General features: G+C 46.6%; 2 protein-coding genes across 3 annotated transcripts in view; one reads left to right on the top strand and one right to left on the bottom strand.

Moving 5' to 3' along the window:
* Positions 1-32315, top strand: part of LOC139227701 (cartilage intermediate layer protein 1-like) — a 59059-nt gene extending 26744 nt beyond the window's left edge. For both annotated transcript variants that reach the window (XM_070858665.1, XM_070858664.1), the window contains exons 4-9: positions 946-1134; positions 8204-8272; positions 14858-15172; positions 16976-17084; positions 27631-27788; positions 29023-32315. In XM_070858665.1, the coding sequence (XP_070714766.1) occupies positions 946-1134; positions 8204-8272; positions 14858-15172; positions 16976-17084; positions 27631-27788; positions 29023-31376 (3194 nt within the window). In that variant the 3' untranslated portion in view covers positions 31377-32315. The remainder of the gene's footprint in view (positions 1-945; positions 1135-8203; positions 8273-14857; positions 15173-16975; positions 17085-27630; positions 27789-29022) is intronic.
* Positions 32316-36681: 4366 nt separating this feature from the next.
* On the bottom strand, positions 36682-71376 carry mtfmt (mitochondrial methionyl-tRNA formyltransferase). Its single transcript, XM_070858663.1, has 9 exons — positions 71113-71376; positions 66292-66507; positions 62506-62628; positions 61389-61491; positions 54767-54842; positions 54175-54266; positions 52969-53050; positions 39450-39526; positions 36682-37271 (listed from the first exon to the last, which is right to left on the bottom strand). The coding sequence occupies exons 1-9, from the start codon at positions 71331-71333 to the stop codon at positions 37083-37085; spliced, it is 1179 nt and encodes a 392-aa protein (XP_070714764.1). The 5' UTR covers positions 71334-71376; the 3' UTR covers positions 36682-37082.
* Between the last annotated feature and the right edge of the window lie 713 nt (positions 71377-72089).

The following is a 72089-nucleotide window of genomic DNA, read 5'->3' as shown; positions in this document are numbered from 1 at the left end:
GATGGTGTTTGTGTCACCACAGAAGTTAAACAAACGAGTTGCTGAAGTGCAGTTTTTAAAATACTTTAAATTTTCCTCAAAAGCACATTAATGGGGAATGTCCAGCTGTTATTTTCTTCCCTCTTTTGGAGCAGCCACCTTTTTGAGAAAAGGAAATGATTTTGGTGTGATTGCATTAACTGGATTTATTGAGCATTCTGTCACTACCCTGGTGAAATTGCCCAGGTGAGGAAAAGCTAAGGGAGTAAATGGAAGTGAAGGTAAGATGGAAGAGGCAGAAGCTGTACAATCCCATCTTTGAGAAAGCTGGGAGTAGTGCGTTGTGGAAAGAGGGGTGGTTTGAAATGGAGTGAGATTTGCATGGTGTTGGAAAGGTAGAGTAGCAGCGTGAATGGGGAGAGTGGGAAAAATGTACTAAAATAACTGTAGGCTGGAGAAAGAGTCCCAGGTTAAATTAGTGAGGAAGAAGAGTGTGGTTATGGTTCGAGAGATGGGGGGATTGTTGGAGACAGTGGCCATTTGTCTAGGGCCCTGCCATCATTGCAAGCACCCCAATTTCCTGGCTCATGGACTAGGTAGGTGTCAAAGAACCATGTACTGCAGCGAGCTTAGTGTTGGACATCAATCAGGCGTAATCCTGGTCACACTATGCAATTTTAGGATCGTAAGGAGTCATTTGAAACTTTGGCACTTGGGCAATAGCAGGTGGTCTGGCTGTTCGGGAATTGGCCCAACGTTCATCCCTATATTGTGGCTCCAAGTGCTGATTCAATAGAACCGTTAGTGGAATTTCCAAAAGCAGGTTAACTTCCCAACCTATTGGCTAGGGAATGGTTCAAGATGTGGACAAACATAAGGAGAAAGTGAAGGAAAATAAAGTAAAAATGGGAAGAAATACCATTTTAATATTCCAGAAACTAAACACGTTCTTGCTTATTTCCTCAGGATCCATATCTGCTGTAGCTCCGAGTTCCTGGTCCCAGTGGGCAGACTGGGGCGCGTGCTCAGCGGCCTGTGAGCAGACAGGAGTGCAGACACGCAGACGGACTTGTTCCACGCACACCCAGAATTGGGAGCAGCAGTGTCCTGGTCCTGTGGAGGAGGGGAGGATGTGCACGGGCCCAGCTTGTGCAAGTACGTGAAATCACATGTTTAACATTCCCAATGTGACTCTCTGTGGGAGACTGCAATGATATCTGATTAGCTTCAACAGAAATATTTATATAGAAACATAGAAAATAGGTGCAGGAGTAGGCCATTCAGCCCTTCTAGCCTGCACCGCCATTCAATGAGTTCATGGCTGAACATGCAACTTCAGTACCCCATTCCTGCTTTCTCACCATACCCCTTGATTCCCCTAGTAGTAAGGACTTCATCTAACTCCTTTTTGAATATATTTAGTGAATTGGCCTCAACAACTTTCTGTGGTAGAGAATTCCACAGGTTCACGACTCTCTGGGTGAAGAAATTCCTCCTCATCTCGGTCCTAAATGGCTTCCCCCTTATCCTTAGACTGTGTCCCCTGGTTCTGGACTTCCCCAACATTGGGAACATTCTTCCTGCATCTAACCTGTCTAACCCCGTCAGAATTTTAAACGTTTCTGTGAGGTCGCCTCTCATTCTTCTGAACTCCAGTGAATACAAGCCCAGTTGATCCAGTCTTTCTTGATAGGTCAGTCCCACCATCCCGGGAATCAGTCTGGTGAACCTTCGCTGCACTCCCTCAATAGCAAGAATGTCCTTCCTCAGGTTAGGAGACCAAAACTGTACACAATACTCCAGGTGTGGCCTCACCAAGGCCCTGTACAATTGTAGCAACACCTCCCTGCCCTTGTACTCAAATCCCCTCGCTATGAAGGCCAACATGCCATTTGCTTTCTTAACCGCCTGCTGTACCTGCATGCCAACCTTCAATGACTGATGTACCATGACACCCAGGTCTCTTTGCACCTGCCCTTTTCCTAATCTGTCACCATTCAGATAATAGTCTGTCTCTCTGTTTTTACCACCAAAGTGGATAACCTCACATTTATCCACATTATACTTCATCTGCCATGCATTTGCCCACTCACCTAACCTATCCAAGTCGCTCTGCAGCCTTATAGAATCCTCCTTGCAGCTCACACTGCCACCCAACTTAGTGTCATCCGCAAATTTGGAGATACTACATTTAATCCCCTCGTCTAAATCATTAATGTACAGTGTAAACAGCTGGGGCCCCAGCACAGAACCCTGCGGCACCCCACTAGTCACTGCCCGCTATTCTGAAAAGTCCCCATTTACTCCTACTCTTTGCTTCCTGTCTGACAACCAGTTCTCAATCCATGTCAGCACACTACCCCCAATCCCATGTGCTTTAACTTTGCACATTAATCTCTTGTGTGGGACTTTGTCGAAAGCCTTCTGAAAGTCCAAATATACCACATCAACTGGTTCTCCCTTGTCCACTCTACTGGAAACATCCTCAAAAAATTCCAGAAGATTTGTCAAGCATGATTTCCCTTTCACAAATCCATGCTGACTTGGACCTATCATATTACCTCTTTCCAAATGCATTGCGATGACATCCTTAATAATTGATTCCATCATTTTACCCACTACCGATGTCAGGCTGACCGGTCTGTAATTCCCTGTTTTCTCTCTCCCTCCTTTTTTAAAAAGTGGGGTTACATTGGCTACCCTCCACTCCATAGGAACTGATCCAGAGTCAATGGAATGTTGGAAAATGACTGTCAATGCATCCACTATTTCCAAGGCCACCTCCTTAAGTACTCTGGGATGCAGTCCATCAGGCCCTGGGGATTTATCGGTCTTCAATCCCATCAATTTCCCCAACACAATTTCCCGACTAATAAGGATTTCCCTCAGTTCCTCCTCCTTACTAGACCCTCCGACCCCTTTTATATCCGGAAGGTTGTTTGTGTCCTCCTCAGTGAATACCGAACCAAAGTACTTGTTCAATTGGTCCGCCATTTCTTTGTTCCCCGTTATGACTTCCCCTGATTCTGACTGCAGGGGACCCACGTTTGTCTTTACTAACCTTTTTCTCTTTACATATCTATAGAAACTTTTGCAATCCATCTTAATGTTCCCTGCAAGCTTCTTCTCGTACTCCATTTTCCCTGCCCTAATCAAACCCTTTGTCCTCCTCTGCTGAGTTCTAAATTTCTCCCAGTCCCCGGGTTCTCTGCTATTTCTGGCCAATTTGTATGCCACTTCCTTGGCTTTAATGCTATCCCTGATTTCCCTTGATAGCCATGGTTGAGCCACCTTCCCTTTTTTATTTTTACGACAGACAGGAATGTACAATTGTTGTAGTTCATCCATGCGGTCTCTAAATGTCTGCCATTGCCCATCCACAGTCAACCCCTTCAGTATCATTCGCCAATCTATCCTAGCCAATTGACGCCTCATACCTTCAAAGTTACCCTTCTTTAAGTTCTGGACCATGGTCTCTGAATTAACTGTTTCATTCTCCATCCTAATGCAGAATTCCACCATATTATGGTCACTCTTCCCCAAGGGGCCTCGCACAACGAGATTGCTAATTAATCCTCTCTCATTACACAACACCCAGTCTAAGATGGCCTCCCCCCTAGTTGGTTCCTCGACATATTGGTCTAAAAAACCATCCCTTATGCACTCCAGGAAATCCTCCTCTACCGTATTGCTTCCAGTTTGGTTAACCCAATCTATGTGCATATTAAAGTCACCCATTATAACTGCTGCACCTTTATTGCACGCACCCCTAATTTCATGTTTGATGCCCTCCCCAACATCACTACTACTGTTTGGAGGTCTGTACACAACTCCCACTAACGTTTTTTGTCCTTGGGTATTCTGCAGCTCTACCCATATAGATTCCACATCATCCAAGCTAATGTCCTTCCGAACTATTGCCTTAATTTGCTCCTTAACCAGCAATGCTACCCCACCTCCTTTTCCTTTTATTCTATCTTTCCTGAATGTTGAATATCCCTGGATGTTAAGTTCCCAGCCCTGATCATCCTGGAGCCACGTCTCCGTAATCCCAATCACATCGTATTTGTTAACATCTATTTGCACAGTTAATTCATCCACTTTATTGCGGATACTCCTTGCATTAAGACACAAAGCCTTCAGGCTTGTTCTTTTAACACCCTTTGTCCTTTTAGAATTTTGCTGTACAGTGGCCCTTTTTGTTCTTTGCCTTGGGTTTCTCTGCCCTCCACTTTTCCTCATCTCCTTTCTGTCTTTTGCTTTTGCCTCCTTTTTGTTTCCCTCTGTCTCCCTGCATTGGTTCCCATCCCCCTGCCATATCAGTTTAAATCCTCCCCAACAACGCTAGCAAACACTCCCCCTAGGACATTGGTTCCGGTCCTGCCCAGGTGCAGACCGTCCGGTTTGTACTGGTCCCACCTCCCCCAGAACCGGTTCCAATGCCCCAGGAATTTGAATCCCTCCCTGTTGCACCACTGCTCAAGCCACGTATTCATCTGCGCTATCCTGCGATTCCTACTCTGACTATCACGTGGCACTGGTAGCAATCCCGAGATTACTACTTTTGAGGTCCTACTTTTTAATTTAGCTCCTAGCTCCTTAAATTCGTTTCGTAGGACCTCATCCCTCTTTTTACCTATGTCGTTGGTACCAATGTGCACCACGACAACTGGCTGTTCTCCCTCCCTTTTTAGAATGTCCTGCACCCGCTCTGAGACATCCTTAACCCTTGCACCAGGGAGGCAACATACCATCCTGGAGTCTCGGTTGCGGCCGCAGAAACGCCTATCTATTCCCCTCACCATTGAATCCCCAATCACTATTGCTCTCCCACTCTTTTTCCTGCCCTCCTGTGCAGCAGAGCCAGCCACGGTGCCATGAACTTGGCTGCTGCTGCCCTCCCCTGATGAGTCATCCCCCTCAACAGTACCCAAAGCAGTGTATCTGTTTTGCAGGGGGATGACCACAGGGGACTCCTGCACTACCTTCCTTGCACTGCTCTTCCTGTTGGTCTTCCATTCCCTATCTGGCTGTGGACCCTTTCCCTGTGGTACGACCAACTCGCTACACGTGATACTCACGTCATTCTCAGCATCTGCTTCAGGAATGAAATAGAAGGTTTCTGAAACTATCCTAAATCACTGGAGACAAATTAAGCCAATCGGATTCTAATTATTCTGCTTGTCACCTCGTCTCTACAATGCTGGAGACACTAATCAGATTTACCAATCTCCCTTTCCTCACCAATGTGACTATTGCTATGAATTGTATGCAACAACAATGTCATGCTCCAGCAAAGAAGTAATCACATTTTAATTCTACTGTAATGAAGGTGGGCAGACCTCCCACAGTGAATATGACTAATGCTAAAGATGTGGTGTACCGTATTTTATCACAGATGAGTTTTGCTTGAACTTTGTATCCTATTACACACACAAACCTAGTCTCTGGAGCATCTGCTTCTCAACACACTTCAAAAGGACAAAGACTTGCATTTATATAGCACCTTTTTATGACCTCCGGACGTCCCAATGCGTTTTATAGCCAATAAAATACTTTTTGAAGAGTAGTCACTTGCAATGTAGGAAACGTGACAGCCAATTATAGAATCATAGAAATTTACAGCACGGAAGGAGGCCATTCGGCCCATCATGTCCGCACCGGCCGACAAAGTGCCACCCAGCCTAATCCCTCTATCCAGCTCTCTGTCCGTAGCCCTGTAGGTTACGGCATTTCAAGTGCACATCCAAGTACTTTTTAATTGTGGTGAGGGTTTCTGCCTCTACCACCCTTTCAGGTAGTGAGTTCCAGACCCCCACCACCCTCTGGGTAAAGACCCATATCTCCTCTATACCTTCCCCCACTTACTTTAAATCTATGCCCTCTGGTTGTTGACCCCTCTGCCAAGGGAAACAGGTCCTTCCTATCAACTCTATCCAAGCCCCTCATAATTTTATACACCTCAATCAGGTCTCCCCTCCGTCTCCTCTGTTCCAAAGAAAACAGACCCAGCATTTCCAATCTTTCATCATAACCAAGATTCTCCAGTCCAGGCAACATCCTCGTAAATCTCCTCTGCACCCTTTCTAGTGCAATCACATCTTTCCTGTAGTGTGGTGACCAGAACTGCACGCAGTACTCCAGCTGTGGCCTAACCAGTGTTTTATACAGTTCAAGCATAACCCCCCCTGCTCTTGTATTCCATGCTTCGACTAATAAAGGCAAGTATTCCATATGCCTTCTTAACCACCTTATCTACCTGGCCTGCTACCTTCAGGGATCTGTGGACATGCACTCCGAGGTCCCTTTGTTTCTCTACACTTCTCAGTGTCCTACCATTTAATGTATATTCCCTTGCCTTGTTAGCCCTCCCCAAATGCATTATCTCACACTTATCCGGACTGAATTCCATTTGCCACTGTTCTGCCCACCTGACCAGTTCATTGATATCTTCCTGCAGTCCGCAGCTTTCTTCTTCTTTATCAACCACACAGCCTATTTTAGTGTCATATGCAAACTTCTTAACCATATCCCCAACATTCAGCTCTATGTTATTGATTGATACTGCAAAAAGCAAGGGACCCAGCACTGAGCCCTGTGGAATTCCACTGGAAATAGCCTTCCAGTCACAAAAACACCCATCAACCATTACCCTTTGCTTCCTGCCTCTGAACCAATTTTGGATCCAACTTACCACTTTGCCCTGGATCCCATGGGCTATTACTTTCGTGACCAGTCTGTCATATGGGATCTTATCAAAAGCTTTTCTAAAATCCATATATACATCGTACACACTGCCCTCATCGTCCCTTCTGGTTACTGCCTCGCAAAATTCAATCAAGTTAGTCAGACACGACCTTCCCTTAACCAATCCATGCTGACTGTCCTTGATTAATTCATGTCTTTCCAAATGAAGATTTATCCTGTCACTCAGGATTTTTTTCCACTAATTTTACCACCACTGAGATTAAGCTGACTGGCCTGTAATTACTCGGTCTATCCCTTTCTCCCTTTTTAAACAACAGTTCAACATTAGCGTCCTCCAGTCCACGAACACCATACCTGTAACTAGAAAGGATTGGAAAATGATGATCAGAGCCTCTGCTATTTCCTCTTTTGCTTCTCTTAATAGCCTGGGATACATTTCATCTGGGCCTGGGGATTTATCCACTTTCAAAGCTGCTAAGCCCCTTAATACTTCCTCTCTCTCTATGTTTATCTCGTCTAATATTTCACACTCCTCCTCCCTCATTGCAAAGTCTGTATCACCCCGCTCTTTTGTGAAATCGGATGCAAAGTATTCATTATCATACCCACGTCTTCTGCCTCCACGCACAGATTTGCACACAGCAAGCTCCCACAAACAGCTGTGTGATAATGAGTACCCTAACCAGTCTCTGGAGCGGGACTTGAACCCACAACCTTCTGACTCGAAGGCGAGAGAGTTTCCGATTGGAGTCATGTTGAAGGGAAAGACAAGCGCAGATTCATTCATAAAAACTGTTAATACCATTGTGTTCAGCTCTGTAACCCTGGGTTCTACTCCATGGAGATGAAAGCTTTATCTTTCTGACATTAATTGGAGTAACAGAGTGCGTTCTAGGTTTCCAGTAACAAGAATTCACACCACAGAACCTTCCTAACTTTGGGACATTTTATTGGGTCTATCTTCAGGAACTGAGGATAGAGAATACAGAGAATGAAAATCTTATGTTTGTGCACATTTCTGGCTGGAATGGAATTTATTGCTGCATGGTGTAAAATAGTCCACGGCTGTGTTTGAATATTTATCCTCGAGCACCGTGATATGGCATTGTCCAGTGCTGTGACTGTCTGGGCACACAAGGCAGGAATTCTTCACACTGGCATTGAATAATTTGGGTGAAAAGTATAAGTGTTTTTAGAAATGAGCAAACAAATTAATTCAACACAGTGATTGGTGGCAGAAGTTTCCCCGGGTCCATGTATCGGGCAGTTACTGCGCACTTTCACAGGAACATCACAGTATGAAGCAACAAGGCAGCCAGCAAATGTGGCTTAGAAAAGTCAAAACACTTGTGCCCCATTGTCTCACCACTGCTTCCCCCAGCCAATGTCCATCGTCGGTCAGTCCAACCGCCGCCCATCACTAACACTACACGAGTTTGCTTTTCTGGCCACTGACTCCTGCTCATGTTTAATATTTTTATTGACTGATATTTTCCTATTTGTATTCTGCTCACAGCGACTCCTTCAACCGCTTCCAGATCACTCGATGTTCCAGTGAAAAGTAGCAGGGCTGAGCAGCCAGCTGGTAATATCTGATTCACTCATTCTTTAATGCAGACACGAAAAATAAATCTTATTCCCAAATTGTAGGTTGTAATATCATTTTGAGATGAAATGCCAGTCAGACTATTTTGTTTGCAAAGTCAATCTGTAGTTTATCCTAAATTCTTTTCATGGTGCTCCTGAACTTTGTTTAAAATCAGTTTGAATTTTCACGATCCCTCCCATCTTTTAATTCTCAAGAACTCAGGGAAACAGACAAAACATTATTTTGTTTCAAAATGTAGCGGGCTGGAAATGTGTCTTGTCTTGGACGGTGTACAAAATGTGCAGCATTGTGTCGGTCGCCCGTGACATGCCCCGCCTGATGGTCAATTCCATCAAGCGGGAAGTGTAACTGACGGCCCAGGAAATAATGCCCATTTTGGGCATCAGTTCAGGCTGACTTTCTGCCCCATCAAATCTGTCTTTGCCCATATTTATTAGTTTTAAAATATGTTGGGGTGAATTTTCTTGCCTTATTGGTATGTTTACCTGCAAATTATTTTAGTAAGGAAATTTGGGTGGAAGCCATTTTTGCTGCTTGTGCACCTTTTTAAATACTTCCAAGTATACTCCTGCTTTTTGAGCCTTCTGGCAATCTGCGCACCGATTCCTTGCTGAGTTCCAATTAAATACAGGGAGGACCGAAGCCATTGTTTTCGGTCCCCGCCACAAACTCCGTTCCACAGCAACTTCTGTCTGAAGCTGAACCACACTGTTTGCAACCTTGGCCACATATCCCCAGCTTAACTAAACCTGCCTATTTCCACCTCTAACATCGCCCGTCCCCTTCCTTGCCTCAGCTCATCCGCTGCTGAAGCCCTCATCCATGCCTTTGTTATCTCTAGAGTTGACTATTTCAACACACTCCTGGCTGGCCTCCCACATCCTACCCTACGTAAACTAGAGGTGATCCAAAACTCGGCTGCCCCGTGTCCTAACTCGCACCAAGTCCCACTCACCCATCACCCCTGTACTCGCTGACCTACATTGGCTCCTGGTTAAGGAACGCCTCGATTTCAAAATTCTCATCCTCGTTTTCAAATCCCTCTATGGCCTCGCCCTCCCTATCTCTGTAATCTCCTCCAGCCCTACAACCCCCCCGAGATGTCTGCGCTCCTCTAATTCTGCCCTTGAGCATCCCTGATTATAATCGCTCAACGATTGGTGGCCATGCCTTCTGTTACCTAGGTCCTAAGCTCTGGAACTCCCTCCCTAAACCGTTCCCCCTCTCTACCTCTCTTTCCTCCTTCAAGATGTTCCTTAAAACTTACCTCTTTGACCAAGCTTTTGGTCACCTGCCCTAATTTTTACTTGTGTGGCTCAGTATCAAACATTTTGTTGCATAATACTCCTGTGAAGTATTGTGGGACATTTCACTGTTAAAAGTGCTATATAAATATAAGTTGTTGTTGTGTAATTTTCAGGCTGAGGGCCCATTGCACATGGCTGTTTCCTTGTTTTGCACAGTAACCCTCGGGGGGGGGGGGGGGCCGTGAGCAGCTTCTGTGATCACTGACCCCCCTCCCCCTCCTCCCCGTGCGATGACCCCGCCTCCACCCCCCTCCCCAGCGCGATTACCCCTCCCCATGCGATGACCCCCTGAGAGCCAGGTCACAATTAAGTGCAGGTTGTGGCAGAAACAAAATGCTAAGTGAGACTCCTGAAGCATTTCAAGCTGCAGAAATCACTAAAAGGAACGTAGCAGACTTTTTGAGCTGCTGAACGAATCACTTCCTCCTCGATCCGCTCTTCCTTCAGATAGTGCTCCTCCGTCTAACGTACCCGTCGCACGGGGTAGGGTCATCTCACAGGGGTGGGGTCATCAGGGAGGTCATCGCACGGGGGGGTGGGGTCATCAGGAAGGTCCTCTCTCGGGGGGTGGGGTCATCGGGATAGGGTCATCGCATGGAGGGGGGTCATTGCACTGGGGTGGGGGGGGGGGGGGGTGGTGTGGTCTGGAGGACATTGATCACAGAAGGTGCACCTGGGGTCCTGAAAGTTCCTGAGCCTGAAGTGGTTCTGGTCTCGGGGCTGCTCACTGCATCTCTGGAGCCTGTTCCTCGTCATCTCCCATGTTCTACTGGCATGGTGCTTTGAGCTGGGTGGTCTTGGCCCGAGAGATGGTGGTGGGGGTCATAAGAACATAAGAACATAAGAATTAGGAACAGGAGTAGGCCATCTAGCCCCTCGAGCCTGCTCCGCATTCAACAAGATCATGGCTGATCTGGCCGTGGACTCAGCTCCACTTACCCGCCCGCTCCCCATAACCCTTCATTCCCTTATTGGTTAAAAATCTATCGATCTGTGACTTGAATACATTCAATGAGCTAGCCTCAACTGCTTCCTTGGGCAGAGAATTCCACAGATTCACAACCCTCTGGGAGAAGATATTCCTTCTCAACTCGGTTCCAAATTGGCTCCCCCGTATTTTGAGGCTGTGCCCCCTAGTTCTAGTCTCCCCGACCAGTGGAAACAATCTCTCTGCCTCTATCTTGTCTATCCCTTTTCATTATTTTAAATGTTTCTATAAGATCACCCCTCATCCTTCTGAACTCCAACGAGTAAAGACCCAGTCTACTCAATCTATCATCATAAGGTAACCCCCTCATCTCCGGAACCAACCTAGTGAATCGTCTCTGTACCCCCTCCAAAGCCAGTATATCCTTAAGTAAGGCGACCAAAACTGCATGCAGTACTCCAGGTGCAGCCTCACCAATACCCTATACAGTTGCAGAAGGACCTCCCTGCTTTTGTACTCCATCCCTCTCGCAATGAAGGCCAACATTCCATTCGCCTTCCTGATTACCTGCAAACTAACTTTTTGGGGTTCATGCACAAGGACCCTCTGCACCGCAGCATGTTGTAATTTCTCCGCATTCAAATAGTATTCCCTTTTTTTGTTTTTTTTCCCAAGGTGGATGACTTCACACTTTCCGACATTGTATTCCATCTGCCAAACCTTAGCCCATTCACTTAACCTATCTAAATCTCTTTGCAGCCTCTCTGTGTCCTCTACACAACCCGCTTTCCCACTAATCTTTGTGTCATCTGCAAATTTTGTTACACTACACTCTGTCCCCTCTTCCAGGTCATCTATGTATATTGTAAACAGTTGTGGTCCCAGCACTGATCCCTGTGGCACACCACTAACCATCGATTTCCAACCCGAAAAGGACCCATTTATCCCGACTCTCTGCTTTCTGTTAGCCAGCCAATTCTCTATCCATGCTAATACATTTCCACTGACCCCGCGTACCTTTATCTTCTGCAGTAACCTTTTGTGTGGCACCTTATTGAATGCCTTTTGGAAATCTAAATACACCACATCCATCGGTACACCTCTATCCACCATGCTCGTTATATCCTCAAAGAATTCCAGAAAATTAGTTAAACATGATTTCCCCTTCATGAATCCATGCTGCGTTTGCTTGATTGCACTATTCCTATCTAGATGTCCCGCTATTTCTTCCTTCATGATAGCTTCAAGCATTTTCCCCACTACAGATGTTAAACTAACCGGCCTATAGTTACCTACCTTTTGTCTGCCCCCTTTTTTAAACAGAGGCGTTACATTAGCTGCTTTCCAGTCCGCTGGTACCTCCCCAGAGTCCAGAGAATTTTGGTAGATTATAACGAATGCATCTGGTATAACTTCCGCCATCTCTTTTAATACCCTGGGATGCATTTCATCAGGACCAGGGGACTTGTTTACCTTGAGTCCCATTAGCCTGTCCAGTACTACCCCACTAGTGATAGTGATTGTCTCAAGGTCCTCCCTTCCCACATTCCTGTGACCAGCAATTTCTGGCATGATTTCTGTGTCTTCCACTGTGAATACCGAAGCAAAATAATTGTTCACGGTCTCAGCCATTTCCACATTTCCCATTATTAAATCCCCCTTCTCATCTTCTAAGGGACCAACATTTACTTTAGTCACTCTTTTCCGTTTTATATATCTGTAAAAGCTTTTACTATCCGTTTTTATGTTTTGTGCAAGTTTACCTTCGTAATCTATCTTTCCTTTCTTTATTGCTTTCTTAGTCATTCTTTGCTGTCGTTTAAAATTTTCCCAATCTTCTATTTTCCCACTAACCTTGGCCACCTTATACGCATTGGTTTTTAATTTGATACTCTCCTTAATTTCCCTGGTTATCCACGGCTGGTTATCCCTTCTCTTACCGCCCTTCTTTTTCATTGGAATATATTTTTGTTGCGCACTATGAAAGAGCTCCTTTAAAAGTCCTCCACTGTTCCTCAATTGTGCCACCGTTTAGTCTGTGTTTCCAGTCTACTTTAGCCAACTCTGCCCTCATCCCTCTAGTCCCCTTTGTTTAAGCATAGTACACTCGTTTGAGACACTACTTCCTCACCCTCAATCTGTATTACAAATTCAACCATACTGTGATCACTCATTCCGAGAGGATCTTTTACTAGGAGATCGTTTATTATTCCTGTCTCATTACACAGGACTAGATCTAAGATAGCTTGCTCCCTTGTAGGTTCTGTAACATACTGTTCTAAGAAACAATCCCGTATGCATTCTATGAATTCCTCCTCCAGGCTACCCCGTGCAATTTGATTTGACCAATCGATATGTAGGTTAAAATCCTCCATGATTACTGCCATTCCTTTTTCACATGCCTCCATTATTTCCTTGATTATTGCCCGCCCCACCGTGAAGTTATTATGAGGGGGGCCTATAAACTACGCCCACCAGTGACTTTTTCCCGTTACTATCTCTAATCTCCTCCCACAATGATTCAACATTTTGTTCATTAGAGCCAATATCGTCTCTCACAACTGCCCTGATATCATCCTTTATTAACAGAGCTACCCCACCTCCTTTCCCCTCTTGTCTATCTTTCCGAATCGTCAGATACCCCTGTATGTTTAATTCCCAGTCTTGGCCACCCTGCAGTTAGATGAAGTCCTTACTACTAGGGGGATCAAGGGGTATGGCGAGAAAGCAGGAATGGGGTACTGAAGTTGCATGTTCAGCCATGAACTCATTGAATGGTGGTGCAGGCTAGAAGGGCCGAATGGCCTACTCCTGCACCTATTTTCTATGTTTCTCTGTCTATGTTTCTATGCAACCACGTTTCTGTAATGGCCACCAAATCATACCCATTTGTAATGATCCCATCCATTCCAATGGGCCCTGGCTGCTGCAGATCCCAGTGAAGCTGTCACTCTCTGCACTAGTTCCCACAAGCCAGAGAAACTCAGATGTTGCTGTGAAGGAGAGCTGGAGACTCCAAAGTCACATCTGTCAATTTCCACACATCCTTGGAGATTGTCCCCAGAACCTGCACAAAGCTCTGCTCTCGAACCTCCTGCTCATCAGATGAGAGTACCAGTGTGTTGTGGATCTCGTGACTCTGAATCCAGAGCCGTCTCCTCATGCACTCCCCACTCCTCCAGTTCCCTCACACCCTGGGATCTCACTGTGCTGCCTCTGCACTATATCAAATCACCTGCAGGTGGTGCCAACGAGTGAGGAAGCAAGAGACGTATGTGGTGAGTTGGCCAGAGGACGGCGGGCAGGATGGTGAAGGTGCCCAATTCTATATACTCCTCGTCCTCATCACCATTATCTTCCTCCTGCTGTGCTGCTCCTTGTGGTGGTGGATCTACAGGAAAGGAGGGTAGAAGGCAAACTGGATGAGAATTACTTCCTCCTTTCTCCCACCCCCCCCCCCCAAGCTCTCTTTCTATCTTTCGCTCCTCCCCTCCCCCCCCAGCGCAATTCACACTAACCTATTTCTGCACATGCGTCCAACACTACGTTGCCCCACTGAGCAGCCGAATGCATCTTCCAGGGAGAGTGAGAAGTGGTGAGGAGAGAAAAGAGAGAAAAGGTGGGGGTCAGTGATATTTGTCCTAACACTCACTTCTGCGCATGCATCGGGAGGGAGACAGTGCAAATAGTTACTGTGTTCATTTAAAAGTGCATCATATATTGAGGAAATTCTAGGCCATTAAATGTGAGAACTCATCAGTGAAAAATTAGAAGTAACACAAAGTGATATCACAATTTCACATTTCTCTTCTGCACTGGTCAATGTCCTGACAGTATAGTGACCGTCCCGTTACTGATCGCCCAGCCTGGCTCCTGTCCCGTTACTGATCGCCCAGCCTGGCTCTTGTCCCGTTACTGATCGCCCAGCCTGGCTCCTATCCCGTTACTGATCGCCCAGCCTGGCTCTTGTCCCGTTGCTGATCGCCCAGCCTGGCTCCTGTCCCGTTACTGATCGCCCAGCCTGGCTCCTGTCCTTACCTGCCAGAGCTCTCCTCCTTCACCAGCTGGGCAGTACCCAGCGGGCACTCAATGTGTCTCCACACTCTCCCGATCCAGCCGGCAGGGTGCTGTAACTCCCCAAATTATACTCTTCCAATGAGCCGATAATTCTAAATGAACAGATATCTTAATTTGTTGAAATCATTATTTTTCTGTCTGTAGAAAATATTAAATATTGTATTTTCTTTGCTCTTGAGCATGCTGATCCTTTTGTATGTGATCAGCTAGTGGCATTAATGCGAGTGTTTGTGTGGACGCTGTTTGCAGGTTGCGAGCTGAGCTGTGCTATGGGCCGGGTGAATGCAGACTGCAGTCGCTGTATGTGTGAGGAGCATGTCCTTTATGGATCGGTCCGTCTGCAGGATGGTGCTGCCGCCTCCAAGGCCACTGTGCAACTGTGGGGCGCCTCGGACACAGTGCTGACAGTGTGTGACCAGGAGGGAAAGTTCAGGGTCCCTGGCCTCTGCCCCGATGGCAAAACAGCCTTAAAAATCAAAAAGGCTCATTATGGAGCAGCCATTGTCACACTGAGTGTAACCGACAGCAAAATGTCGACCATTGAAGTGAAAATCAAGAGATCCGGTAACGATTATCAAATTTCTGCAGCTCACTCACACACCATTCACTGTTTTACACAGCCCTCATTTTTGCACTCGCACTATGTCGGGAGAGAAAGGCTGGTCCAAGAAGAGGACACTGGTCCTGTCCAACAGGTCCAATGGATGATGGGGATCAGGAGACAGACTGCGGAAAGGGTGACCATAATGGTGCCCGAGGCACCGTGGAGCAGGAGGCAGATCAAGGGCAGGAGGAGAATAAAAATGTAGGTTATTGGGGAGATAGTTAGCATGGTCTGCAGCCCCGAAGGGTATGTTACCTACTTGGTGCCAGGATAAAGGATATCGCCATGCGGCTGGGAGGGAATTTGAAAAAGGAGGGGGGGACGATCCAGTTGTGTTCACTCAGAGAGGAAAGGGGAGCAGGTCCTGCTGAGGGAGTATTAGGAGTTAGGAGCTAAACTTAAAAAGTGGGACCTCAACGATAATAATCTCAGGATTATTACCCGAGCTACGTGCTGATTGGCACAGAGGCAAAGTGATCAGGAAGGTGACTGTGGCCAAAAGACGGAGAAGGAGTTCCATTTCATGGGACACCTATACTGGGACAAGAGCAAGCTGTACCGCTGGGACCGAGGTCCTCGCTGTAGCAAGGATTTTACACTGATAAATAGGGGAAAGGGTTTGGTTAGAAATAGTGGTAAAACTGATAACCTAAAGATGAGATACAGAAGGGATGGGAGTAAAGCTGTGGATATTGAAGTGTCCGAGTGTTCCGCGGGGACAGGAGCTGAAGCTGTCGGTTCCAGCAGCTAAGTGTGTTTCAGCTTTTGGTCCAGGAGGGGCAGGAATGGTTCCAGCCCCCATCACCAGCTCCCTCTACACCCTCCCCTCTCTCCCCTCCCCTCTTTCCCCCCCCCCCCCCCCCCCCGCACCCTCTCAATCACCTCCCCCACACGCAGTCACAGCCTCACTCCCTCTCCCGATCAGGAATTTGCCAACCTTCCAATTGCTGGGGACCGTTCCCAAGGGTTCCTACCGCAACATTTCCCTCTCGGCCTCCAGCGAGGTCCCCATTTGTCTGGCTGCCAGATGGGAAACTGAACATATAAATGTTAATGAGGCCCTGCCATTAACTTTGGTTGCCAGGTGTCTCACCACCCCACCCCCCCGCCATGCATCCCCGTAAATTTCAGGACAATAGAATGATACAGAACCGGCCATTCGACCCATCGACCCCGTGCTGGCTCTGTGACAGAGCGATCCAATCAGTCCCACTCCCCGCTCTTTCCTCATAGTCCTGTAAATTTTTCCTTTTCAAGTATTTATCCAATTCCCTTTTAAAAGTTACTGTCCAATCTGCTCCCACTGTCCTTTCAGGTAGTGCATTCTAGATCACAGCAACTCGCCTTAAATCTGGTCTTTGCCTCGTGGAGTCATTATCAGAGCATCTAAAGACATATCAATGTGTTGTACTTGAACTGTAGTGACCTTAGTCCTTTATTGATAACTCCAGAGTGAAAATCACACCTGGTGGCCTGCCTTTTATACTATGCCAGGCACACCTGTACAGGTAACCTACAAGTCTCCCACTGTGGTGCCCTCTGGTGGCACACCTTGTGATACTACAAGCAGTAACCATGTAGGATACAGGACAGTCTTCAAGATGCAGGGGTCAGGGGCTGTTGTGCTTAGGTCGTTGTGCAGGAGTCTGGGTGCAGGGGTCAGGGTGCAAGGGTTACCTGGGATACAATCAATCCAAGAACACACACACACACCTTCCTGGCATTGTTTGATTTTGCTAAATCCTGTTCTTTATGCAATGCAGAAAAGCCGTACATCAGGACACAGCCGGTAAGCAAAGTCCGGCGTGAGGGGCAAGCTGTAACTTTCTGTTGCAAGGTTCTGTGTAATCCTCCACCTGACAAGTACTTCTGGTAAGAACCCTCTTCATTTAAACTTAAATGTTCTTATTTGTGTTTATATCTCTTGGCCTCTCTGATCCCTATCTCTGTAACCACCTCCTCAAACTCCTGTTCCAGGACATGGAGCTTTGGCAGCTGAAGGCACAGTTACTAATGGTGGGGTGGAGGAGGATGGGCCACAGGGTAAAGTCAGGATTGGAGAGTTTGGGGGAGGCAGTTGTCTGGGTGGAGGAGGTTACAGAGGTGGAGCTGGGAGGTAAAGTCATGCAGAGATTTGAATACATGGATAAGAATTTGAAATATGAGGCAGCAGCAGCCAGTGTAAGTGAACAAGATAGAAGTGCAGGGGTCAGGCGTGTTAATAGCTACAGGTAGTGCACCTCCTCCCTTCTCTGCTTCACAACAACACACTTGGAGTAAACTCGAGACACTCGATGGAGGAGTATACTATTGTGTTCCTAACACAGATGAGGCTGCACACAGGGAGGTTAAAGTAACAGTGACCTCAGTGACTCCAGAGTGAGGAACAGGCCTTAGGGGCCGGCTTATATACAGTGCTCCCAAGGGATGCTGGGATCCCTTGGGACTTCAGGGGATGAGCTCCCTGGTGGCGGAACATGGGAGTGCATGCTTTACAGATACACGACATCACCCCCTGCCCCCACAAAGTCAAAATGAAAACTATTTACAAGGTGAGGCGGTTGGGAGCCTTTCTTTCGTGGACTGCCTCGGTACAAATGTCTGTTCTGGTGTGTTGGCTGTGCTCTCGCTGGGCTGGCGTGTTGTTGGCCCTGCAGGGCTGCTGGGTGAGTCTGGCCTTGCTGGGCTGCTGGGCGTGATGGGTTCGATTTCCTGGTCCGGTATGATGTCCTTGATCCTTTGGGTGTGTGTTGTGAGCTCAAAAGGTGGTGTCTGCTGTGGGTTGTTCATGGCAGTCTGTGATCCGCAGCCTCGTTTGGTCCAGGTTTCTGCAAATTTGTCCATTATCTAGTTTGACAAACACCCTACTCTATCTATAGCTATCACTTGGGACCATGTCCATAGTTTAGCACATACACCGGGTCATTCAGATCAATTTCCCGTGACACAGTGGCACGACCATCGTTTACATTTTGTTGCTGCCGTCTGCTCTCTACCTGATCATGCAGGTTGGAGTAAACCAACGAAAGTCTGGTTTTAAGTGTCCTTCTCAGGAGTAGCTCAGCCGGGGACACCCCTGTGAGCGAGTGGGGTCTCGTGCGGTAGCTGAGCAGTACTCGGGACAGGTGGGTTTGGAGTGAGCCTTCTGTGACTCGTTTAAGGCTCTGTTTGATGGTTTGTACTGCCCGCTCTGCCTGCCCATTGGAGGCTGGTTTAAACGGGGCCGAGGTGACCTGTTTGATCACATTGCAGGTTATGAATTCTTTAAATTCGGCACTGGTGAAACATGGCCTGTTATCACTGACCAGTATGTCAGGCAGGCCGTGGGTGGCAAACATGGCCCTCAGGCTTTCAATGCTGACAGTGCTTCCCGACATTATTTCACATTCAATCCATTTTGAAAAAGCATCCACCACCACCAGGAACATTTTACCGAGAAACGGGCCCGCATAGTCGACATGGATCCTCGACCATGGTCTGGAGGGCCAGGACCACAAACTTAGTGGTGCCTCTCTGGGCGCGTTGCTCAACTGAGCACATAAGCTGCATTGCCATACACAGGACTCTAAGTCAGAGTCTATACAGGGCCACCACACGTGGGATCTAGCTATCGCTTTCATCATTACTATACCCGGGTGTGTGCTGTGGAGATCCGAGATGAACGTCTCCCTGCCCTTGTTTGGTAGCACTATGCGATTATCCCACAACAGGCAGTCTGCCTGAATGGACAGCTCGTCCTTTTGCCGCTGGAACGACTTGATTGGCTCTTGCATTTCAACAGGGATGCTGGCCCAGCTCCTATACAGTACACAGTTTTTTACTAGGAACAGCAGAGGATCTTGGCTGGTCCAAGTCCTAATCTGGCAGACCGTGACAGGTGATTTATCATTTTCAAACACTTCCATGACCATCAACAAGTCTGCGGGCTGCGCCACCATCAACAAGTTTGCAGGCTGTGCCATTTCCACCCCCGTGGTGGGCAATGGTAGCCGACTGAGAGCATCCGCACAGTTTCGATGCCTGGCCTGTGGCGGATGGTATAGTTATATGCTGATAGCGCGAGTGCCCACCTTTGTATGCGGGCTGAGGCATTAATATTTATCCTTGTTTTCAGCGAACAGGGATGTGAGGGGCTTGTGATCGGTTTCCAGCTCAAATTTGAGGCCAAACAGGTACTGATGCATTTTCTTTACCCCGAACACACACGCTAATGCCTCTTTCTCAATCATGCTGTAGGCCCTCTCGCCCTTAGACAAGCTCCTGGAAGCATAGGCGACAGGTTGCAACTTCCCTGCAATGTTGGCTTGTTGTAATACACACCCGACTCCGTACGACGATGCGTCACATGCTAGCACAAGTCTTTTACACGGGTTATACAATACAAGCAGCTTGTTGGAGCATAAAATGTTTCTGGCTTTCTCAAAAGCAATTACTTGTTTTTTTTTCCCCGGTTTTCTTTGCGCAATAACACATGTAGGGGCTCTAAAAGGGTGCTTAACCCCGGTAGGAAGTTACCAAAATAGTTGAGGAGTCCCAGGAACGACCGCAGCTCCCATGACATTCTGTGGCCTGGGCGCGTTCCTGATAGCCTCTGTCTTGGCGCTTGTGGGTCGAATGCCGTCCGCCGCGATCTTTCTCCCCAAAAACTCAATTTCTGTTGCCATGAAGACGCATTTCGACCTCTTCAGCTGCAGCCCTACGCGATCCAGTCGCTGGAGGACCTCCTCCAGGTTTTGTAGGTGCTCGGCAGTGTCCTGACCCGTGACCAATATGTCGTCCTGAAAGACCACCATGTGTGGTACCGACTTGAGAAGGCTCTCCATGTTTCTCTGGAAGATCGCTGCAGCCGACCGAATTCCAAACGGGCATCTGTTGTAGATAAACAGTCGTGTTGATGCAGGTGAGGCCCTTCGAAGACTCCAGCTCCTGCATCATATAGGCCGAAGTCAGGTCGAGCTTGGTGAATGTCTTGCCTCCTGCCAGCGTCGCAAATAGGTTGTCTGCCTTAGGTAGTGGGTATTGGTCCTATAGCGAGAAACGATTAATAGTTACTTTATAATCGCCGCAAATCCTGACCGTGCCATCACTTTTGAATACTAGAACAATCGGGCTGGCCCACTTACTGAATTCCACTGGGGAGATGATGCCCTCACGTTGCAACCTGTCCAGCTCGATTTCCACTTTCTCTCCCTCGTCATGTGAGGTACCGCTTGCGCCTTGTGATGAATGGGTCGTGCCTCTGGGACTAAGTAGATCTGCACCTTTGCCCTGGAAAAGTTTCCAATGCCTGGCTCAAAAAGGGAAGGAAATTTGTTGAGGCCTCATGTACCCAGGTTCTTATCAATATGTGATGGCGCTCGGATGTCATCCCAGTCCCAGTGTATTTTGCCCAGCCAGCTCCTTCCAAGCAGTGTGGGGCCATCGCCCGGGACAATCCAGAGTGGCAGTTCGTGCACCGTGCCCTCATAGGTGACCTTGACCATAGCGCTGCCCAGGACAGTGATAAGCTCTTTTGTGTACATTCTCAGTTTCGTGTGGATGGGGCTCAGGGCTGGTCTGAATGCCTTGTTGCACCACAGTCTCTCAAACATCTTTTTACTCATGATGGATTGGCTAGCACCAGTGTCCAGTTCCATGGCTACGGGTAAGCCATTCAATTCTATGTTTAGCATTATAGGTGGACATTTCGTCTCAAATGTGTGCACCCTGTGTACGTCAGCATTTGCCTCCTCTCTGAGGCTCGAAATTGCTTTGATCCACCATGGACCGATCTTCCTCTACCATGTAGTGCTGAGCAGGTTTTGCAGAGCTTGCAGCTCGTTGGAGGTGCCCCATTGTTCCACAGCTCTTGCAAACATACCCTTTGAAGCAGCATGAATAGGCTGAATGAAAGCCTCCACAACGCCAACAAGGTGTGAATTGCCTTGCATTCATCCTTTGTTGGGGATTCTGAGTCATGTGGGTCACCTGAGGCCTGCTGGCAGTTGCAGACTCGTGGGTTCTGCCCTGTACATTTCTGCTCGCCAACACAGTTCCAGTTAATTTATGAACATTGCTAGCACTTGTGTGCTGAGAGATTTGTTTGGTGTTATCACTGGTGGACATAAATGCCTGTGCTATCGCAATGGCCTTGCTGAGGGTCGGTGTCTCTACAGTGACAAGTTTTCGTAGGATGGTCTCGTGGCCATTGTCCAGTACAAAAAAGTCTCTGAGCATTTGCTCCAGGTAGCCATCAAACTCACATTGCCCTGCAAGTCGTCTTAGCTCGGCGACATAGCTCGCCACTTCCTGACCTTCAGATCGCTGGCATGTGTAGAACCGATACCTCGCCATCAGCACGCTCTCCCTCGGGTTAAGATGCTCCCGAACCAGTGTACACACCTCCTCATACGACTTATCTGTGGGTTTCACCAGAGCCAGAAGATTCTTCATGAGGCTGTAGGTCGGTGCCCCGCAGATTGTGAGGAGGACCGCTCTCCTTTTTGCAGTGCTTCCTTCTCTGTCCAGCTCGTTGGCTGCAAAGTACTGGTCTAGCCGTTCGACATAGGCTTCCCAGTCCTCACCCTCCGAGAACTTCTCCAGGATGCCCACAGTTTGCTGCATCTTTGCGTTGGATTCGTATACTCGTCGCCAGTTATTGTGTTCCAAACACAGATGAGGCTGCACACAGGGAGGTTAAAGTAACAGTGACCTCAGTCTTTAATAAGACACTCCAGAGTAAGGAACAGGCCTTGGGGATGCTGGGATCCCTTGGGACTTCAGGGAATGAGCTCCCTGGTGGCGGAACATGGGAGTGCATGCTTTACAGATACACAACATATACGGAACAGACTTTACTGATATCCAGCACAGGTGATCGATCATACTGTACAAACAGTGGCATTCGCTTTCTGGTTCTATCTTTCGAGCCCTCCGAAGTACTGTTGAAAGCCATGCTTCTTTTTATACACCACGTTTTGTCTACATCCAAAGGTGCATGTCACAGATAAAACCTCGAAGCATCTGTTCCTGAATCCTTTGGAAACAGTCTGTTTACATAAACAATTGTAGCTGTTTCTTTCAAAGCTATTTCTCTCAAACAAGTCTTCGTGACTTGACTGTTCTCGATTCCTTGCCAGCTCAGGCTTTATGAAACGTTATCTTTCTACACGATAGTTAATGGAGCCCTCTACTTTTGTTAATTACCTGAGTCACCAAAGTTACAAAAGTCACTCATGGCTGACGTCATTCCTGTCCCTTTTATGTTTTATGTAAATGCTTGTGCAAAGGAATAAGAAACAGGAGTAGGCCATATGGCCCCTCGAGCCTGCTCCGCCATTTAATACGACCATGGCTGATCCGATCATGGACTCCGCTCCACTTCCCTGCCCGTTCCCCATAACCCCTTATCCCCTTATCGGTTAAGAAACTATATATTTATGTTTTAAATTTATTCAATTTCCCAGCTTCCACAGCTCTCTGGGGCAGCGAATTCCACAGATTTACAACTCTGAGAAGAAATTCCTCCTCATCTCAGTTTTAAATGGATGGCCCCTTATTCTAAGATCATGCCCTCTAGTTCTAGTCTCCCCTGTCAGTGGAAACATCCTCTCTGCATCCACCTTGTCAAGCCCCCTCATAATCTTATACGTTTCAATAAGATCACCTCTCATTCTTCTGAATTCCAATGAGTAGAGGCCCAACCTACTCAACCTTTTCTCATAACTCAACCCCCTCATCCCCGGAATCAACCTAGTGAACCTTCTCTGAACTGCCTCCAAAGTAAGTATATCCTTTCGTAAATACGGAAACCAAAACTGCACACACTATTCCAGGTGTGGCCTCACCAATACCTTATATAGCTGTAACAAGACTTCTCTGCTTTTATACTCTATCTCCTTTGCAATAAAGGCCAAAATTCCATTGGTCTTCCTGATCACTTGCTGTACCTGCATACTATCCTTTTGTGTTTCATGCACAAGTACCCCCAGATCCTGCTGTACTGCAGCACTTTGCAATCTTTCTCCATTTAAATAATAACTTGCTCTTTGATTTTTTTTTTCTGCCAAAGTGCATGATCTCTCTTTCCAACATTATACTCCATCTGCCAAATTATTGCCCATTCACTTAGCCTGTCTATGTCCTTTTGCAGATTTTTTTATGTCCTCCTCACACATTGCTTTTCCTCCCATCTTTGTATCGTCAGCAAACTTGGCTACATTACACTCGGTCCCTTTCTTCCAAATCGTTACTATAGATTGTAAATAGTTGGGGTCCCAGCACTGATCCCTGCGGCACCTCACTAGTTACTGGTTGCCAACCAGGGAATGAATCATTTATCCCGACTCTCTGGTCTCTGTTAGTTAGCCAATCCTCTATCCATGCTGATATATTACCCCCAACTCCATGAACTTTTACCTCGTGCAGTAACCTTTTGTGTGGCTCCTTGTCAAATGCCTTCTGGAAGTCCAAATACACTTTCTCGCATCGAACACTCGGACACTACAAGCAGAAGATGAGCCAGGCTTTCCTTCCGTTATAATTAGAAGCCATCCTCGTTATGATGATTACAACAGTGACTACACTCAAAAAAAAACTGCTCCGTTGGCTGTAAACGCCTTGGAGCATCCACTGGTCATCAAAGGAGCTGTAGAAATGCAAGACTTTCTTTTTTTTTTATCTTAGAACGTCTGTTGCTTCAAGATATAAAGAAGTTCATTTATTAAACCGAATTCTCCAGGATGTCCAGCAGGGGGCGGAGCGCGTAATATTTGTGCTGCCAGCTGATTATAATCACACAGCCGTGAAGCCAGTGTCACTCTGTTATTTAAGAAGGTGGGGGAGATAAACCAGTAAATTATTGGCCTAAAAACAGAAAATGCTGGCAATCTCAGCAGGTCAGGCAGCATCTGTGGAGAGAGAAACAGCGTTAACGTTTCGGGTCAAAATTGTAGGCCTATTCGTCTAATGTCTGTTGTGGGGAAGTTACTCGAATTTATTAGGGACAGAGTGACTGAGGTGATCAGAGAGCCAGCATGAATTTGTAACTGGTAAATCATGTCTAACAAACCTAGTTGATCTTTGAGGAGGTAACACATGTCGACATCATCATAGGCCGTCCCTCGGAATCGAGGAAGACTTGCGTTCACTCTTAAAATGAGTCCTTGGGTGAAGGAGTTCCGAGTAGAGCGCTTGTTTTGGGAGTCTCGTGTCGGGCATGCGGACAATGTGGCCTGCCCAGCGGAGCTGATCGAGTGTGTTCAGTGCTGGGGATGTTGGCCTGGTCGAGGACGCTGATGTGGTAGATGAGGGAGTTGCTATGGATGTTATTTATATGGACTTTGAGAGGCATTCGACAAGGTTCCACATCAGACTGTTGGGAAAAACGCTTGGAATTGGAGGCAACATTTGACCTGGATAAGGAATTGGTTAGGAGGTAGAAGACCCAAGAGTAGGGATAATGGTATGTACTGCAATTGGCAGGATGTGACTAATGGTGTTCCGAGGGTATGCCGATCCTGGAATCGGGAGAGCCTATCTCCAACGCGGCCTCCAGTAGCCCGGGAGATTCAGCGATTTTTAAATTTCCCGTCGCCATGCACCACCGCCCGGCTCGGTGACATCACCCAGAGAAAACCGGGACTGTGTGGCTGAGGCGGGAGAGCCGGCAGCCGGCAGAGCCGGAATTCTGGGTTTCAGCATTCTGGGGTCTCTGAAATGGGGAGATGGTTCCTTGGATTCCCCGCTTCCCCCTCGCTCACAGGCAGCCCTCTCTTGACTTGTCGTACAACAGCTGCTGGTGTGAAACCATGAGCAAAAATACTCCGCTACAAGGGACCCAAATTATGTACGGTAAATGTAATAACACTTGTAACTGTCATCTGATCGGATGTCACATGGCCTAATGCCACATGAACAAATGTAATCGGGTATCACATGGTCAGGTTGTAATGTCATGTGATCAAACCTCCAGGAATGCTTCCAACCAGAGTGGGAAGTTACAGGGATGGGCACTGGAGTCTCAGCTCTTCACTTATATTTATAAATGACTTAGACGAAGGAATAAAGAGCCGTATATCCAAGTTTGCTGACAACAGGGGGCGCAGTAAATAATGCACATGGGAGCAGAACGTTCCAAAGGGACATCGATAGATTTAGTGAGTGGCAGATGGAGCTCGATGGGGGGAAAAGTGTGAGGTCATCCATTTTGGATCGATCAGAGTATTTTCTGAATGGAGAGGAGCTTGGAACTGTGGCTGAGTAGATCGATTTAGGGGTCCAAGTACAGAAATCACTTAAAGCTAGTGCAGAGGTACACAAAATAATTAAAAGGCTAATGGAATGTTGGTCTTTATCTCGAGGGCTGGAATACAGAGGGGTGGAAATTATGCTAATTATATAAAGCCCTGCTTGGACTCCATCTGGAGTAACTGTGTTCAGTTGTGGGCACCACATCTCCGGAAGGATATACTGATCTCGGAGGGGGAACAGTGCAGATTGACCAGAATGATACCGGGGCTAAATAGTTAAATTATGAGGGCAGGTTGTATAGACTATATAAAAGATTAAAGGGTGATCTAATTGAGGAGTTTAAGATGATTAAAGGATTCATTGGGTGGATAGAGAGAAACGATTTCCTCTGGTAGGGAAATCCAGAACAAGGGGGCATGGCCTTAAAATTCGAGCCAGGTCGTTCAGGGGTGATGTCAGGAACACTCTTCACACAAAGGGCAGTGGGAATCTGGAACTCTCTCTTTTTTTTTCCCCCCCCCCCAAATGCTGTTGAGGCCGGGGATCAATTGAAAATTTATTTTGTTGGGAAAGAGTATTAAGGGTTATCGAGAAAAGGCGGGTAGACGGAGTTAAGACACAGACTAGCCATAATCTAATTGAATGGTGGAACAGCCTCAAGAGGCTGAATGGCCTCCTCCTGTTCCTATGTCGCTGAGAACTTGGGCTGCAAGGGGTCACAACCTCTCCTCTCCTCCTCCGAGAATGGTAGCAGAGCGGTTATGTTACTGCTCTAGATAAGGGGTTATGGGGAGCAGGCAGGGAAATGGACCCAAGTCCATGATCGGATCAGCTATGATCGTATTAAATGGTGGAGCAGGCTTGAGGGGCCTTTTGGCCGACTCCTGCTCCTATTTCTTATGTTCTCTTGTAATCCAGAGACCTGAGTTCAAATCCTATCACAGCAGCTGGGGAATTTAAATTCAGTTAATTAAATAAATTTGGAATAAAAAGCTAATCGGTAATAACCATGAAACTATTGGGTTTGTGAAGCAGGCCAAGCCCACATGCTGCAGGATCTGGACAACATTCTGGCTTGGGCTGATTGTGGTGCAAATGCTATTCACCACTTAAGTGCCAGACCATGTCTATCTCAACAAGCGAGAGTCTAACCACCTCCCCTTGACATTAAACGGCATTACCATCGCCGAATCCCCCACCATCAACATCCTGGGGCTCACCATTGACCAGAAACTTAACTGGACCAGCCACATAAATACTGTGGCTACAAGAGCGGGTCAGAGGCTGGGTATTCTGTGGCGAGTGTCTCACCTCCTGACTCCCCAAAGTCTTTCCACCATCTACAAGGCACAAGTCAGGAGTGTGATGGAATACTCTCCACTTGCCTGGATGAGTGCAGCTCCAACAACAAGAAGCTCGACACCATCCAGGACAAAGCAGCCACTTGATTGGCACCCCATCCACCACCTTCAACACTCGCTCCCTCCCCCACCAGTGCACCGTGGCTGCAGTGTGTACCATCTACAAGATGCACTGCAACAACTCGCCAAGGCTTCTTCGGCAGCACCTCCCAAACCCGCGACCTCTACCCCCTGGGAACGCCATCACCTCCACATTCTTCGCCAAGTCACACACCACCCTAACTTGGAAATATATCGGCCGTTCCTTCATCGTCGCTGGGTAACAATCCTGGAACTCCCTCCCTAACAGCACTGTGGGAGCACCTTCACCACACGGACTGCAGCTGTTCAAGGCGGCGGCTCACCACCACCTTCTCAAGGGGCAATTAGGGATGGGCAATAAATGCCGGCCTTGCCAGCACCGCCCACATCCCGGGAACGAATCATTTCCTGCTCCTGATTAAAACCAATGGCCCTCTTTTTTTTTTGAATATATTTAAATGGTGGCTGCTGAAACACGTGGAAACACAGCAGCCGATTGGGGCAGGGAAACGAGTAGGAATGTTTTTGCAAGTACAAAAAAATTACACTGACTAAATGCTGCAAACAAATGTTTTAAAAGTGTGTTGTAGGTCAGGGTGCAATGGAACAGACGCTCCAAACTCGTGTCTGCCCTGCCCGCTCCAGACCAGCACAGGAAGCTGCGAATTCTGGGCCATTGCATTGTGCTTCACTTCCATTTAAGTTCTGTGTGTTTCTCTCTAAGTTTCTCACTCCTATCTTTGCAGGTATCATAATGGCTCTTTGCTGAATGTGAAGACACACGGATATGACAGTACGCTTGTGTTAAGGCAGCTGCAGCCACAGCATGCAGGGCAGTATATGTGTCGAGCTCGCAACACTGCAGGTTCTGTCAAATCCCAGCCGGCGACACTTACTGTGATAGGTAATTCAATAACTAAACGCATATCATTTCTTGAGATCATTCTCTGAAAATCTTCTGGAACTTAGTTATCCTATTGTCTATTTTGTGGCCTGAAGAGGCTGGTTAACGACAGAAGAATTTCCAATTTGTGCATAGCAAGATCCCACAACCAACAATGTGATAATGACCAGAGAATCTGTTTTAGTGATGTTGGTTGAGGGATAAATATTGGCCCAGGACACGGGGAATAACTCCCCTGCTCTTCTTCGAATAGTGTCATAGTGATCTTTCACATCAACCTGAGAGGCCTTTGGTTTGACAACAGAGTACTGCCCCTCCGACAGTGCAGCGCTCCCTCAGTACTGCTCCTCCGACAGTGCAGCATTCCCTCAGCACTGCCCCTCCGATGGTACGGCCCCCTCCCTCAGCACTGCCCCTCCGACGGTGTGGCGCTCCCTCAGCACTGCCCCTCCGACGGTGCGGCGCTCCCTCAGCACTGCCCCTCCGACGGTGCGGCGCTCCCTCAGCACTGCCCCTCCGACAGCGCGGCGCTGTTTCCCTGAGTTGGGCCGGGTTTCGCCGGGTGATGTCAGCTGCCTCAGCGCAATCCAATCTTGAAGTGGGGACAGAAACGAGCGATAAGCCCCATATTTACACGTGCAAAGGACCTAATGTCTGCTTCAGGCTTCGGACCCGAGTTTCTTTTTCTCTTCAGTATGGTGGGCGGCACTGCCAGCTGGAAATGTGCGCACTTCCTGACCGCTTTATTGGAGCTTAGTGGGCCAATTAGCGCTCAAAAAATGAGCACTGGGGCCAAATGTCAGGGTCTTTGTGATTGGCATTTGTCAGCTTGGCTCAGTTGGTAGCACACTCAGCTCTGGGTGATGAGGTTAGGGTTAGAGTTAGGTTCCAGGACTTGCACATTAATCTGGGCTGTCCGTCCATCGCAGTACTGACCAGGTTTGGATAGAAAATGTTTGCCTGCTCCTGTGGGTAAAGTGGGTGCTGGAGATCTTGTTGCACATTTTGAAGAGCAGGATAGTGACCACCATTTCTCCTTCAAATTATACCAATTAAAACTGGGCAGCCATCCTTTTACCATTTATTGAATCTTTCTTGTTGCTTTTTCCTCTGTATATGAAATGCTTTGAGATTCTTCGGAGCAGTGTGATTTCCAAGTTAATTCTTTTTTCATTTTCTTTAAAATAAAAGCTCAGGGCGTAAAGGTTTATCAAAAATTTTGTTGTTTTCACAGCTCTGGCTGCTCCTTCCTGTAACCCCACACCCGAGAGCCACTTAATACGACTTCCTTACGACTGCTACCAGAACCTGACCCAGTCCCTTTACTACAATGTGGGCAAATGTCCTGCAGTAATGTGCGCCGGAGAGCAAGGACCAGACTCACGATGCAAAGATACAACATCTTACTGCTGTGGGGCAGTGAGACTGGAGCTCAGGACGATCTCCTGTACCAACTACATGCTTCCCATTAAGGTGGTCAGCAGTTGCGGCTGTCAGAAGTGCATTGAAACCAAGACCATTGTCCGTGGCCGTGCCATTGCTGCTGATGATGGTGAACCCATGCGCTTTGGGCAGATTTTCATGAGTGGAAGGAAGATCAGTATGACCGGGTACAAGGGAACATTCTCCATTCAGGTCCCCACAGACATCGATCGCTTAGTGCTCACATTTGTGGATCGATATCAAAAGTTTGTGAATACAACAAAGGTTCTGCCCTTCAACAAAAAAGGGGGCTCTGTGTTTCATGAGATTAAACTTGTAAGGAAGAAGCCAGCAGTCACTTTGGATTGTACTGTCAGGAACACCATCACCCTTGGGGCAACAGAAAGCCAAAGCCCCATAGCAGAACTGGAGATTCCCCCCAACTCCTTCTACAGACAGAATGGAGACATCTACAGGGGCTTAGTCAAAGTCAGTGTAACGTTCTTGGATCCAAGAGATATCTCTTTGGCTTTGGCAGCCCAGAGTGATCTGAACTTCGTTAATGATGAAGGTGATGTTTGTTCTTTGAGGACATACGGCATGTTTTCTCTTGATTTTATGGATGAAGCAGCAATGGAAAGCCTCAATGCTGGACAGGTGAAAGTTTTTCTAGATTCAGCACAGGTTAAAATGCCAGAACACTTGGAGAAAATGAAGCTATGGTCACTCAATCCTGAAACGGGCTTCTGGGAAGAAGAAGGTGATTTTACTTTTATTAGAAGCCACCGAGGTAAACGAGAGGAGAGAACCTTCCTGGTGGGTAACATGGAGATCCGAGAGAGAAGGCTTTTTAACCTGGATGTCCCTGAAAGCAGAAGGTGCTATGTGAAAGTTAGAACCTTTCGCGGTGACCGATTAATGTCCGGTGATCAGATGGCAGGAGTGGTCGTATCTCTCATTAACATGGAGCCCATGCCAGGTTTTTCATCTAACCCCAGGGCTTGGGGTCGATTTGACAGCGTTATTACTGGTGCAAATGGCGCTTGCTTGCCAGCATTCTGTGACGATCAGCAGCGGGGTGCTTACTCTGCCTACGTGATGGCAACTCTAGGAGGAGAAGAACTTGAGGCTGTGGCATCTTCCCCTAAAATGAATTCCAATGCAATAGGTGTTCAGCAATCCTACTTAAATAAGCTGCAGTACAGAAGGTCAGATCATGAAGATGCCAACGTTAAGAAGACAGCTTTTAAAATAAATGTAGTCAAACCCACTCCCAATATCCCAGATGAAATGAATGGTCCTATTTACCCTTATGAAAACTTAAAAGAATGTGACGAAGCTTCATTTAGTGCTGGCCATTTCCGATTTTACAGAGTAGAAGGAGACAGCTATGATTATAACACTGTAGCTTTCAATGAGGATCACCCACTGAGTTGGACAGAAGATTACCTTGCTTGGTGGCCAAGACCATTGGAATTCAGAGCTTGTTATATTAAGGTGAAACTCAGTGGACCTCAAGAGATCACCGTGAGATCTCGAAACATGGGAGGGACTCATCCTCACACCGTTGGAAAGATTTATGGCATCCGCGATGTGCGAAGCACTCGTGATAGGGACCAACTGGGCGTCTCTGCAGTTTGCTTGGAATTCAAGTGTAGTGGAATGCTTTATGACCAAGAACGCATTGACCGAACATTAGTGAAGATCATCCCTCAAGCTGGCTGCCACAGAGAAAGTGTGAACAATATGTTACGGGAATATCTGGTCAACCATCTTCCTCTTGCTGTCAACAATGACACCAGTGAGTTTACGATGTTGGCTCCACTTGATCCTCTTGGTCACAACTATGGAATCTATACAGTAACTGATCAGGATCCAAGGACAGCCAAGGAAATAGCACTGGGAAGATGTTTTGATGGAAGTTCAGACAGTGTTTCTAGAGTCATGAAGACTAATGTAGGTGTGGCATTGACCTTTGACTGTCAGGAGAGGCAGGTGAATCAGCAAAGTGTATTCCAGAGTCTGCAGAGCTCTCCAGGGCAATCTGTTGTGAACAGCATGAGGGCGGGACAAGGATGGCGAGGCCGGGCACAGAGAGACAATCTGTTGGGCCTTCGTCTATTTAATAGATTGAGAAAGCAGAGGAGAGCACAACGCAGACAATAATGCCAGAAGAGCCGGTGGTGCAGTGATGTGGATTAAACCAACCCTTTGCTCCAAATAAACTAGTTTCAGAAACTTGATTAGCCAGTTATGAATTCAACCCTTTGTGAAGGAAATCAAGTCTGTTAATCCATTGAACTGTGATATTAATAGTCTATTCTTTTTGAAATGCATAAATATCAATTCTATTTATTTCTGGCAGTGTTTCAAACCAGTGCTTTACATTTGGGTCCTTGGGGACAGGCACACATGGCACCACTTGCAATATGCTGCAGCAAAACTATATTGGAACCAATATTCAACACTTTTTTTTTTTATGTATAGCTTGAATCTATTCCAACCTCCTGTTATTTTGACGATCTGTTTGTGGTTAGTATTATGGAATACATGCTCTTGATAAAATAAATTGCAGGAATTTCAGATCTGCTTAAATGATTCGATTATCAAATAATTGATGAAGGACTTCAGGTATGTGGTGTGACTAGAGAAGCTGAGATTTTCCTTAGAGGAGAGATGCTGAAGAAATGGTTTAATATTGAGCGGTTTTTGATGGAGTAAATAAGGAGAAACTGTTTAAATTGGCAGAGGACACAGATTTAAGGTGATTGACAAAAGAACCAAAGACGACACAAGGAGAATTTCTTTTACGCAGCGAGTTGTTGTGATCTGGAATGTGCTGCCTGAAAGGGCGGTGGGAGCAGATTCAATAGTAACCTTCAAAAGGGAAGTGCAGAAATACTTGAAACTGAAAAATTGCAGTGCTGGGTGGCAATAACAAGGAAGTGGGACTAATTGGATAGGTCTTCCAAAGACACACAACAGGCACAATGTTCTGCCTCCTCCTTTGCTGTAAGATTCTAATGCACCAATATTTACAGGGCACACGCGGGGGGAGGGCACACGGTTAGGGACCTCGTGTTCTGTTTCCCATCTGAAGTCGGACAAATGGACCTCACTGGCGAGCGAGAGGGAAAAGTCGCGGCAGGTGGTGGAATGGGCAAAAAAGTGGCAGATGGAATTCAGAGTCAGTAATTATAGTTTGGGGGGGGAGGGGGGAGGGGGGAGGGGGTTGGGAGATGTAGAAGAGCAGAAGAATTTGGGGTTTCAGGTTCTCAAGACCTTTTAAGAGGCTGGATATTCCGACTCCCCAAAGTCTTTCCTCCATCGACAAGGCACAAGTCAGGAGAGTGATGGAATATTCTCCCCTTGCCAGGATGAGTGCAGCTCCAACAACACTCACCATCCAGGACAAGGCAGCTCGCTTCATTGGCATCCTATCCACCACCTTCTTCACATGATACTTAAAGGCTAGTGGGAGTTGTGTACAGACCACCAAACAGTAGTAGAGGTTGGGGACAGCATCAAACAAGAAATTAGGGGTGCGTGCAATAAAGGTACAGCGGTTATCATGGGCGACTTTAATCTACTTATAGATTGGGCTAACCAAACTGGTAGCAATACGACGGAGGAGGATTTCCTGGAGTGTATTAGAGATGGTTTTCTAGACCAATATGTCAAGGAACCAACTAAAGGGCTGGCCATCGTAGACTGGGTGATGTGTAACGAGGAAGGACTAATTAGCAATCTTGTAGTGCGAGGCCCCTTGGGGAAGAGTGACCATAATATTTATTATGATGGAGAGTGACACAGTTAATTCAAAGACTAGGGTCCTGAACTTAAGGAAAGGTAACTTCGATGGTATGAGACGTGAATTGGCTAGAATAGACTGGTGAATGATACTTAAAGGCTTGACAGTGGATATGCAATGGCAAACATTTAAAGATCACATGGAGGAACTTCAACAATTTTACATCCCTGTCTGGAGTAAAAATAAAACAGGGACGGTGGCTCAACCATGGCTAATTAGGGATAGTGTTAAATTCAAGGAAGAGGCATATAAATTGGCCAAAAAATGCAGCAAACCTGAGGACTGGGAGAAATTTAGAATTCAGTAAAAGAGGACAAAGGGTTTAATTTAGGAGGGGGTAAATAGAGTATGAGAGGAAGCTTGCTGGGAACAAAAAAACTGACTGCAAAAGCTTCACTAATCTTTTTCTCTTCACATATTTAGTGAAGACAAATGTAGGGCCCTTGCAGTCAGAATCAGGTGAATTTATAATGGGGAACAAAGAAATGGCAGACCAATTGAACAAATACTTTGGTTCTGCCTTCACGAAGGAAGACACAAATAATGTTCTGGAAATACTAGGGGACCGAGGGTCCAGCGAGAAGAAGGAACTGAAGGAAGTCCTTATTTGTCAGGAAATTGTGTTCGAGAATTTAATGGGATTGAAGGCCGATAAATCCCCAGGACCTGATAGTCTGCATCCCAGAGTACTTAAGGAAGTGGCCCTAGAAATAGTGGATGCACTAGTGATCATTTTCCAACAGTCTATCGACTCTGGATCAGTTCCTATGGACTGGAGGGTAGCTAACGTAACACCACTTTTTAAGAAAGAAGGGAGAGAGAAAACGGCTAATTATAGACCGGTTAGCCCGACATCAGTAGTGGGGAAAATGTTGGAATCAATTATTAAAGATTAAATAGCAGCGCATTGGGAAAGCAGTGACAGAATCGGTCCAAGTCAGCATGGATTTATGAAAGGGAAATCATGCTTGACAAATCTTCTAGAATTTTTTGAGGATGTAACTAGTAGAGTGGACAAAGGAGAACCAGTGGATGTGGTGTATTTGAACTTTCAAAAGGCTTTTGACAAGGTCCCACACAAGAGATTGGTGTGCAAAATTAAAGCACATGGTATTGGGGGTAATATATTAACGTGGATAGAGAACTGGTTGGCAGACAGGAAGCAGAGAGTCGGGATAAACAGGTCCTTTTCAGAATGGCAGGCAGTGACTAGTGGGGTGCTGCAGGACTCAGTGCTGGGACACCAGTTATTTACAATATACATCAATGATTTAGATGAAGGAATCGAGAGTAATATCACCAAATTTGCAGATGACACTAAGCTGAGTGGCGATGTGAACTGTGAGGAGGATGCTAAGAGGCTGCAGGGTGACTTGGACAGGTTAGGTGAATGGGCAAATGCAAGGCAGATGCAGTATAATGTGGATAAATGTGAGGTTATCCACTTTGGTGACAAAAACATGAAGGCAGATTATCTGAATGGTGACAAATTAGTAAAAGGGGAGGTGCAACGAGACCTGGGTGTCATGGTACATCAGTCATTGAAAGTTGGCATGCAGGTACAGCAGGCAGTAAAGAAAGCAAATGGCATGTTGGCCTTCACAGCAAGAGGATTTGAGTATAGGAGCAGGGAGGTCTTACTGCAGTTGTACAGGGCCTTGGTGAGACCACACCTCGAGTATTGTGTGCAGTTTTGGTCTCCTAATCTGAGGAAGGACATTCTTGGTCTTGAGGAAGTGCAGCGAAGGTTCACCAGATTGATTCCCGGGATTGCAGGACTGACATATGAAGAAAGACTGCATCGACTAGGCTTATATTCACTGGAATTTAGAAGAATGAGAGGGGATCTCATAGAAGCATATAAAATTCTGACGTGATTGGACAGGTTAGATGCAGGAAGAATGTTCCCGATGTTGGGGAAGTCCAGAACCAGAGGTCACAGTCTAAGGCTAAGGGGTAAGCCATTTAGGACCGAGATGAGGAGAAGCTTTTTCACCCAGAGAATTGTGAACCTATGGAATTCTCTATCACAGGAAGTTGTTGAGTTCAGTTCGTTGGATATATTCAAAAGGGAGTTAGATGTGGCCCTTACAGCTAAAGGGATCAGGGGGTAGGGAGAGAAGGCAGGAATGGGGTACTGAAGTTGCATGATCAGCCATGATCATATTGGATGGTGGTGCAGGCTCGAAGGGCCGAATGGCCTACTCCTGCACCTATTTTCTATGTTTCAACATCCATCCCTCCACCACTGGCGCACCGTGGCTGCACTGTATACCATAGCAAGTCTTCTTCAACAGCACCTCCCAAACTCGCGACCTCCAGCGCCTAGGACAAGAGCAGCAGGCGCATGGGAACACTACCACCTCCAAGTTCCCCTCCAAGTCACACACTAGTCTGACTTGGAAATATAGCGCTGTTCCTCCATCGTCGCTGTGTCAAAATCTTGGGACTCCCTAACAGCACTGTGGGAGCACCTTCACCACACGGATTGCGGCGGCTCACCACCACTTTATCAAGAGGCAATTAGGGATGGGCAATAAATGCCAGCTTTGCCAGCTATGCCCAAATCCTAGGAACGATTTTTTTTTTAATACAGTCATTAAAAAATCTATGGCGAGAGGTTTCAAATATAGAAGTCTCGATGTAATGGTGAATCTGTTGAGCGGTTAGTAAATATAATGTAAGTTAATAGGTGTGCCTACCAAACAAAGGCAGTCCCTGGGTCTGAGTAATCACTTAGAATGGAAGTCTCTTCATGTTGTCTCTCAGCTTTACATTTGTGTTTTATTATGCCTTTGACACAGTGACCACACCCTCCTGTCCAATGCCTCTCTGTTGCCCAGCTCCGTGGGACTGCATTCACTTCAATGCATTCTGACCCAGCTCCCCTTGCACCAGTTCCATTACCCCAGCCACGATGGCAGGTTGAACCAGTTCAGACTCAGCGCCTGATTTGACCGAGGTGAGCTTCCGACCCCAGATCCGCTCCCTCACCTCGACTGCGCACTTCCACCTCAGTAATGGCACCCGTCTCCACCAATGTGCATGGCCCATTCAAAATACACCTCATGCATGGTTTTTCCAATTTGGTGAGCCAACTACACAGGAGCTCCAGGGTGTCATACGGCCACACAGCTTAAAGGGAACATTGGTCTCTTCCCCTGCCTCAGTTCATCTGCTGCTGAATCATCATCCTTGCCTCTGTTACCAACGCTGTCCTGGCTGGCCCTTCATAAACCAGCTCATCCAAAGCTCGGCTGCCTGTATCCCAAGTCGCACCCATCACCCCTGTGCTCGTTCCTCTGCATTTCTGTAACCTGCTTCAATCCCACAACCCTCCGCGATCACTGTGCTCTCCCAACTGTGCCTACTTCCCCACCATTGGCAGAGGTGTCTTCAATTGTCTAGGCCATGAACTCTGGAATTCCTTCCTTAAATCTCTGCGTCTATATCCCCTTCTCCTTTAAGCCCCACCTCTGACTAAGTTTTTAGTCACCCTGCCAACTAGCTCCCCCTGTGGCTGTGTCCATTTATGTCTGATCACCTCTGGTCAGTGTCTTGGGACATTAAAGGTGCTGTATAAGTGCAAGTTGTTGATGTTATTGGCTTTTGACTCAAACCAATCGAGACTTTCTACGGAAGAGAACTGACATTTGGGTATAGATTTATAAATGTTTGTTTTTAATATCTTACTGTCTGAACTGAATTTTGACTATCAGTGAATAAAATGAAAATGCTGAATTTTAGTGCTGACCCTATTACTGACACCACGATCACAAATACTGCAAATATCAATTTCATTGGAATTGCTGCCGACATCTTCAAAGTCTTTAACGGGTAGAAATAGTCTTTCTGACCAAGTTACCACGATAATTCCATCGTCCTGGATATTCAGGTCTTTGTTCACTCCAGCACTGATTCCTCACACAACCCTTGATTCTCGCCTGCCGGGCACCCCGTTTAGAGTTTCAATGTCCTACTATTACTGTACGTCGAAAAGTAATTATTTTTTTTTAAATTGAAGTTTAATTACACAATATGCAATCATTTATATTTTTACATCAGGCTACAATCCAGTTCCTTTTGACATTTTTTCTGGTCTTTGTTTCGGGTTTGTGTGTTTGAAATCGACACACATTTTGATTCATTGTACTTCTTCCTTGGAAGTATGGGTGGAGGTATCCATTGTAAAAATCGGCAGCCGACAGCACCTTCTTCAGCACCACCAGCTTGAAGCCTGCCCAGCCATTCTAGAGAGAAACACATTTGCTTACAGCTGAAGTTGATCAAGGATGACAGGCCAGGTCTCGGTTTGCTTGAAAAGAGGGTGACCTAATTGAAATCTCTAAAATTATGAAAGGTTTTGATAGAGAGAATGTTTCCACTTATATTGATGGCCTTTAGTTATTCTCTTACCCATAAGATAGTCACCAAAAAATCTAATTGGGAATTCAGAATAAAATTCTTTACCCAGAGAGCGGTGAGAATGTGGAACTCACTGCCACAGGGAGTGGTTGAGGCGAATAGCACAGATGCATTTAAGGGGAGGCTAGATAAGTATATGAGAGAGAAGGGAAGAGAGGATTATAATGACAGAGTTAAGAACATAAGAAATAGGAGCAGGAGTACGCCATTCGGCCCCTCGAGCCTGCTCCGCCATTCAATTAGATCATGGCTGATCTTTTATCTCAACTCCACTTGCCTGCACTATTTCCCTTAATATCAAAAATCTATCGATCTCTGTCTTGAATATACTCAACGACTGAGCCCCCACAGCCCTCTGGGGCAGAGAATTCCAAAAATTCACTACCCTCTGAGTGAAGAAATTTCTCATCTCAATCCTAAATAGCTGACCCCTTATTCTGAGACTGTGACCCCTGGTTCTAGACTCCCCAGCCCAGGGGAAACATCCTCCCTGCATCTGTAAGAATTTTGTATGTTTCAATGAGATCATCTCTCATTCTTCTAAACGCTAGAGAATATAGGCCTAGTCTACCCAGCCGTTCACCACTGCTCTCTGTTTCCTGTCACTGAGCCAATTTTGTTTCCATGATGCCACTGTCACTTTTATTTCATGGTCCTCAACTTTGCTGCAAACCGATTATGTGGCACTTTATCAAATGCCTTTCAGAAGTTCATTTGCAATACATCAACTGCAGTGCCCTCATCAACCCTGTCTATTGCCTCATTAAAAACTCAAATCAAGTCGGTTAAACATGATTTCAATCATGTGTCAATCGCAGATATGGCCATCTCTGACCACTTCCTCGTATCTCCCTCAACCCAAGTCCCCCTTCCACCCACGCCCCCACCCCCCACAAACCCCACCTCCTTCTGTGTCTGCCCCTGGAAAAAACTCTCTCCTGACTCTCTTACAGCTGCACTTATAAAATATCCAGCCTTTGGTCCTTCCTCCATTCACCGTGACATCACTGCAGCCACTGATCTGCTCAACCGCACCCTCACCACCACCTTTGATGCCCCAGTCCCGGTTAAAACAATTACTCCCTCTCACCCTGGCCGTTCCCACGGTACAGCCCTGATCTTCTCTCCCTTAAGTCCAAGGGATGTAGACTTGAACGGATATGGTGAACAACTGGTTTAGCCATTCACCGTTAGATCTGGCTGGACTACATACAGCACTATTGGGTCCTGCTCTCGTCTGACACTCACTATTCCAGAAGCATTCTGGGCCCCATCCTCCTCTTACTCCCCGTTTATTATTTATATGCCTATAGAAGACTTTTGGATTCCCTTTTGTTAGTCTATTCTCATGCTCTCTCTTTGCCCCTCTTAGTTCCTGTTTCACTCCCCCTCTGAACTTTCTATATTCAGCCTGGTTCTCACTTGTATTCTCGACCTGACATCTGTCATCCGCTCCCTTTTCTGCTTCATTACTCTCTCTCTTGCCATCCAGGGAGCTCTGGCTTTGGTTGCCCTGCCTTGCCCCCTCGTGGGAATGGAACTCACTTGTACCCAAACCATCTCCTCTTTAAGGCAGCCCAGTGTTCCACTAGAGCTAACCTTTGATTCCAATTTACCCGGCCCAGATCCATTCTCAACCCACTGAAATTGGCCGTCCTCCAACTAAGTATTTTCACTCTAGATTGTTCCTTGTCCTTATCTATAGCTAATCTAAACCTTATGATACTATGATACTATGATCACTGTTCCCTAAATGCTACCCTACTGACACTTGCTCCACCTCGTTTCCCAGAACCAGATCCAGCAATGCCTCCTTCCTTGTTGGGCCGGAAACGTATTGATTAAAAAAGTTCTCTTGAACACACTTCAGAAATTCTTTCCCCTCTAAAATCTACCATGGGCTGGCAATGGGCGCAGATATGTTTGTGAATAAAGCAAACGCAAGTTCAGAAGCCTGAAGACAGATTTAAATTTACGCATTACGGTGATGTATATATTTTTACCTTGCAGCGTACCAGAAGCACGTTTGATTCCTTGTGGAAGTGCACGATCCCAGGGATTAATTGTTCTTGTGTGAAAGCTGCAGAAACAAATATTAAAAACTAATAGATGGAATTCTTAGGTTTCTCAGCATTATTGTTAAAAAGATAAAATGGGTCATATCAGTTACAGAATATTTGAAATATGGAATAATACAAAATTTAAAAAGGTCATGTTGTGTATCTGCAAAGCATGCACTCCCATGTTCCGCCACCAGGGAGCTCATCCCCTGAAGTTCCAAGGGATCCCAGCATCCCTTGGGAGCACTGTATATAAGCCAGCCCCTAAGGCCTGTTCCTCACTCTGGAGTGTCTTATTAAAGACTGAGGTCACTGTTACTTTAAGGTCCCTGTGTGTAGCCTCATCTGTGTTAGGAACACAATAACTGGCGACGAGAATACGAATCCAACGCAAAGATGCAGCAAACTGTGGGCATCCTGGAGAAGTTCTCGGAGGGCAAGGACTGGGAAGCCTATGTCGAACGGCTAGACCACTACTTTGTAGCCAACGAGCTGGACGGAGACTTTTTTGCTCAGAGACTTTTTTGTACTGGGCATTGGCCACGAGACCATCCTACGAAAACTTTTGACTGTAGAGACACCGACCCTCAGTAAGGCCATTGCGATAGCACAGGCATTTATGTCCACCAGCGATAACACCAAACAAATCTCTCAGCACACAAGTGCTAACAATGTTCATAAATTAACTGGAACGGTGTTTGCGAGCAGAAATGTACAGGGCAGAACCCACAAGTCTGCAACTGCCAGCAGGCCTCAGGTGACCCACATGACTCAGAGTCCCCAATAAAGGATGAATGCAAGGCAATTCACACATTGTTTGCGTTGTGGAGGCTTCCATTCAGCCTATTCATGCCGCTTCAAAGGGTATGTTTGCAAGAGCTGTGGAACAATGGGGCACCTCCAACGAGCTGCAAGCTCTGCAAAACCTGCTCAGCACTACATGGTAGAGGAAGATCGGTCCATGGTGGATCAAAGCAATTTCGAGCCTCAGAAAGAGGAGGCAGATGCTGAAGTACACGAGGTGCACACATTTTCAACGAAATGTCCACCTATAATGCTAAACGTAGAATTTAATGGCTTACCCGTAGCCAAGGAACCCAATCCATCATGAGTAAAAAGATGTTTGAGAGACTGTGGTGCAACAAGGCATTCAGACCAGCTCTGAGCCCCATCCACACGAAACTGAGAACGTACACCAAAGAGCTTATCACTGTCCTGGGCAGCGCCATGGTCAAGGTCACCTACAAGGGCACGGTGCACGAACTGCCACTCTGGATTGTCCTGGGCGATGGCCCCACACTGGTTGGAAGGTGCTGGCTGGGCAAAATGCGCTGGAACTGGGATTACATCCAAGCGCTATCACATGTTGAGAGGCCTCATATACCCAGGTTCTTAACAAATTTCCTTCCCTTTTTGAGCTAGGCATTGGAAACTTTTCCGGGCAAAGGTGCGGATCCACTTGGTCCCAGAGGCACGACCCATTCACCACAAGGTGCGAACGGTACCTCACATGATGAGGGAGAGAATGGAAATCGAGCTGGACAGGTTGCAATGCGAGGGCATCATCTCCCCAGTGGAATTCAGCGAGTGGGCCAGCCCAATTGTTTCAATACTCAAAAGTGATGGCACGGTCAGGATTTGCGGCGATTATAAAGTAACTATTAATCGTTTCTCGCTACAGGACCAACACCCGCTACCGAAGGCAGAAGACCTATTTGCGACACTGGCAGGTGGCAAGACGTTCACCAAGCTCAACCTGACTTCGGCCTACAAGACACAGGAGCTGGAGGAGTCTTCGAAGGGCCTCACCTGCATTAACACACACAAGGGACTGTTCATCTACAACAGATGCCCGTTTGGAATTCGGTTGGCTGCAGCGATCTTCCAGAGAAACCTGGAGAGCCTTCTCAAGTCGGTACCACACAATGAGGTCTTTCAGGACGACATATTGGTCATGGATCGGGACACCGTCGAGCACCTACAAAACCTGGAGGAGGTCCTCCAGCGACTGGTTCGCGTAGGGCTGCGGCTGAAGAGGTCGAAATGCATCTTCATGGCAACAGGAGTGGAGTTTTGGGGGAGAAAGATCACGACGGACGGCATTCGGACCACAGAGGCTATCAGGAACGCACCCAGGCCACACAATGTCACGGAGCTGCGGTAGTTCCTGGAACTCCTCAACTATTTTGGTAACTTCCTACCGGGGTTAAGCACCCTTTTAGAGCCCCTACATGTGTTATTGCGCAAAGGTGAGAACTGGGTATAGGGAAAAAAAACAAGTAATTGCTTTTGAGAAAGCCAGAAACATTTTATGCTCCAACAAGCTGCTTGTATTGTATAACCCGTGTAAAAGACTTGTGCTAGCATGTGACGCGCGTCGTACGGAGTCGGGTGTGTATTACAATAAGCTAACATTGCGGGGAAGTTGCAACCTGTCGCCTATGCTTCCAGGAGCTTGTCTAAGGCCAAGAGGGCCTGCAGCATGATTGAGAAAGAGGCATTAGCGTGTGTGTTCGGGGTAAAGAAAATGCATCAGTACCTGTTTGGCCTCAAATCTGAGCTGGAAACCGATCACAAACCCCTCACATCCCTGTTCGCTGAAAACAAGGGGATAAATACTAATGCCTCAGCCCACGTACAAAGTTGGGCACTCACGCTATCAGCGTATAACTATACCATCCGCCACAGGCCAGGCATCGAGAACTGTGCGGATGCTCTCAGTCGGCTACCATTGCCCACCATGGGGGTGGAAATGGCGCAGCCTGCAAACTTGTTAATGGTGGCGCAGCCCACAGACTTGTTGATGGTCATGGAAGCATTTGAAAACGATAAATCACCTGTCACGGCCTGCCAGATTTGGACTTGGACCAGCCAAGATCCTCTGCTGTCCCTAGTAAAAAAACTGTGGACTGCATAGGAGCTGGGCCTGCATCCCCGTTGAAATGCAAGAGCCACTCAAGCCGTTCCAGCGGCGAAAGTACGAGCTGTCCATTCAGGCACACTGCCTGTTGTGGGGTAACCGCGAAGTGCTACCAAAAAAGGGTAGGGAGACGTTCATCTCGAATCTCCACAGCACACACCCGGGTATAGTAATGATGAAAGCGATAGTCAGATCCCACGTGTGGTGGCCCGGTATCGACTCTGACTTAGAGTCCTGTGTACGGCAATGCAGCATATGTGCTCAGTTGAGCAACGCGCCCAGAGAGGCACCACTAAGTTTGTGGTCCTGGCCCTCCAGACCATGGTCGAGGATCCATGTCGACAATGCGGGCCCGTTTCTCGGTAAAATGTTCCTGGTGGTGGTGGATGCTTTTTCAAAATGGATTGAATGTGAAATAATGTCGAGAAGCACCACCACCGCCACCATTGAAAGCCTGAGGGCCATGTTTGCCACCCACGGCCTGCCTGACATACTGGTCAGTGACAACGAGCCATGTTTCACCAGTGCCGAATTTAAAGAATTCATGCGCGGCAAAGAGATGAAACATGTCACCTCGGCCCCATTTAAACCAGCCTCCAATGGGCAGGCAGAGCGGGCAGTACAAACCATCAAACAGAGCCTTAAATGAGTCACAGAAGGCTCACTCCAAACCCGCCTGTCCAGAGTACTACTCAGCTACCGCACGAGACCCCACTCGCTCACAGGGGTGCCCCCGGCTGAGCTACTCATGAAAAGGACACTTGGATAGGTTAGGTGAGTGGGCAAATGCATGGCAGATGAAGTATAATGTGGATAAATGTGAGGTTATCCACTTTGGTGGTAAAAACAGAGAGACAGACTATTATCTGAATGGTGACAAATTAGGAAAAGGGAAGGTGCAACGAGACCTGGGTGTCATGGTACATCAGTCATTGAAGATTGGCATGCAGGTCCAGCAGGCGGTTAAGAAAGCAAATGGCATGTTGGCCTTCATAGCGAGGGGATTTGAGTACAGGGGCAGGGAGGTGTTGCTACAGTTGTACAGGGCCTTGGTGAGGCCACACCTGGAGTAGTGTGTACAGTTTTGGTCTCCTAACTTGAGGAAGGACATTCTTGCTATTGAGGGAGTGCAGCGAAGATTCACCAGACTGATTCCCGGGATGGTGGGACTGACCTATCAAGAAAGACTGGATCAACTGGGCTTGTATTCACTGGAGTTCAGAAGAATGAGAGGGGACCTCATAGAAACGTTTAAAATTCTGACGGGTTTAGACAGGTTAGATGCAGGAAGAATGTTCCCAATGTTGGGGAAGTCCAGAACCAGGGGTCACAGTCTAAGGATAAGGGGTAAGCCATTTAGGACTGAGATGAGGAGAAACTTCTTCACCCAGAGAGTGGTGAACCTGTGGAATTCTCTACCACAGAAAGTAGTTGAGGCCAATTCACTAAATATATTCAAAAGGGAGTTAGATGAAGTCCTTACTACTCGGGGGATCAAGGGGTATGGCGAGAAAGCAGGAAGGGGGTACTGAAGTTTCATGTTCAGCCATGAACTCATTGAATGGCGGTGCAGGCTAGAAGGGCTGAATGGCCTGCTCCTGCACCTATTTTCTATGTTTCTAAAACCAGACTCTTGCTGGTTCACCCCAACCTGCATGATCAGGTCAAGAGCAGGCGGCAGCAACAAAATGTAAACGATGGTCACGCCACTGTGTCACGGGAAATTGATCTGAATGACCCTGTGTATGTGCTAAACTAGGGGCACGGTCCCAAGTGGATCGCGGGCACAGTGATAGCTAAAGAAGGGAATAAGACGTTTGTAGTCAAACTAGACAATGGACAAATTTGCAGAAAGCACCTGGACCAAACGAGGCTGCGGTTCACAGACTGCCCTGAACAACCCACAGCAGACACCACCTTTTTCGAGCCCACAACACACACCCAAAGGATCAACGACATCATGCTGGACCAGGAAATCGAACCCATCATGCCCAAAAACCCAGCAAGGCCAGCTCACCTAGCAGCCCTGCAGGGCCAACAACACGCCAGCCCAACGAGGGCACAGCCAACACACCAGAACAGACATTTGTACCGAGGCGGTCCACCAGGGAAAGAAAGGCTCCCGACCACCTCACCTTGTAAATAGTTTTCACTTTGACTTTGGGGAGGGGAAGGGGGAGTGATGTTGTGTATCTGTAAAGCATGCACTCCCATGTTCCGCCACCAGGGAGCTCATCCCCTGAAGTCCCAAGGGATCCCAGCATCCCTTGGGAGCACTGTATATAAGCCGGCCCCTAAGGCCTGTTCCTCACTCTGGAGTGTCTTATTAACGACTGAGGTCACTGTTACTTTAACCTCCCTATGTGCAGCCTCATCTGTGTTAGGAACACAATAGGTCAAAAATAAGGAAATCGGTAAATAGCGAAAAGGGAAAACATCTTCAGAATAGACAAATAACAGAATCATTATAAAGGAGAAGAGGGCAGGTGCAACACATCACTAAATAAAACACACTGCAAAACCAAAATACAAACAGGAAATGCTGCAAATCAAGGTGGCCAGCAGGTTGGGTGGGTATGGTAGGGGTTTTGTTACTAGACTAGTAATCTGGAGGCCTGGACTAAAAATCGAGACAAGTTTAAACCCACCACTGGCAGGCACCTTGAGGGTTTCAATTCAGAAAAATCTGGAAATATTTAAAAATAAGTTGGTATCAGTAAATGTGACCATGAAGTTATTGGCTTGTTGCAAACCTGCCGTCCTTACCTGGGCTGGGCTATGTGACTGCAGTCCCACACCAAAGTGATTGACTTTAATGGCCCTTTCAGGCCACTCATGCTGTCTCAAAACCACTACCAGGAAAGGAATGCAGCGGTTCAAAAAGGCGGCTCACCACCACCTCCTCAGGACAACTAGGGATGGACAATAAATGCCGGCCTTGTTAGCGATGCCCACATTCTGAGAATTAACCATTTTTAAATCATCTGTAAAGAGAAAAGACGGGGCATTGTTTCCGGTGTAGATTCACCATCGCAACTGAGAGATGTGAATCCTGTCAGTGAAAGCAAAGGGAGAAGAGCGAGGTATGTGAAGAATCAGACATGCTACGTCCCATCGGAGAGGATTGAATGGGTTCGAGGCTCAGCGACAATCTTTTATCACTATTCCGAAAACCCAAGATTGGCTTCATTGGTCGAGTCCTCACCTCAATGCTGGACCCAAGGATTCAAGGTCCATTTTAGAACTTGATCACAGTATCGAGTCTGATACTTCAGTACAATTTCAGGGAGTGCTGGATTGTTGAAGGTGTCATCTTTTGGATGAATAATTAAACCCTGGCCACATGTTTGGGTGAACATAAAATATCTTATGACACTATTCATAGGAAGCAGATTCGGTCATTTAAGTCACGAGGCTGTTATACCATTCAGTGAGATGACGGCTGCTCTGTGACCGAACTCCACTGACCCGCTTTTGCCCCATATCCCTTAACATCTTTGGTTAACAAAAGTCTATCAATCTCAGATTTAAAAATAACAACTGCTGTTTGCAGAAGAGTTCCAAATATCTACCACCCTTTGTGTAGAAGTGTTTCCTAACTTCACTCCTGAAAGGCCGGGCTATGTCCTCTCATCCTAGATTCCCCAACCAGCAGAAAGAGCTTCTCTCTAGGAGTCGGCCACACGTCCCCTCAAGACTGCTCTGTCATTCAATAAGATCATGGCTGAGCTTTCCAACCCAATCCCTGCATTCTTGATTCCCGTATAGTACAAAGATCTAGCGATCTCAGCCTTGAATTTACTCAACAACTCAGCATCCGCAGCCCTTTGGAGTACAGAATTCCAAAGACTCACAACCCTCTGGTTGAAGAAATACCTTCTCATCTCAGTCTTAAATGGCCGACCCCTTATCCTGAGACTATCTCGTCCCCCATTCCCCCCTCCCCTAATTCTAGACACTCCAGCCAGGTCAAGCATTCTTTCAGCATCTACCCTGTCAATCCCCCTCCGAATCTTGTATACTTCAATGAGATCACCTCTTATTCTTCTCAACTCCAGAGAGCACAGGCCCATTCTACACAATCTCTCATCATAAGACAGCCCTCTCACCCCAGGAATCAATCCAGTGAACCTCCGTTGCACCGCCTCCAAGGCAAGTATATCCTTCCTTAGATACGGAGACCAACACTGTGCACAGTACTCCAGGTGTGGTCTCACCAAGGCCCTGTACAATTGTAGCAAGACTTCCTTACTCTTATAGAAACATAGAAACATAGAAAATAGGTGCAGAAGTAGGCCATTCGGCCCTTCTAGCCTGCACCGCCATTCAATGAGTTCATGGCTGAACATTCAACTTCAGTACCCCATTCCTGCTTTCTCGCCATTCCCCTTGATCCCCCTAGTAGTAAGGACCTCATCTAACTCCTTTTTGAATATATTTAGTGAATTGGCCTCAACAACTTTCTGTGGTAGAGAATTCCACAGGTTCACCACTCTCCAACCCCCTCACAATAAAGGACAACATACCATTTGCCTTCCTTATTGCTTGCTGTATCTGCAAGCTAACTGTTTCCTGTACAAGGACACCTAAATCTCTGAACACAAACATTTAATAGTTTCTCACCATTTAAAAATTAACTGTTTTTCTATTCTTTCAACCAGTGAACAACTTCACATTTCTCCACATTATACTCCATCTGCCACCTTGCTGTCCACACACTCAGTCTATCTATATCCCTTCGCAGCCTCTTTGTGTTCTCCTCATAGCTCACTGTCCCACCTAGCTTTGTATCATCAACAAACTTGGATGCATTACACTTGGTCATTTCATCGAAGTCATTTATATAAATTGTGAATAGCTGGGGCCCCAACACTGATCCCTGCGGCACCCCACTAGTTTTAGCCTGCCAACCTAAAAATGACTTGTTTATCCCTACTCTGTCCATTAACATAAGAACATAAAAAATAGGAGCAGGAGTAGGCCATACGGCCCCTCGAGCCTGCTCCGCCATTCAATAAGATCATGGCTGACCTGATCATGGACTCAACGCCACTTCCCTGCAAGTAACCCTTTTTTCCCTTATTGCTCAAAAATCTGTCTATCTCCGCTTTAAATTTATTCAATGACTCAGCCTCCACAGCTCTCTGGGGCAGAGAATTCCACAGATTTACAACCCTCTGAGAAAAAAAGTCATCCTCCTCTCAGTTTTAAATGGGCGGCCCCTTATTCTGAGACTAAAAAAATGATAGAGTGAGAAGATAGCTTGAGAGTAAACTAGCAAGAAATATAAAAACAGACAGCAAGAGCTTCTACAGGTATATAAAAAGCGAGTGAGAAGCTAAAGTAAACATTGGTCCCTTAGAGGATGAGACGGGGAAATTAATAATGGGAAACAGAAATGGCGGAGACTTTGAGCAAATATTTTGTATCGGTCTCCACGGTCGAGGACACTAAAAACATCCCAATAATTGATAATCAAGGGGCTATTGGGGGAGGGGGGGCGACTTAAAACAATCACGATCATTAGAGAAAAAGTACTAGGCAAACTAATGGGACTAAAGGTGGACAAGTCCCCTGGATCGGATGGCCTGCATCCTAGGGGCATAAAAGAGGTGGCTGCAGAGATAGTGGATGTATTGGTTGTAATCGACCAAAATTCCCTGGATTCTGGAGAGGTCCCAGTGGACTGGAAAACTGCAAATGTAACGCCCCTATTTAAGAAAGGAGGGAGACAGAAAGCAGGAACTATAGACCAGTTAGCCTAACATCTGTCGTTGGGAAAATGCTGGTGTCCACCATTAAGGAAGTAGTAGCAGGACATTTAGAAAATCATAATGCAGTCAAGCAGAGTCAGCATGGTTTTATGAAAGGGAAATCATGTTTGACAAATTTGCTGGAGTTCTTTGAGGAAGTAACAAGCAGGGTGGATAAAGGGGAACCAGTTGATGTGGTGTATTTGGATTTCCAGAAAGCATTTGATAAGGTTACTGCACAAGGTAAGAGCTCACGGGGTTGGGGGTAATATATTAGCATGAATAGAGGATTGGCTAACTAACAGAAAACAGAAAGTCGGGATAAATGGATCATTTTCCGGTTGGCAACCGGTAACTAGTGGGGTGCCACAGGGATCAGTGCTGGGGCCTCAACTATTTACAATTTATATTAATGACTTGGATGAAGGGACCGAATATAACGTAGACAAATTTGCTGATGATACAAAGATAGGTGGGAAAGCAAGTTGTGAGGAGGACACTAAGAATCTACAAAGGGATATAGATAGGTTAAGTGAGTGGGCAAAAATTTGGCAGATGGTTAATAACGTGGGAAAATGTGAGGTTATCTACTTTGGTAGGAAAAATAAAAAAGCAAATTATTATTTAAATGGGGATCAATTACAAAATGCTGCAGTACAGAGGGATCTGGTGTTTCATGAAACGCAAAAGGTTAGTATACAGGTACAGCAAGTAATCAGGAAGGCAAATGGAATGTTGGTCTTTATTGCAAGGGGGATGGAGTATAAAAATAGATAAGTCCTGCTACAACTGTACAGGACGTTGGTAAGATCACACCTGGAGTACTGCGTACAGTTTTGGTTTCCTTATTTAAGGAGGGATATTCTTGCATTGGAGGCAGTTCAGAGAAGGTTCATGAGGTTGATTCCTGAGATGAAGAGGTTGTCATATGAAGAAAGGTTGAGCAGATTGGGCCTATACTCATTGGAGTTTAGAAGAATGAGAGGTGATCTTATTGAAACATAAGATTCTGAGGGGGCTTGACAGGGTACATGCAGAGAAGATGTTTCCCCTCGTGGGGGAATCTAGAACTAGGGGCATAGTTTCAGAATAAGGGGTCGCCCATTTAAAACAGAAATGAGGAGGAATATTTTCTCTCAGAGGATCGTGAATCTTTGGAATTCTCTGCCCCAGAGAGCTGTGGAGGCTGGGTCACTGAATATACTTAAGGTGGAGATAGACAGATTTTTGAAATGACAAGGGAGTTGAGGGTTATGGAGAGCGGGCAGGGAAGTGGAGTTGAGGCCAAGATCAGATCAGACATGATCTTATTGAATGGCGGAGCAGGCTCAAGGGGCCGAATGGCCGACTCCTGCTCCTGTTTCTTATGTTCTTATGACACTTTAATGATCAATTTACAGGGACATCCCCCCAAGTATCTTTGGCGCTCCTCTAGTTTTTCCATTGTTCTATCCTTTTTAGTTCCAAAGTGGATGACCTCACATTGCCTATCTTGAAAACCATTTGCCACAGTTTTGCCCGGCTAATCTATTAATATCTTTGTAATTTTATGCTTCCATCTACATTGCTTACAATGCCACCTGTCTTCGTGTCATCGACAAACTTATGATGAGAGGATAGAGAGCCACATATCCAAGTCGTTAATAAATACAGTGAATAGTTGAGGCCCCAGCACAGATCCCTGCAGGACACCACTAGTCACATGCTGCCAATTTGAGCACCTGTCCATTATCCCTACTCTCTGGGTCCTGCCGCTCAGCCAATCTCCTAACCAGCTCAATAATTTGCCCTCAATTCCATTAGCTTCAACTTTGTTAACAGTCTCTAATGAAGGACTTTATCAAAGGCTTTCCGGAAATCCGTAGAAATAACATACATAGACATTCCCCTGTCCACTACTTTAGTCATCTCTTCAAAATATTCAATCAGGTTGATCAAGCATGACCAAGGCTTTCCAAATCCACGCTGGCTCTCTGATCAGCTGAAAATGTTCAAGGTGTTCAGTCACCTGTTGTTTTTCTCACATATTTCTCTCTCCTGATTTAACTACTTCACATTTTTTAGTTTTCCCTTTACACAGTGCCTAATACACATTTTCTGACCATTTCCCCATCCTTTTCAGTCAGTTTACAATTATTATTTATACTACTTTCCACCTGAGCCCTCCCGAGGAAAGGCAGGGAGTTTTGCCGATGTTGCTGTCCTGGTGAATAGTCCACCCTCAACCAATGCGCAAAGATTATCTTGTCATTCATTTATTTGTTGTTTTGGCAACTTGGTCTGTGCGATTAACTGCATGTAACAGGCTATACTTCCAAAGTAATTCATTGGGGACGTGCTTTCAGAAGTCCTGAGAATATGATAACCTTTGTCAAAATACCTGTTCTTCAAATTGCTGGTCACATAACCAGCATTCTGAACACTGGCCGCCTGCTCTCCCTCTTCGCCGTCATTCTTTGTAAAGTTCTGATGGAAGATCAGCCTCTGAAATATTAACTCCTCTTTTCTCTTTATATTTGCGGTGTATTTCTAACGTTTTCTGGGTTTATTTTTTACAACTTAAAGGGCATCTTAATTCTTGGGGCAGCTTGGCACGATGGCCATACAAATGCAGGCTCTGATTGAGAGTGGGACCTCCTGCCCGAGGGAGCGTCTCCCACCCCAACCCAGCCCCCTCACTCGCCCCACCCCCTGCCCCACTCCCTCACTCGCCCCGACTCCCTGCCCGAGGGAGTGTCCGTCCTGTCCCCCGTCCCAACCCCTGCTCCTCACTCGCCCCGCCCCTGCCCCCAACCGAGGGAGAGACCGCCCCATCCCCCCCGACCCTCACTCGCTCCTCACCCCACCCCTCAATTACCCCGCCCCCTGCCTCCCTGACCGGAGTGTCTGCCCCGCCCCCCCGCCCCTCACTAGCTCCCACCCCTCATCCCACCCGCCCTAGTCCTCCTCCGCTCACCCCGCCCCTGCCTCCCTGACCAATGGAATGTCCGCACCGCCCCTAGCTCGCTCCTGCCCCTCACTGGCACCCCCTAACTCACCCACCCCTGCCCTTCACCCCGCCCCCACCCCTCACTCACTCAGTCTCCTGCCCCTCACTTGCCCCCACCCCTTGCCGTGTCACTCGACCAGTCCCTGCCCCCTCACTCGCCCTGCCCATGCCCCGCCCCACACTGGCTCCGCCCCTCACTGGCACCGCCCCGCCCCCTTACTTGCCCCCACCCCTTGCCCTATCACTCGCCTTGTAGTCGATGAGGAAAGTCCCAGTGACGGCGAGATCCGAGAATCCGAGAAACACAAAGAGGAGTTTGGAACAGTACAAAGGATAAAAACCTTTTCAAAGAATAATTTGGCACAAAATTCTCCGCTGCACTCCCACTCTGATCTCTCCGTCCTCGGCCTCTGACACTGTTCCAGTGAAGATCAGCGTAAGCTGGAGGAACAACAACACCTCATCTTTCCATTAGGCACTTTACAGCCTCTGGACCCAACATCGGGTTTGACAATTTCAGACCAGAGCCCCTGCCCACATTGTTTTTTTTTCTCTGTTCTCACTCTCCCACGGCAGGTTAATGATTCTGCCGTTGCCATTCACACCCTATTTACACCTATCTTTTGTCCCATTACCATCTCCTTTTGCCTTGCACCATCGGCCCTTTTGTCCCTTAATCTCCCACCTCCCACCCTGTCACAGACCTTCCCTTTTGTTCTCTCCTCTCCTCCCCCCTTTCCCTGCCCCTACACCTGCTTAAAAACCTGTTCCATCTCGAACTTTTCCAGTTCTAATGTAGGGTCACCGACCTGAAACACTAACTCAGTTTCTCTCTCCACAGATGCTGCCCGACCTGCTGAGCATTTCCAGCATTTGCTGTTTTTATTAATGATTTGGCAGTTTGTTTTGTTTCAATTGGTAGATCTGTAGTGATCAGTAAAGCTGATTTCAGGTGGGCTTCTTCAAAGATAATTTAGACAATCAAAAGGGGTCTTGGTCACTCACACTATTCCACAACCTTTAGTACTGTTACTAGCGGTCACCCTGTGACTTATAGCCAGGATGTTACACAATTCTCCAACTGCTGTTCACCAACCTCACCATTCAAACCCAGAATACACAGCAAGACTGTGGAGCGTGCACGTGGCAGGCTGGAGGTAGATTGCTGCTGTTTAGCAGGAAGGGGGGGGGGGGGGGCATTGGGTTTACTAGCTCTTAAGGTAGGATCCCAGGCTTTAGCAGAACTGTGCGTCGGTCCTATGTATAAATAGCACTGTGGGGGCAGGGGGGGGGGGGAATCTGGTGACCTGGCACAGATCCTGGGATGCTCGGTCTGTCCAGATCAGCTGTTTCCAGTTCAATTTGTAAAACCATTTGGGGAGTTCTTAATAAAAATGTGCTCTTGACAGAAAATCTGCTTTAGTGATGTTGGTTGAGGTTTAAATATTGGCCAGGACACCAGAGAACAACTTCTTCAAAATAGTGCCATGGGATCTTTTACATTCGCCAGGCAGACAGGCCTCAGTTTAACATCTCATCTGAAAGACGGCACCTCTGACAGTGCAGCACTCCCTCAGTAGTGCACTAGAGCATCAGCCTAGATTTGTGCTTAAGTCTTTGGAGTGGGATTTGCACCCACAATCTTCTGACTCCAGAGGCAAGAGTGCTGCCCACTGAGCCACGGCTGATTTCCTTAAGAATCACTTATTAATCCGAGCTTCAATGGGGAGAAGGCTGCTCACCACAAGATTAGCTTAAAAAAAATCCTGCTTTTTAAACATGACATTTTAAATAACCTACCCAGGGAAACAGGGATTTCTCGCACATCCACTAAATCCAACAGCTTCATCGTGTTGCCCATCCACAGAGTCCGCAAGGGAATCTACAACAAGATGCAGAATTAACAACCACACTCACCATCCAACCAGTCAGCACGTTGGTTTTACCACAGTCAGCACGCTGGTTTTACCACAGTCAGCACGCTGGTTTTACCACAGGCAGCACGTTGGTTTTACCACAGGCAGCACGCTGGTTTTACCACAGGCAGCACGCTGGTTTTACCACAGTCAGCACGCTGGTTTTACCACAGGCAGCACGCTGGTTTTACCACAGGCAGCACGCTGGTTTTACCACTGCATTACACTTTTGTTATTTTCTCCTCATCTTTACATTTTTCTTCCTCTTTCATTTCCCTAGAACACACTGTGGCACACAGGCACAAAGTGAACTAAGCTCAGGTGCTGCCAATGCTTTAAAAAAATTTGTTCCTGGGATGAGGGCGTCGCTGGCAAGGCCAGGAATAATTGTCCATGGCTAGTTGTCCTCGAGAAGGTGGCCAGCCCGTGTGGTGAAGGTGCTCCCACAGTGCTGTTGGGGAGGGAGTTCCAGGAATTTGACCCAGTGACGATGAAGGAACGGCCGATATATTTCCAAGTTGGGATGGTGTGTGACTCGGAGGGGAACGTGGAGGTGGTGGTGGTCCCATGCACCTGCTGCCCTTGTCCTTCTAGGTGGCAGGTTTTGGAGGTGCTGTCGAAGAAACCTTGGCTACTCTTTAGCTCGCTGGAGTACAAGTGCCCTACATGGTGAAATACCCACTGATTTCCCCACCGTTCGTCTGGTAAACTCCACTCTCTGCGACAGTATCTCCAGAATCCGGAACTTGTCCAGGGAGAGAGCAAGTCAGGTCCACAACTGGCACTGACCAGATGTGTCTGCAGTGCGCCGAGGCAGGAGATTCCAGATCTCTCAACCAAAGTGGGCCTGGCTGAGCGAAGACAGCCAGCATGGAACAGAAGTTAATGCAGTGGCCAATTGTCAGGATTTCTTTGAAGGCTAAAATAATTAAATTACCTATCCCCTCTAAAAAAAAAAAAAAAAAAATTAAATTCGGGCCGTCATCAAAATACATTCGTTTGCCTATTGACTAAATTCAACGTACAGTCACATGGAACTCATAGTCCAGCTGTTCTACAGATGCCTTTCGCCAACGTACAGTGCACTTACCCTGAAACCTATCGCTCGGTTTAACTGATCAAGCTCCTCAAACGTCTGCTCCTCCCAATTCACCCAACTCATAGCAACGGTGATCTTAGGAGCTGCAAAGACAGGCATTTCATGATTCATTATTAAAATCCTTTTTCACAAACACTCCCATTTGAGATTCTCTACAATCCACCTGGAAATATCTGGAATAATGTCCAACGATCTCAATTCTAGTATAATTCAAATGATCTATTGGAAAGAAAACATTTTGAATGTCTCAGAAAATTAGGAAGGGCTTGATAGGGTAAATGTAGAGAAAATATTTCCACGTGTGGGAGAGACCAGAACTAGGGGCCATACATAAAAGGCAGTCACTAATAAACCCAATGGGAAACTCAGGAGAAACGTCTATACCCAGAGAGTGGTGAGAATGTGGAACTCGCTGCCACAAGGAGGGGTTGAACAAATAGCACAGATTTATTTACGGGGAGAGAAAAGAAGAGTATATGCTGATATGTTGAGAAGAAGGGTGGGAGGAGGCTCGAGTAAACACTGGCATAGACCACTTGGGCCGAATGGTGTGTTTCTGTGTCGTACATTCTGTGTAACTCACCAAATGTCATTCCCTCCTTGGGTTGTTCTCTTTTATTCTTGATACATTCTGGCAGACTTTTCAAAGTTGACAGAAGCTGAAACAATTAAATTGAAATGGGTTTAGATTTGGAGAGACCTGTTCCTCAATATGACTTTAGTTTGGGTTTCAGTAGGGTGAGATTATACAGAGGATTACATGGGATATCGGCACAGAAACCGGCCGTTCCGCCCAACCAGTCCATGGGATATACGGCACAGAAAGAGGCCATTCGGCCCAACCAGTCCATGCCGGCGTTTATGCTTCACTCGAGCCTCCTCCCGTCTTTCCTCATCTAAATCTATCAGCATAACCCTCTATTCCCTTCTCCCCCATATGCTTGTCTAGCCTCCCCTTAAATACATCGATACTATTCGCCTTAACCACTCCCTGTGGCAGTGAGTTCCACATTCTCACCCCTCTCTGGGTAAAGAAGTTTCTTCTGAATTTCCCCATTGGATTTCTTGGTGACTATCTTATATTGATGGCCTCTAGTTATGCTCTTCCCCACAAGTGGAAACATTCTCTCTGTACCCACTCTATCAAAACCTTTCATCATTTTAAAGACCTCTATTAGGTCACCCCTCAGCCTTCTTTTTTCAAGAGAATAGAGACCCAGCCTGTTCATCCTTTCCTGATATGTATATCCTAGCCTTTCTGGTATCATCCTTGTAAATCTTCTCTGCACCCTCTCCAGTGCCTCTATATCCATTTTATAATACAGCGACCAGAACTGAACGCAGTACTCCGTGTGGTCTAACCAAGGTTCGATACAGGTTTAGCATAACTTCCCTACTTTTCAATTCTATCCCTCTAGAAATAAACCCTTGGTTATGACCTTATTAACCTGCGACCCATACTTTCAGCGATTTGTTAATTTGTACTCCAGGATCTCTTTTCTCTTGCACTCCATTTAGATTCTTATATTCCAAGTAATGTGACCTCCCTAATCTCCCTACCAAAATGTAATACCTCACATGTATCTGTGTTGAACTTCATTTGCCAATTATATGCCCATTCTGCAAGTTTATTAATGTCTTGTTAGTATGCAGGTACAGCAAGTGATCAGGAAGGCCAATGGAATCTTGGCCTTTATTGCAAAGGGTTTGGAGTATAAAAGCAGGAAAGTCTTGCTACAGTTATACAGGGTATTGGTGAGGCCACATCTAGAATACTGCGTACAGTTTTGGTTTCCATATTTATGAAAAGATATACTTGCTTTGGAGGCAGTTCTGAGAAGGTTCACTAGGTTGATTCCGGGGTTGAGGGGGTTGATTTATGAGGAAAGGTTGAGTAGGTTGGGCCTCTACTCATTGGAATTCAGAAGAATAAGAGGTGATCTTATCGAAACGTATAAGATTATGAGGGGGCTTGACAAGATGGATGCAGAGAGGATGTTTCCACTGATGGGGGGAGACTAGAACTAGAGGGCATGATCTTAGAATAAGGGGCCGCCCATTTAAAACTGAGATGAAGAGAAATTTCTTCTCTCAGAGGGTTGTAAATCTGTGGAAGCTGGGACATTGAATAAATTTAAGACAGAAATAGACAGTTTCTTAACCGATTAATGGGATAAGGGGTTATGGGAAGTGGACCTGAGTCCATGATCAGATCAGCCATGATCGTATTAAATGACGGAGCAGGCTCGAGGAGCCGTATGGCCTACTCCTGTTCCTATTTCTTATGTTCTTGTGTCTTCCTGTAATTTGTTGCCGTCCTCCTCAGTATTGACTATTCCCCCAATGTGATGTAATCCGCAAATTTAGAAATTGTGTTTTTGATTCCAAAGTCTAAATCCTTAATATAAATTTGACCAACAGAGGTTCCAGCACTGATCCTTGTGGAACACCACTACCCATCTTCTGCCACTGTGAATAGCTGCCCTTTACCCCACTCTCTGCTTTCTGTCTTGAAGCCAGCTAGCGATCCATTCTGCTACTTGTCCCCTGACTCTGCATTCTCTGACCTTGTTCACTGATACTATAGTATTTTACAGCACAGGAAGTGGCAATTTGGCCCAACATAGCTCTGCTAACATTCTGAAAGAGCTCTCCACTTTTCTCATTGTCATTTCCATAACCCTTTTATTTTTCAAATATATATCCACTTCCTTTTTAGAAGCCATTATGGATTCTGGTCCCAAAAACCCTCGGTATTAAAAAATGTCTCATAACTTCTCTCTTTGTTCTTTTGGTGAGGAGCTAACTTTATTCTCTCTAATTACTGATTCATCGTCAGTAGCAATAGTTTTTCCAATTTACCTTATCAAAAATATTCAATGTTAAACCCCTCAATCAGATCTCCTCTTAACCTCCTTTGTTTTAATGAAAAATTTCCCAGTTTCTCCTCATAACTAAAGCTTCACATTCTTGGCGTCATCTCAGTGAAACCCTTCTGCCCACTCTCAAAATGAGAGCCCAAATATTGGACACAATAATCTAATGCTGCCTGAATAATGATTTGTAAAGGTTTAGCTTCACTTCATGTTTGCAGCTTTATCAACTTATCCTCACTTTTAAAGATTTATACATCTGCACCCAAGTCACTCCACTCCTATTAAAGTTTTATCATTTAGTGTATATTTCTTCCCCTTAAAATGTCTCACATTGTCTGCATTAAATTTCATCCGTCTGCCCAACCTCCTAATCTATCTATATCCTCCTAAAGTCACTTAGTCTTCTTCACATAACCTCGCTCCTTATTTTTGTGTCATCTGCAGATTTTGATATTGTGCCCAATTCCAGAACAAACATATTCGAACAGCAATAGTCCCAACACTGATTAGACTTGTCACACACCACTGGCCTTTTCCAAATCCCTTCTGACCATCGTTAATTAACCCGTGTCTTTCTGGGTGATTAACAATTTTATCCCATATTACAGCCTCTAAAAACAAAACCACTTCTGATATTAAGAAATAAAAACAGAAAATGCTGGAAATACTCAGCGGGTCAGGCAGCTTCCGTGGAGAGAGAAACAGAGTTAACGTTTCAGGTCGGTGACCTTTCATCAGAACTGGAAAAAGTTTAGAGATGTAACAGGTTTTAAGCAAGTAGAGAGACAGGGAAAGGAGAGAGGGAAGGAAAGAAAAAGGGAGAGAAGGTCTGTGATAGGGTGGGAGGCAGGAGTGATTATGAGATGGTAATGGGACAGGAAACGAAAGGTGAGTCTAGAAGAGCTGTAAATGACAGCAGCACAATCATTACCAACATCATCTGTCCGACAAAATGAGAGCAGTGGTTATGGTCTGAAATTGTTGAACTCGATGTTGAGTCCAGAAGGCTGTAAAGTGCCTAACCGAAAGATGAGGTGCTGCTCCTCAAGCGTGCGCTGAGCTTCATTGAAACAGTGTAGGAGGCCGAGGACAGAGTGGGAGTAGGACAGAGAATTGAAATGGCAGGCGACCAGAAGCTTGGCCTCACGCTTGCAGACTGAATGGAGGTGCTCCACAAAGCGGTCACCCAATCTGGGTTTGGTCTCCCCCAGTGTAGAGGGGACTGCATCGTGAGCAGCGAATACAGTATATTAAATTGAAAGAAGTACAAGTGAATCGCTGCTTCACCAGGAAGGAGTGTTTGGAGCCCTGGACGGTGGGAAGGGAAGAGGTGAAAAGGCAGGTGTTGCATCTCGTGCGCTTGCACGGGAAGGTGCCGTGAGAAGGGGAGCAGGTGTTGGAAGAGACCGAGATGTCGCAGAGGGAACAGTCCCTTTGGAATGCTGAAGGCGAGGGAAGGAAAGAGATGTGATTGGTGGTGGCATCATGCTGAAAGTGGCGAAAATAGCGGATGAAAATCCACTGAATGTGGAGGCTGGTGGGGGAAGGACAAGGGAAACCCTATTGTGATTCTGGGAGGGTGGGAAAGGGGCGAGGGCAGAATTGTCCGTCCCATTTTGTGCATTGTCAAGGGCCCCATCAACCACAGTGGGGGGGAATCCTCGGTTGAGGAAAAGGGAAGACATATTGGAAGCACTGATATGGAACGTGGCATCGTCAGAACAGATGTGACAGAGAAACTGGGAGAATGGAATGGAGTCCTTACAGGAAGCGGGGTGGGAGGAAGTGTAGTCCAGGTAGCTGTGGGAGTCAGTGAGCTTATAGTGGATATTGCCCGATAGCCTATCCCCAGAAACGGAGACAGAGATGTCGAGAGTGGAAGGGACTAGTCAGAGATGGACCATGTGAAAGCGAGGGAGGGGTGGAAAGTGGAAGCAAAGTGAATGAAATGTTCTAAGTTTAGGGCGAGAGCAGGAAACGGCACCGATACAGTCACCAATGTACCGGACAAAAAGGTGAGGGAGGGAACCCAACTAGGAACAAAGAATGTTCCACATATACCACAAATAGGCAGGCATAGCTAGGATCCATATGGGTTCCCATAGCAACACCTTTTATTTGGAGCAAGTGAGTGGAGTCAAAGGAGAAGTTGTTCAATGTGAGAACAAGTTCAGCCGGCCGGAGGAGAGGGGTGGTAGATGGGGACTGGCTGGGCCTCTGCTCGAGGAAGAAGCAGAGCACCCTCAGGCCGTCCTGGTGGGAGATGGAGATGTAGAGGGATTAATGCCCTGGTGAAAATTTTTCTACTCATCCGAGGATATTTCGTTTTTATTACCCAAACTTTACCTCGTGGGAAAAATGGCTAATCTTTACCCTGTGGGAAAACACTACCCTATACCACATGGGAACACTCTGACCATCTCCAGTCTGAATAGTTCCCATTGTTTGTGCAGTGTCTTGTTTGGCAATTTTTATTTCCAGTTTATCTGCCTAGTTCTATTTTTACCTCATTAAACTTGTTTATCCCCAGTCAAGTAATGTCTTTGACTGTTCCTCGTTTCAACATTAATATTGTCTTCCAGATGTCCCCATCCCATACATGAACTACTTTCCTTGCTCAACGGCTCCCGAATGTTTCAGTATAAGGGGTGTCGCAGTTGTGTGAGGCGGACTGGTTGGGCTGGGTGCTCTTTGCCTTTCCGTCATTGTTCATAGGTTTATATGTAACCTTCAGGGCTGCTGGCCAAGGGCCGAGCGGCTCTTTGTCGGCCGGCGTGAACACGATGGGCCGAAATGGCCTCCTTCTGCGCTGTAGATTTCTATGTTTCTATGTGCGAGAGCTAGATCCAGCACGGTCTCTGTACTTGTTGATTCAAGCATCAACATTTGCTGAGGTCAGGATTTCTACAAATCTCATACAAATAGCATTTAAACGATCCATTTGATGGTTCAATCTAGTCTGTCAATAGCAATTATTTCTACAAAACTGATTTCTTAATTCCTCATGCATTTGTAAATGTACAGACTATTATTTAACCTACTGACCACTGGGGATTGACACCTTCTCAAACCTCACTTCCCTGCCCCCCTCCAGCCTCACCCAAAGTATGAGGAGCACATGGATTTCTTCGTCACTATAGTGGACACATCAATCAGCTGCCTCCCCATTCCAAGAATCCTCCTACTCTAAGCTACCATCTCTCTCTGGATTCTCTCCCACCTCCCTCTCCGAGCTCCACAACACCCATTTCTCACTAACTCCTGACCTCTAACTTTCCTTCCTGGTCCCCATGCTAGCCGATATTGTAAATGGTTCCTTCCCTCGGGCCGTGTCCCTTTTCCTTTCAAAACTGCCCTAAAAAACCCACTCTTGGCCCCTCACCACCCACCCACCCACCCACTTCCAACCTCCCTTTCTTTGAATGCGTCGCATGCCACATCCGTGCCCTGTACAACTCTGTTTGAATCCCTCCAATCAATTTTTTACTCCTTCCACAGCGCCAAAATGGCCCTGACCAAGGTCATGGAATGACATACTCTGGGACTATCACGTGGTGCCCCAACTTCTGACCTTTCCGATTGTAGGCAACATCTCTAGCAATTGTTTCACTTCCCACTCCAACACCTACGGAATCCCCCAAGGATCTATCCTTAGTCCCCTCCTCTTCAGGACACATGGAGAGCGAATGGGAGGTGGTTTGTTCCCCTGGGTGTCTAGATTTGGATCCAGGTCTGCATTTATCAGAGGTTTCACATTAGTTAGGAGTAAAGCTGGTATTTTGCACTTTTGCTTTGTTTTAATTGAATTGGCCCCCATCGAATAGAATCTTTTGCATTTCTTTTACTAACTGAAACCTGCTAGACCAACCAGCTAAAAGTGCATCAACCAATGTCCATTTCAGCATTTGGAAAGGCAATTGTGTGTCTGTCAGAGGGAACAGTGGTTGCAATGGGATATTCCAGCTCACTGACCACAAGGACACGCCAATCATACACTCCCATTAATACCCAACACAAAATACATAAACCTAGAAATTGGTGATATTACTGGATGGATGAGGAGGCCTTTATAACACCCGTTGGTCTATTTTGTTGGGCCATTGGCCCATTTACAATGAACAGGTTAACACTTGTGTTAAAGTACAGGCAGTGGAACATTACCTGATGCAATGACCATTCGTTCACGAATATCTGAACAGGAACTTTGGTGCTTTGTGCGGTTACTGAAATCTTAACTTGTTATTCAGGTGTTAGCATTTCAATTAGCTGTTGGGGTCTAGAAATATGATGACTGGGAAAATGAGAGTGTATGGAGTGTGAGTATTTTACCATTTCAGCACCTGTTTCTGCCAACATCGCTCCAAGTTCATCAGCCATACACCTTGGAGGAACAGCACACTGCTGCTGCTGTACAATAGGGCCAGCGTCAAACCTATAGGTACAAAATAAACAGTCACTCACACATCCATGTCTTTAACTACAAAACATGACCTCATTCACATTACAGCCTCTGTTGAATATTAAATCACTTGAGTGTGTTAGCTCCTGGTCAACCAGTTAGAATTGGTGTATTCTGCCATGTTCAGTAGGCCATTATGGAAATGAAAGTTATTTGGGAAAATATAGACAATGACTCTACAAAACCCAACTGTTCTGCTGGTGAGATTGTGAAATGTTTTTTGTTGAAAGTTATTGCTCCCAGCTGAAGTTTGGTGTGCGGTTGGAAATCACAGAGATTCACGAATACCTTTGGGGCTGGGGACATTTCTTCAAGATTAAAGAAATTGGATGTCCTTTCCCCACATTGGAACAAATGATGTAGTCACCGAGGAACAAGCTCGCTGGTTGAAGAGCTTTTTCTCATCGATGCTTTGAAATCTCAAACGAGGTTAATATATTTATATGAAATTCTTGTGTCTGCTATTTTAACTAATTTTCCATATTAATCAGTACATTACTAATAAGTCACAGCATAACCTCGATAATGGTTCTTTATAGAATTGTATTATTTTTACTTGTAAAGGAACAGTACGTAAATGGAGTAGAACATAACCACCATCTTCTGACAGTGGCAGCCCAGTTTTGGGGGGGGGGGGGGGGGGGGGCGGGGGTTATAGGAACGTAGAAAGGATCACGTTTGAAATCTTGCTGAAGGAGCAGAGCTATGGCACAGAGTGAAGGGTGTGGAGAATATTTACACAGCGGTTAGAGTATATCCAAGTCTTTCAGCAAAGGATGTGCAGTCACACAGTTTGAGCATGTTACAGTGAGGATTACATCGCATATACAGCACAGAAACAGGCCATTTGGCCCAACCAGTCCATGCCAGGGTCTAGGTAATAGGCAATGCAGAAATATTGAACAGAATCTCCTCATTCTTTGATAGCATAACACATTCATTACACGTTAATCCGAGTTCCGCGAGTCTCTGAACAGGTCGGGATACCTTTTTGGTCGGATCTGTATAATGGTCACCCCAGTCATGCGATCACCTTGAATCAGTGTGTGAAAAATTGGAGCGGGACCTCGCCACCTGGGAAGGAGACTGGGATGCAGGTTTAATATTCCACTAGGTGCAAGGAAAAAGATAGATTAAAAAAAGACACTAAAAACAGGTTTATGCACATCCTTGATAAAGATATATTAATGGGGCTGTGAAATAACTGACATAGCAGGCAGGGAGCGAGGGAGAGCCAGGGACAGGTCGCTGCTTCATCAGGGAATAAATCGTCGATCTTATTTTACAACTTGTTTTCCAACAAATGTTCTGGAGGACGGGGGAGGGGTGAGAGAGCTTGATCGGGGGGAGGGAGGGCAGTAACACCATTTCAGGTAGGGACGATGCCTATCTTAGCATAGTTTTAGAAGCAAGATATCTGATTCAGCTCCGAGTTGTGGTGTGACAGAAAGCGGATTGCAGTACATGGAATAACTGGCGGTGTGCTCTCCGCCAGTGGGAGCAGGTTGAGGCAAAGGGATTCTTTACATTTGAATTATAGACACCCTTGGGTGAGTACCAAAGTGCAGGAAAGTGGGAGGGTGGATGACAGAAATTAGAAACATAGCAACAGGGGGCCATTCAGCCCCTCGAGCCTGCTCCGCCATTCAATGAGATCATGGTTGACCTGTGACCTAACTTCATAGACCCGCCTTTATCCCATCCCCCAATATCTCTGGTTAACAGAAATCTTTCAATTTCAAGATTTAAAATTAATAATTGACCCAGCATCAATTGCCGTTTGCGGAAGAGAGTTCCAAACTTTTACCACCCTTTGTGTGTAAAGTGTTTCCTCATTTCACTCCTGAAAGGTCTGGCTCTATGTTTTAGATTATGTCCCCTACCCCCAGACTCCCCAACCAGCAGAAATAGTGTCTCTCTCTCTCTCTACCCTGTCTGTTCACCTTAATATCCTGAAAACTTCAATCAAATCCCCCTTAACCTTCTAAATTCTAGGAAATACAACCCTAGTTTGTGTAATCTCTCTTCGTAATTTAACCCTTGGAGTGCGGGTACCATTCTGGTAAACCCACGCTGCACTCCCTCCAAGGCCAGTATATCCTCCTCAAGATGTGGTGCCCAGAACTGTTCAGTGCTCCAGGTGTGGTCTAACCAGGGCTTTGTACAGCTGCAGCATAACTTCTACCCCTGTGTACTCTAGTCCTCTCGATATAAAGGCCAGCATTACATTAGCCTTTTTGATTAGTTTTTGTACCTGTTCATGACGCTTTAATGATCAATTTACAAGGACCCCAAAGTCTCTTTTAGCTCCTCTAGTCTTTCACCATTTAGAAAGTGCCCTGTTCCATTTTTTTTAGTTCCAACATGGATAAATCGATTACTATCCCCGTAAATTTTATACTTTCATCTACACTGCCTACAATGCCGCCTATCTTTCTGACATCAACAAACTTGCATATGTGGCTCTCGACCCCATCATCTAAGTCAATAAATACAGTGAATAGTTGAGGCCCCAACACATAATTCACATCCTGCCAATTATTTGTCCATTATCCCTACTCTCTGGCTCCTGCCGCTCAGCCAATCACCTAATCAGGTCAATAATTTGCCCTCAATTCCATTAGCTTCAACTTTAGCTAACAATCTCTTGTGAAGGACTTTATCGAAGGCCTTCGAAAGTCCATAGAAATAAAATACATAGACATTCCCCTGTCTACTACTTTAGTCATCTCTTCAAAAAATTCAATCAGGTTCATCAAGCATGACCGAGGCTTTCCAAATCCATGCACAATCTCTGTGATCAGCTGAAAATTTGAGGTGTTCAGTCACATCCTTAATTATAGATTCTAGTAATTCCCGACAACACATGTTGGGCTAACTGGTCTATAATTTCCTGGTTTCCTCCTCTCACCATTCTTAAATAGTGGAGTGACGTGCAATTTTCCAATCTAAAGAAACGGTTAGCGAATAGAGAAACCGCTGAAAGATTATAGTTAGGGCATCTGCAATGTTCTCATCTACTTTCTTTAAAACCCAGGGATGGAAACCATCTGGTCCTGGTGACTTGTCTCTTTAGTGCCATTATTTTCTTTGTTACTGTTATTTTGCTTATGTTAATTTTGGTGAGTTCCCGTCTCTGATTAAATATTAGTTTCTTTGGGATGCTATATTCTTCCTCTACTGTAAATACTGACGCAAAGCATAATTATTCAACATATCTCAGGGTTTTAAAGGAAATAGGCCCTTGCTATCCACTATGTCCAGGCCCCTCAAAATTTTATACAGCTCAATGAGGTCCCCTCTCAGCCTCCTCTGTTCCAATGAGAACTAACCCAGCCTATCCAATCTGACCTCATAGCTAAGATTCTCCATACCAGGCAACATCCTCGTAAATCTCCTCTGCACCCTCTCTGGTGCAATCTCGTCCTTCCTATAATATGGCGATTGGATTGCTCGCAGTACTTCAGCTGTGGCCTAACCAGAGTATTATGCAATTTAAGCATAACCTCCCTGCTCTTGTATTCTATGCCTCAGCCAATAAAGGCAAGCATTCTGTTTGCCTTCTTAACTACCTTATCCACCTGGCCTGCTACTTTCAAGGATCTGTGGACATGCACTCCAAGGTCCCTTTGTTCATCTACACTTTTAAGTAGCCTACCGTTTAATGTGTTACAAAGGGATTTCGACAGATTAAGTGAATGGGTAAAATTGAGGCAAATAGATTTCAGTGTAGGCAAGTGTGAGGTCATCCACTTTGAACCTAAAAAGGACAGAACAGGATACTTTCTAAATGGTGAAAGGCTAAAAGCAGTGCAGGTCCAAAGAGACCTGGGGTCCAGGTACATAGATCATTAAAATGTCATGACCGGTACAGAAAATAATCAAAAAGGCTAATGGGATGCTGGCCTTTATATCTCGAGGACTAGAATACAAAGGGGTAGAAGTTATGCTGCAGCTGTACAAAGCCCTGGTTAGACCACACCTGGAGCACTGGAGCAGTTCTGGGCACTACACCTTAGGGAGGGTATATTGGTCTTGGAGGGAGTGCAGCGTAGGTTACCAGAATGATACCTCAAGGGTTAAATTACAAAGCGAGATTACACAAATTAGGGTTGCATTCCCTGGAATTTAGACGGTAAAGGGGTGATCAAAGTTTTCAAGTTATTAAGAGTAACAGATAGAGTAGCTAGAGAGAAACTATTCCTGCTGGTTAGGGAGTCTAGGACTAGGGGGCATAGTCTAAAAATTAGAGCCAGACCTTTCAGAAGTGAAATTAGGAAACACTTCTACACACACAGGGTGGTACAAGGTTGGAACTCTCTTCCACAAACGGCAATTGATGCTAAATCAACTGTTAATTTTGAATCGGAGATTGATAGCTTTCTGTTAACCAAAGGTATTAAGGGTTATGGGGCAATGGTGGGTATATGGAATTAGGTCGCAGCTCAACCATGATATAATTGAATGGCAGAGCAGACTCGAGGGATTGAATGACCGCCTCCTGTTCCTATGTTTGCCATTTCCTTATTTTCATTGACAATATCACAGTTATCAGTTTTCAAGGGGCCCACATTGCTCCTGGAGTGTTTACTAATGGGAAGAGGAAAAGTAGATGAGATATATAAACAAAATCAATGGATTCCAATCCAGTAAATTCAAACGCCTCTCTTTATATTCGTACATCTCCACTAAACAATAGAACTTAGCTTGTCCACATTAGGATGCAAGAAGCTTCTTGTGTAACTGGATGTGCAATGGACAGGAGTTACTCACTATGGAAACTGCTGAATGAGGGAGTCACTGAGCAAGCTCCCGAACGATACAACTATTCCAACATCAAAATGATCACACAATGCGAGGTGAGGCCAATCATGAACTGCAATTTGACTCATCCTGGCATATTTTCTCACAGGGAGCTCGCCAGATTTAGTAGCGGGCAAGGCAACAACTTCCAGCCGTTCTATCAGCATCTTTCCAGTCTCTGAGGATCTACAGAAAAATAAATCGATGAGTGACAGAATTTATTATACCAAACTCAAAAACCAGCAATATTAGGAGAATATACAGCAGCTCAGATGGCAACATTCCAATGAATGTACAACAGCGTATCACAACAGTGTCAGGAACAGGGCTCTGCACCCAGCCTAGAACAGACTCCTTATTGGATCCCTGACTTGAATATACTCAAAGACTGAGCCTCCACAGCCTTCTAAACTAGAGAATTCCAAAGATTCACCACCCTCTGAGTAAAGAAATGTCTCCTTAGCTCAGTCCTAAATGGCCGACCCCTTATTGAGACTGCAACTCCCCTAGCCAGGGGAACATCCTCCCTGCATCTACCCTGTCAAGCCCTGTAAGAATTCTGCATGTTTTAATGAGATCACCTCCCATTCTTCTAAAGTCTAGGGAATATAAGCCTAGTCTACGCAATCTCTCCTCATCAGACAATCCCCCATCCCAGGAATCAGTCTGGTGAACCTTCATTGCACTCCCTCAATGGCAAGTAGATCCTTCCTTAGGTAAAAAAGTGGGCAGACAAAAGGGAGGTAACTATAGGCCCATTAGTTTAACATCTGTAGTGGGGAAAATGCTTGAAGCTATCATTAAGGAAGAAATAGCAGGACATCTGGATAGGAATAGTACAATCAAGCAGACGCAACATGGATTCATGAAAGGGAAATCACGTTTAACTAATTTACTGAAATTGTTTGAGGATATAATGAACATGGTGGATAGAGGTGTACCAATGGATGTGGTGTATTTAGATTTCCAAAAGGCATTCGATAAGGTGCCACACAAAAGGTTACTGCAGAAGATAAAGGTACGTGGAGTCAGAGGAAATGTATTAGCATGGATAGAGAATTGGCTAGCTAACAGAAAGCAGAGAGTCGGGATAAATGGGTCCTTTTCGGGTTGGAAATCGATGGTTAGTGGTGTGCCACAGGGATCGGTGCTGGGACCACAACTGTTTAAAATATACAAAGATGACCTGGAAGAGGGGACAGAGAGTAGTGTAACAAAATTTGCAGATGGCACAAAGATTAGTGGGAAAGCGGGTTGTGTAGAGGACACAGAGAGGCTGCAAAGAGATTTAGATAGGTTAAGCGAATGGGTTAAAGTTTGGCAGATGGAATACAATGTTGGAAAATGTGAGGTCATCCACCTTGGGAAAAAAAACTGTAAAATGGATTATTATTTGAATGGGGAGAAATTACAACATGCTGAGATGCAGAGGGACCTGGGGGTTCTTGTGCATGAAACTCTTTTAGGAGTTAACAGAAAAACATTAAACCGTGCCCCCCGATCTGGGGGAAACACCAACATTTACAATGCCATTTTTTTTTTGGGGCACTAAAATCAATTTTTTTTTTTTTCCCTCCAGTGCCCCCTATAAAAGGGGAGGGGGACACTAAAAGCACCGGCAATTAAAACAAATTAAACTTTAAAACGTAAAATCAAATTAAAATTTGGTTGCCAGGCGTGATGATGCACTCCAGTCCCTCCGGTGCCCACCTCTCGCGGAAGGCCGCGAGCGACCGGTGGACACCGCGTGCTCCATCTCCAAGGACACCCTGGACCGGATGTAAGAGCGGAAGAGAGGCAGGCAGACAGGTTGAACGACCCCCTCAACCGGCTGATGGCACCCTTGGCCGTGCCCAGGAGCAGTCCTACGAGGAGGCCTTCGGACCTACCCGCTCCCCTCCGCACAGGGTGCCCAAAGATCAGGAGAGTGGTGTGACGATGCATGAAACTCTTTTAGAGTTTATCTGTAAAACAAAACATTAAACCGTGCCACCCGAACTGGGTGATACACCAGACATTTACAAGGCCCTTTTTTTCCTTTTTTTTTGTGTTTTTCTTTTGTTTTTGTTTTTTTTTTGGGCACTAAAATCACAATTTTTCCCCAGTGCCCCCTATAAAAGGGGAGGGGGACACTAAAAGCACCGGCAATTAAAACAAATTAAACTTAAAAACGTAAAATCAAATTAAAATTTGGTTGCCGAGCGTGATGATGCACTCCAGTCCCTCCGGTGCCCACCTCTCGCGGAAGGCCGCGAGCGTACCGGTGGACACCGCGTGCTCCATCTCCAAGGACACCCTGGACCGGATGTAAGAGCGGAAGAGAGGCAGGCAGTCAGGTTGAACGACCCCCTTGACCGCCCGCTGCCTGGACCGGCTGATGGCACCCTTGGCCGTGCTCAGGAGCAGTCCTACGAGGAGGCCTTCGGACCTACCCGCTCCCCTCCGCACAGGGTGCCCAAAGATCAGGAGAGTGGTGTGACGATGCATGAAACTCTTTTTGGATCAGGAGAGTGGTGTGACGATGCATGAAACTCTTTTTGGAGTTCACCTGCAAAACATAAAACATTAAACGGTGCCACCCGACCTGGGTGACACTCCAGACATTTACAAGGCCCTTTTTTTTTTCCCCCTTTTTTTTGTTTTTTTTTGTTTTTCTTTTTTTGGTTTTTTTTTTGGGCACTAAAATCACAATTTTCCCCAGTGCCCCCTATAAAAGGGAAGGGAGACACTAAAAGCACCGGCAATTAAAACAAATTAAACTTAAAAACGTAAAATCAAATTAAAATTTGGTTGCCGGGCGTGATGATGCACTCCAGTCCCTCCGGTGCCCACCTCTCGCGGAAGGCCGCGAGCGTACCGGTGGACACCGCGTGCTCCATCTCCAAGGACACCCTGGACCGGATGTAAGAGCGGAAGAGAGGCAGGCAGTCAGGTTGAACGACCCACTCGACCGCCCGCTGCCTGGACCGGCTGATGGCACCCTTGGCCGTGCCCAGGAGCAGTCCTACGAGGAGGCCCTCGGACCTACCCGCTCCCCTCCGCACAGGGTGCCCAAAGATCAGGAGAGTGGGACTGAAGTGCAGCCAGAATTTCAGGAGCAGCCCCTTCAAATTGACGATGCATGAAACTCTTTTGAGTTTACCTGCAAAACATAAAAAACATTAAACGGTGCCACCCGACCTGGGTGACACTCCAGACATTTTCAAGGCCCCTTTTTTTTTTTGTTTTTTGGTTTTTTTTGGGGCGCTAAAATCAAATTTTCCAGTGCCCCCTATAAAAGGGAAGGGGGACACTAAAAGCACCGGCAATTAAAACAAATTAAACTTAAAAAACGTAAAATCAAATTAAAATTTGGTTGCCGGGCGTGATGATGCACTCCAGTCCCTCCGGTGCCCACCTCTCGCGGAAGGCCGCGAGCGTACCGGTGGACACCGCGTGCTCCATCTCCAAGGACACCCTGGACCGGATGTAAGAGCGGAAGAGAGGCAGGCAGTCAGGTTGAACGACCCCCTCGACCGCCCGCTGCCTGGACCGGCTGATGGCACCCTTGGCCGTGCCCAGGAGCAGTCCTACGAGGAGGCCCTCGGACCTACCCGCTCCCCTCCGCACAGGGTGCCCAAAGATCAGGAGAGTGGGACTGAAGTGCAGCCAGAATTTCAGGAGCAGCCCCTTCAAATTGACGATGCATGAAACCCAAAAAGTTAGTTTGCAGGTGCAGCAGGTAATCAGGAAGGCGAATGGAATGTTGGCCTTCATTGCGAGAGGGATGGAGTACAAAAGCAGGGAGGTCCTGCTGCAACTGTATAGGGTATTGGTGAGGCCGCACCTGGAGTACTGCATGCAGTTTTGGTCACCTTTCTTAAGGAAGGATATACTAGCTTTGGAGGGGGTACAGAGACGATTCACTAGGCTGATTCCGGAGATGAGGGGGTTACCTTATGATGATAGATTGAGTAGACTGGGTCTTTACTCGTTGGAGTTCAGAAGGATGACGGGTGATCTTATAGAAACATTTAAAATAATGAAAGGGATAGACAAGATAGAGGCAAAGAGGTTGTTTCCACTGGGCGGGGAGACTAGAACTAGGGGGCACAGCCTCAAAATATGGGGGAGCCAATTTAAAACAGAGTTGAGAAGGAATTTCTTCTCCCAGAGGGTTGTGAATCTGTGGAATTCTCTGCCCAAGGAAGCAGTTGAGGCTAGCTCATTGAATGTATTCAAATCACAGATAGATTGATTTTTAACCAATAAGGGAATTAAGGGTTACGGGGAGCGGGCGGATAAGTGTAGCTGAGTCCACGGCCAGATCAGCCATGATCTTGTTGAATGGCGGAGCAGGCTCGACGGGCTAGATGGCCTACTCCTGTTCCTAATTCTTATGTTCTTATGTAAGGAGACCAAAACTGTACACAAATACTCCAGGTGTGGTCTCACCAGGGCCCTTTATAATTGCAGTAAGACATCTTTACTCTTATAATTCATTTTATGAGGATTTGAGTATAAGACGAGATAAATGGCAGAGCCACATAGGGAGATATTAGGACAAGTGACCAAAAGCTTGGTCAAAGAGGTAGGTTTTAAGGACCATCTTAAAGGAGTTAAAAGAGGTAGAGAGGTTTAGGGAGGGAATTCCAGAGCTTAGGGCCTTGGCAACAGAAGGTTCTGGCCCCTCTCTGCCGGCTGACCCCGGTTTCCGACCCCTCCGTGACCCCGGACCCTCCCTGACTCCGACCCCGGACCCTCCCTGACCCCGGGCTCCGGCCCCTCCCTGATCCCTGACCCCGGGCCTACCCGGCCTTGTGCAGTGCTTGCAGTGCCCGTTGGGCAAACGCGTCGGTTCCGAAGAAGAGGACTCTCCAGGGAGGCGCGGCCCGGACCTGCCGCCGGCCCCATTCTCCCTCCGGGGGATCGGCCGGCCTCCCCGCGTGCAACAAGCGGCCCCCCGCCGCCGGCCCGGAGCGAGGGAGGGTCAGAGCTGCGGCCCGCGCCAGGCCCCACACTGAACACCACATCCCCGGCCGCTGGGCGCCGCCATCTTTGGTACAGGCACTTGCCACTTCCGGTTCCAATTTCCCCAGCTCGCGGGGCGTTCAGTGTCCCGCGATATCCCGGACTCTCACCCTGCCCTCTGACCCCTCACCCTCCGACCCCTCACCCCCCCCGACCCCTCACCCTCCAACTATTTACCCATCACTCTCAACCTCTGACCCCTCAACCTCCGACCATTCACCTCGACCCACCCCCCCCCCCCCCCCCCCGACACCTCACCCTCCAATTCCCCAACACTTCACCCTCCAACCCCTGACCTCTCACCCTCCAACCCGCACCCACTGACCCTCATCTCCTCACCCCTGACCCCTGACCCCCGACCCCACTTCAGTATCACGCTCCTGATCTTTGCCCACCCGGTGCGGAGGGGATCACGGAGGCTGTGTTGCTGGGCTTGGCCGAGGTGGCCCCCCACAGGCTCAGGGCTCGGGAGGTCACTCTGGCTAACTGTCCACGCCCGATGACCCCGGTGACCCTTGGCAAGGTGTGTCCGCTGGACGTCTTCTGCGACAGGGAGTGTGTTGTTGCTGGGTATAACATTATAAGTTTCCTTTGTCATTTTCTGTGATTTGGGAATTTATTGTTTATGCGCAGACACTTTATTGGATTATTTTTATTCAGTTGATGAATCTGTGGCAATCTTACTTGTTAATTAAAAAGAGAATGAAGGAGCTATGCATAATTTCCAGGCAATGGACAACTGATCCATATGGATCACT

Source organism: Pristiophorus japonicus, chromosome 17 (genome assembly GCF_044704955.1).
Source record: "Pristiophorus japonicus isolate sPriJap1 chromosome 17, sPriJap1.hap1, whole genome shotgun sequence".
NCBI lineage: Eukaryota > Metazoa > Chordata > Chondrichthyes > Pristiophoridae > Pristiophorus > Pristiophorus japonicus.
The sequence above is the reverse complement of the archived record's forward strand: the minus strand, read 5'-3'. Positions and strand labels throughout refer to the sequence as shown.

Bases quoted from the DNA above. Each gene is read 5' to 3' on its own strand.
- mtfmt (XM_070858663.1), bottom strand. From the start codon at position 71,333: ATGTGGTGTTCAGTGTGGGGCCTGGCGCGGGCCGCAGCTCTGACCCTC. The intron at 61,492-62,505 runs GTATCCCGACCT...TTGTACCTATAG, and splicing joins ATACAGATCCGACCAAAAAG to GTTTGACGCTGGCCCTATTG. The intron at 37,272-39,449 runs GTAAAAATATAT...GTTTCTCTCTAG, and splicing joins TGCTTCTGGTACGCTGCAAG to AATGGCTGGGCAGGCTTCAA.